Source organism: Chelon labrosus (assembly GCF_963514085.1).
Source record: "Chelon labrosus genome assembly, chromosome: 11".
In the NCBI taxonomy this organism is placed as follows: Eukaryota; Metazoa; Chordata; class Actinopteri; order Mugiliformes; family Mugilidae; genus Chelon; species Chelon labrosus.
The window spans coordinates 29,655,311-29,716,958 of NC_140344.1; the positions used below are offsets into that span (position 1 = coordinate 29,655,311).

Sequence of the window (61,648 nt, forward strand, 5' to 3'; positions counted from 1 at the left end):
GGTCTGGTTGAACGAGGGCTTTGCTACGTTTGTGTCGTACCTGGGGGCGGACCACGCTGAGCCTACGTGGAACGTGGTGAGAACATAGACCGTATAAAGATGAACATATCATCATATCATTAGCTCCACCCCCTCCATGTTAGTGGGCGGGGCTTGGGCCAAACTGAAACACTAAAATATACGTCAAATATATTTATTTTCAAGGATGGTTTCTGTCATTTTAGGTAGTTAGTATAATGTTGATGAATGTTCAAGAGTCACTCTTTTGGATAATTTAATTTTAGTTATTTGACACTACAGAAACAGGATGTGACATCATGGCAACCACCAGCTGCCATGCCAACCACTCTGTAAAGCATTGTAAAAAAAGATGTAATGAATAAGTCCAGAGTATAATCCATCATGTCCTTGTACCAGGTGGAGGTAGAGCAGAGCGTAGTATTAATTAAACTAAAACATGAGTGAGTCTGGAGGAAGTGTGGGCGGGGCATCAATATCACGGCTCCACGTGGCTCCGCCCTCAGACCGTACTGATCAGACTCTGGATCCAAACTCACAAGATGGCGCCGCCCGTATCCCCGGGAACATAGAGTCAGTTTGACCAATGAGAGGAAGAGGAGACGTGGTGTCCATATTTATATACAGACTATGCTATAGAACATCAGTGTTAATGTTGACGGCCATTTTTGATTAAGTCTTTGTCATTTTAGACATTTTTATCTTTTATAGTTTTAGTAATTTTTGTCAACTTTTAATTATTACATTAAGTCAAACTGACAGTAGCAGTGAAATTTATATGTTGTCTTTAAATTAAATAATAATCAGAGTTTTCCTCTTTTAATAAAGTGTAAAAAGTTCTTAGATGAGTCTTCTTTAACTTCAGAGTTAGCTCACTGACTGCGTCTGAGTCACAGAATGAATGAATGAATGAATATTTATAGTCATGGTCTTTATTACCAGTCTTAACACTGATGAGAACACCATGCTGCATTCACTGACATTAAAATCTGCCGTGGTCAGACGTCTTATTAACTCGCTGCTGTCGGTCTGTTTGCTCCAGAAAGACTTGATCGTGCTCGATGACGTCCACAGAGTGTTTGCAGTTGATGCCTTGACGTCGTCTCATCCTCTGTCCTCTCAAGAAGACGACATCTTCCTGCCGGAGCAGATCACTGAGCAGTTTGATGTCATCTCATACAGCAAGGTGGACATAGAGGATCAATACGTACCGGCTAGAACTGAGTTTAACGGTCGTATGTCTCATTCTTGTGACCTCGATGTCTCAGGAGCATCTGGAGGGAGCTCCTTCAGATTTGTCTCAAACTTTCTGTTGAACTCACAAAACATGTTTTTATATACAACTCAACAGTTCAAACTATTAAAGTAGACGATCAAAGTAGCCTGGAGGCCAAACAAACCTCCTCCACATACAGTTTTTTCTTCTAGTAAAGTTGTTCAGAGTCTCTCCTGCTCCTGCCAAGATCTGCTGGGCCAATCAGATCGTGTGGGTGGGGCTTAATGTGGTGATAGACAGGAGAGTAGTAGTCATAGACGTGGAGTTGAATCCTAAACAAAGCGTCTCCAGGTCAAACTTCCAGCGTTTCCAGGCTGGTGATGAATCAGCAGTAGTTACGCCACCTTAAATTAAACGTCAAATGGAAAAGAAACGTGTTGTACCCCAAAAATTCAGCAAATATAGGCGTCTAGAAACCTCCAAAGCTAACAGGTAGCTAACGGATGGCTAACTTGATGTAGGAAATGTAAAGCCTTCACCATTTCTGAGACTGTCAGCGATCACACCACAGTTGATGAGCTTTAATTTGCACATGGAAGGTGGTGAATACCACAAGAGGGAACTGTTCAACCACAACCACCTCACTAATGTTCATCTACACTGTATAGTATATTTTCATATATTTAGTGTTTTCTGATTGGCCGCCTCTTTCTGTCCGTGGCCTCTCAGGGTGCAGCAGTGCTGAGGATGCTCTCTGACTTCCTGTCTGAGCCCGTCTTCGTCCAGGGACTCAGTGTAAGTTTAATGTAATAACATGATGATATTTACGTTTTGATGTGAAGGAGCTGAAACTGACGGTGTTTTCATTTTGTCTGCAGAGTTACCTCGACCACTTTGCCTACAGTAACACAGTCGGAAGTGACTTGTGGAAACATCTACGGATGGTAAGATACTGGTACCGGGTCCAGCACAATGTTCTGTAGTCAGCTGGTCATACGACAGGCTCATATGTCTAAAGGATCAGCCTTTAACCCTATAAAACTGTCCAAGTGTGTTTTGTTACTGATTTAAAAGTTTTAGTTAAAACAATAAGAGTATGTAGCATGCCTTGGTGACTGGTTTCCCTGGGGAGATACATGTGTGAACAACATGGAGGAAATCTCCATCTTCTTCTGGATTGTATAATGATCACAATGGTAGAATGTGATGATGTCCAGGATAAATAAAATGTCCAGAGGTTGAATTGTGTGTACGTTGCCTCCTGTAGTGGAATCAGTAGGATTTTGTAGCCAGATTCACTTTCAAGAGGTAAAAACCCAACGTGGAACACTTTGGGTTCTTTGGTTCTCCACATGTCCGGATGGAGAGTGGGCCTGGTTCTATTGTTACTAGAACCTTTGTGGTATTTCTCTAAACTCTTGGTCCAGTTCTAGTCAAGGGGTTGCTGAATGAGTTCAGAATGATATCATTGCTATCAGGGTGTTTTCTACTATCTGATCTAGAAGATGTTTTAGTTTATCACTAATTAATCAGACACAGCGTTAGTGACTCTGGGTAATGAGTCTGATTGTTCCTTCAGGCGGTGGACGACAGTAATGTTTCACTTCCTCATCCTGTTGATGACATCATGGACCCGTGGGTGCTTCAGATGGGCTTCCCTGTGGTTACCATAGATACGACCACGGGGACGGTATCCCAGAATCACTTCCTGCTGGATCCAGAGTCGGACGTCACGGTCGAGTCACCGTACAAGTACGTCCAGAGGAAACATGTAGAAAGAACGATGTCTAACGATAGCTCCATTCACATGGGACTAGTGTTACCTGGAGACATCAGGTCACTTTAGTCATTTATGATTTTAATTCTGTGCAAATAAGTCGTTAGGTATTGTGTTAGATTTTATTTATATGATGTGATCACGTCAGTAAAGGTGGAGCTGATTTAAATACTGACAGGTAGTTTGGGGATCACTACAGTTTTATTACTGTCCTGAATCTGAAAAGAAACTAAAGCAGATAATAAATGTCATGATGTTTAATATTTATCATGTGGTGTGATCAGTATTTTTGGAGCTGATCACCAGTTTTGACTCATTTCTTTAATCCTCTTATTAACATGAGAGAGGACAAATATGCAGCTTCAGGCAAATCTAGGTTATTATTAATGCAACAGATCAAACCAAAGATCAATACAGTCCAGCACAGCGTCGTTCAGTCGTCTCTGTTTTATTCATTCATCTAACATCGCTGTCAGGGCGTATCACTGCCCTCTGCAGGACACAACCATTCACTACAGCCACACTTCAGATTATGCTTGCTTTCCACAGTGTTATTGTTGTTTTATTCACTTCCTGATTCTCCAGACTACTGTCAGACTGAGGTCACAGTGACAGGTGGTTAAAACAGAGTCATTGTTTTATCATTTAATCTTGACTGCCTGTAGATTAACGTGGTGTAAATTTATAACAATGGCAGCAAACTTTTTGATTTATATGATGTTTTCAGTTTCCAGCTTGTTGTTGCTGTAAATCATCCCCAGAGACCAGGACTGTCTCAGTAGGAGGCTGTAAACGTGGTTGAACATGGAGCTCTATGGAGACTGACTCTGGTGGAGCCTCTAGTGGACGATGGAGGAACTGTAGGTTGTTTTTGACCTTTGCCCCTTTGCCCCCCTCCACAGCTATGAGTGGCTGATTCCTGTTCGCTGGATGAAGGCCGGAGAGGTCCAGAGAGACATCTGGTGGCTGCTGGAAAAACAAGGTGTGGTTTAATAACGACCGATAAGACGTTTAAATGATTCATTTCTGTGAATAATAATTCTGTTTCTGTGTCAGCTGTGAACCTGGACATGAGGAGCAGCGCTGCCTCGTGGGTTCTGGCCAACGTCAACGTTACGGGATATTACCGCGTCAACTACAACCTGGGAAACTGGGATCGTCTCTTCACTCAGCTGATGTCAGATCACCAGGTCCAGTCAGAAACGTTAACATCTGATGAAGATCAGCTTCACGTTTTACTGCCGCTGTAAAATCACCGTCTGTGTTTCAGGTCATACCTGTGATCAACAGAGCTCAGCTGGTGGACGATGCTTTTAATCTGGCCAGGTCAGAAACACAAATCCATTCATTAGGTACTCGTTAAGGCAAATATCTAATCAGCCAATCACATGCCAGCAACTCCCTCTCTGGTCCTAAATGTCCTAGAGTTGGTCTCCTGTGTCTTCCTAAAGTCTGTCCTTGTCTTCCTTGTCTTCTCCTAGAGTTGGTCTCCTGTAGTTTCCTAAAGTCTGTCCTTGTCTTCCTTTTCTTCTCCTAGAGTTGGTCTCCTGTAGTTTCCTAAAGTCTGTCCTTGTCTTCCTTGTCTTCTCCTAGAGTTGGTCTCCTGTGTCTTCCTAAAGTCTGTCCTTGTCTTCCTTGTCTTCTCCTAGAGTTGGTCTCCTGTAGCTTCCTAAAGTCTGTCCTTGTCTTCCTTGTCTTCTCCTAGAGTTGGTCTCCTGTGTCTTCCTAAAGTCTGTCCTTGTCTTCCTTGTCTTCTCCTAGAGTTGGTCTCCTGTAGCTTCCTAAAGTCTGTCCTTGTCTTCCTTGTCTTCTCCTAGAGTTGGTCTCCTGTAGCTTCCTCAAGTCTGTCCTTGTCTTCCTTGTCTTCTCCTAGAGTTGGTCTCCTCTAGCTTCCTAAAGTCTGTCCTTGTCTTCTCCTAGAGTTGGTCTCCTGTAGCTTCCTAAAGTCTGTCCTTGTCTTCCTTGTCTTCTCCTAGAGTGGACTGGATTCAGTCCAATAAATCTTTCAGTCAAAGTTAATGTAGTGTGGAGAGGGTAGCTGGTACCTTGTGTTCTCTACTCCAGAAATGTTCTGGTCATCCAACGCTGCCATAAACTCCCTAACCCTCTCTGGAAGATGTTTCTCCTTGACGCTGTCTCCAGGAAACTTTTCTCTTCTTTTAAACGTTCAGTGTTTGTTGTTGTTGTTTGGGTGCAGCCTTTGACTGAGTGGACTCCATGGATTCTGTTTAGATGATCAACTACTACCACCTCACCACACATCCATCATATTCAGTCTGTTGTGGTCTCTACAGAGCTCAGCTGGTCTCCACCACCCTCGCTCTCAGGACGACCTCCTACCTGAGTCTGGAGACAGAGTTCATGCCCTGGCAGTCTGCTCTGGATAATCTGCAGTACTACGAGCTCATGCTGGACCGAACCGACGTCCACCGGCCCATGCAGGTGAGTCCAGCCGTGGATGAGTTTGGGTTTCAGCTGCTGCAGATGAACCAGTGTCTCTGTGTTTCCTCAGGACTACATCCAGAAGCAGGTGACGCCGCTTTTCCTCCACTTCAAGAAGATGACTTCAGACTGGAGCCGAGTTCCTGACGGACACATGGACCAGTGAGTACACACTGATCAATGAGATCCACATGAATCACTGCAGACTTTATGAGCTGACATCATGTTATCTTTGTTAAACGTCGTGTGCAGGTATAACCAGGTGAACGCTCTGCGTACGGCCTGCAGGACCGGACTACCAGAGTGTCAGACACTGAGCTCCACCTGGTTCCAACAGTGGATGAAGAAACCTGAGGACAATCCGTATGTCGACTTTATTCACTTTATTTCTATGAGGACAGGAGCATCAGTCTGATTCTGAACTGTCTGACCCAGCTACAGAAGCCTTCTATGGCTCTGGTCTTTAAAGATCAGGTTCTCTTTGTCTACTTTCGGGACTTGTGTGAAAATTATCTGATGTTTTGAATCATTTTTATGAAGAAATGTAGAAAATTCTGAAACATGCTAAAACTTTAAAACAGCTCTGTTTATGTGAGGAGATCATAGAGGACATGAACAGCTTCTCTCATTGTAATGAGGTATTTGTCCCGTCAGGATCCATCCAAACCTGCGCTCGGTGGTGTACTGCAGCGGCGTGGCGACGGGCGACGAGGCCGAGTGGGAGTTTGTTTGGTCGCAGTTTAAGAGCGCCTCTGTGGCCAGCGAGGCCCAGAAACTCATGTCAGCTCTGTCCTGCACCAACAACACACAGCTGCTCAGGAGGTGGGGGCTCTTGGTTTTATTAAAACCTGGTTTTAGGGTGAAGGGCTCAGATAGACCAAGCTTTAATCACTTCCTGTCTCCTCTGCCTTCACAGGTATCTGTCTTACACCTTAAACTCCACCATGATCCGTAAACAGGACGCCACCTCCGTCATCACGGCGGTCGCCGCCAACAGAGCGGGACAGAATCTGGCCTGGGACTTCATCAGGGAGCAGTGGGAGTACATGTTCACACAGTGAGTGTCTCTGAGACGCTGAAGTAAGCAGTCCTATTCTAGAACTGGACCAAGAGTTTAGAGAGTTCATTATCTGTAGTACCGATATGCCAAGCCCCCCCCCATGAACACATCAAACCCACTACCATCCCACAGTAAATGTTCTGGTGGAATATACATATATATACTGTGTATATATTTTTGTATTTTGTTGTATTTTTATATTTTATATATCTGAGAGCAAGTTTCTATATTTATTCTATAATATAGTTTCTATATTTAATTTTTTATTTTTTTTTATTTTAGGCGTAACAACACCAAAGCAAATTGGTTGTATGTACGATCATGCTTGGCAATAAAGTCTTTTCTGATTCTGATTCTGACCACCATTAGACCACTAGATGGAGGCAAAGGACCACGTATGAAATAAGATTCTATCAGTCCAGTCACCATGTGGTTCATAGTTGATGTAGAATCATGTGGATAGACTCTAAAGGACAGAAGATAATTAAACTTTATCAGTTACATTTGTTGTCAGCTGTTTTAGGATTTGATGAAATATTGAAACAGAAGAAGAAACTCTGACACGATGACTTGGCTGTTTGTCTGCGTGTGTTCTCTGTTGGCTGAGGCTAGCTGGTTAGCTCCACCTACGTGATGTAATTTAAATGACACTTTCTGTATAAACTCCACTTGTTTAAAGTCTGATCTGTTAGAGACAACGTCCTGACTGGTTGTTATCTACAGAACATTCTTGGTTGACGGAGTAAAGACAAACGAACACAGAACGTGTGTAGATGTTTCCATAAGTTACTTCCTGCTGTGATTTATTTCTTCAGATACGGCGTCGGCTCCTTCTCCTTCGCCTCGATCATCACCGGAGTCACAGCGAGGTTCTCCACACCGGCTGAACTGCAGCAGGTACGTCCTCATGACACACCTCCTCCTGGTTCTCCTTCACATGTGGAGCTTCTGTGTGACCGGTTGTGACTCCTGTTGCAGCTGGAGGAGTTCGTGGAGGAGCACCGAGCGTTGGGCTTCGGCTCGGCCTCGCTGGCCGTGGATCAGGCCCTGGAGAGGACCAGGGCCAACATCAGGTGGCTGCAGCTCAACAAGCAGGAGATCCTGGACTGGTTCAACGGGCAGACCGGACCAGAACCAGAGCTGTGACGTCACCGCCTACATCAGATCTGATTGGCTGTTTGTCTCTGAGGACGTTTTACAGAATTATTCAAGTAGAAGTTCAAGTACAGTATTTACACCATCTTAGATGATCACTACCTGTAGAAATTCCTCCTAATGTTGATGTATGGACCGGTTCTTTCTGGTTCTGGTTTGTTCTTCTATCCTCTCCGAGTCTGGTGGTTTGTTTTCAGTCACTTCCTGCTTCGTTGTTTCACCTTCTTGTATTAACACTCCAGTTATTCTGGTTAAATGACATGCCAGAGGTTTATAAAAGGACCTGAAAGTAATCGTTTTATGTCTGAAGTCAATTAGAAAAGACTGGAGAGAAGTTTGACCCCAACCTCTTCCTGGAGTAGTTTAGTCTCAGCAGCTTTTAACTCTTTGTCCTTTAAATCCTCCAGGCTGCTGGAGGCGAGGCTCTGATGAAAAGACCCAAAGACCCCTGGTCTCTATGACCCTGGTCTCTATGGACCCTGGTCTCTATGGACCCTGGTCTCTATGGACTCTGGTCTCTATGACCCTGGTCTCTATGACCCTGGTCTCCATGGACTCTGGTCTCTATGGACTCTGGTCTCTATGACCCTGGTCTCTATGGACCCTGGTCTCTATGACCCTGGTCTCTATGGACTCTGGTCTCTATGACCCTGGTCTCTATGGACCCTGGTCTCTATGACCCTGTTCTCTATGGACTCTGGTCTCTATGACCCTGGTCTCTATGACCCCGGTCTCTATGGACCCTGGTCTCTATGACCCTGGTCTCTATGACCCTGGTCTCTATGGACCCTGGTCTCTATGACCCTGGTCTCTATGGACCCTGGTCTCTAGGATAGGTCAGACTTCAGTGTCAGTAACATTGTGTCTGATTAATTAGTGATGAACTAAAACATCTTCTAGATCAGAGAGTAGAAAACACCCTGATAGCAATGATATCATTCTGAACTCATTCAGCAACCCCTTGACTAGAACTGGACCAAGAGTTTAGAGAAATACCACAAAGGTTCTAGTAACAATAGAACCATCTGGACGTTCCCTGGTTGGGTTTAGATTGAGAATAAAAGACGAGAGCTGCAGTTTGTTCCTTTTATTGATCAAAAACACAGTTCAGACTCACACATGTTGAACACAGACAGACATGCAGTCAGCACCAAACACAAGATCAAAAATAAAAGCGTCTGTACAGGAAGTGATCAGAGTCGAGTTTAGAGACGGAAACAGAAACAAAGATGGACGTGGAACCAGTCGACCAGAATAAAATAGAAACATTTTACTGGTTGATTGTCACAGACTCATTTTATTTTATTTTGTTTTATTGGTTACCATGACGACGGGGATGTTTTTGGACATATGCATTTTTTTCATGTTCTGTGAGTTTTCATTTAAATATTTAACATTTGACTGATGTGTTTTTAATGTTTTAACTCAGAAACAAACTCGTTCTGCTTCTTATAATAAAAACCTTCATGTGATTTAATCTGATTATTTACTTTGTATTTGTTCATATTTTGGAAAATAAAATATGAGTCAACGTGTAATTGATTGATTTATTTTTGCTCATTTTGACTCTTCAGAGCTTCTGGACGACCAGACGAAGACTTTCATTTATTCTGTAGTTAATTGTCACTCTGCTCCTGTAGGTGGCGCTATAAGGACGTTAGTTTGATTCTGTTCATTCATTAACGGCTCAGATCAGAATAAATCCAGGTTTATGCTTCTGTGTCGACGCAGTGAACTCAGGTATGTTCTGTTAGACAAGGAACAAGATAGAGGCATGAATGAATGAATGAATGAATGAATGAACTGGCCCATTAACTCTAGATGACCCTGTGAGTTATAACAGTTAAGGTCTGAAAAATACAATAATAGAGAGACGGAAATGTTAATATTTATGACATTTATGGCAGATTTACTAACTGCAGTTTTTTTTTATTTTAGAACAAAAACATTTGTTTATTAGTTTCTTTTGTATATTTATTTTTGTCTCGTGGTAAAAAATAAATCAGTGTGTGTGTGTGTGAGCTGGTGAATCTATATCCTATAGGTGATGATAATAATCACCAAGAGAACCTCTGCAACATCAGGTTGAACAGAAACATCAGAGAAATATCTAAAAACTCCACTAATATGGAATAAATGAATGTAGATTAGAATCTTTGAAATAATCAGTGGAATTCAGTTGAAGCAGGAATAATTCAGATTCCAGTAAGGACTGAGCTCAGTGACCATATACAGCTGCTGATCACATCTGCTTTCACTACAACATCACGTAGAAAGGATGAAGTCATTACAGGTTGATTCAATAAAGTCAATATTCACATCAATCATATTATTAACATTAATAAACTAGAAAGACCAGGAAGGCGGCCATTTTGGAAACGGTTGCCAAAAGCTAGTGGCTGCAGAGCCTGGATAAACTGGATGATTACTACAGGTTTCTTGGGGTAGTGTTGGTGATGAAGGTGGATTAAATATATTTAAAGCTTTAAATATTTGATTCTTTTCTGATTCAGTGATAAATGCTTCAAACAACGACACAGAAGCATAAATCTGTCCAGAGTTTGAGAACAACGAACAGTGAAGGTGAAAATAACTGAGCTGATTGAAAAGAAAAGATGTTTTCTAACTCGACGTCTCGTTTAAAGTACAGATTCTTTTCTGTCGGGACGGATGGGTGAGAGGTTTCATGCAGGACACAGACACGTGTTAGTTGAAACCTGATCAGCAGAAACGATCAATAATCACCAGTGATTGGTTACAGCTTAGAGACAGGAAGACGTCCTCAGAGTCAAACTGATCGTCACAGAGACAGGACTACAGATGCTGACGAGGTTCACTAATTAATCCCATCAACATGAGCAACTTATAGTTATACCTGATTCATTTTTAGATTTTCTTTAAAGTTAAATATTTGTCCTTTCTTTATTTCAGGTGTTTAGTTGTTAAAATTGCAGGAAAGTTTTGCACATTTTCCCCCGTTATGCAGCGCACTGCTGTAGAGAGACAGGAAGCAGAGATCATGTGATTTAAACCTTCAAAATAAAATCATCATCATCGAGCAGTTAGTAGGTCCAGTGTCTCAGACCTCGTTCAGACCAAACATTAACATCCTCACTGATCTGGTCTCTAGTGTCCAGGTTAAACAGGTCCAGGTGTGAACACTGATCTGGTCTCTAGTGTCCAGGTTAAACAGGTCCAGGTGTGAACACTGATCTGGTCTCTAGTGTCCAGGTTAAACAGGTCCAGGTGTGAACACTGATCTGGTGTCAGTCCACATGTGGAGGTGGTCTGGGACACATGTGACCTCCTTCCTTTGGTAGTGTGAACACACAATGAGTCCTGGGTCACATTAAAGACCACCTACTCAACAGGGCTGATCTGAGGAAGAGGAGTTTAACTCATTCTTCCTTCCTTCTCTAAATAACTACCATCAGAAATAAATCAGATCTTAACATGTGAGAGTCTTTCCATCTTGTTCCAACATCTGGATCATGTCTCCAAGTCAACCAGCAGCTGTTGATGGTTCTGATCCAGCGGTAGGTAGAGATCCATTAGAGACAGCAGCTGGTACAATATTCTACTGACCACATGATGGCGCTGCTGATTTACAGACACACACACTGAGATCAGATCTCAAGTGCTGGCTGGGGACGCATGTGGAGACACATTTAGATTAAGACCAGGTAGATGGACAGGTGAGACCAGGTGTTAATGTGAGGTCTGAATGAAGCCTGAGTGGATTCATGGCATCACTGAACAATCACACTTGACCCCCCCCCCCCCCGACCATCTTACAAAATGAACGGTTCACATAAAGAAACGAGCGCTTGGCATTTAACATTTTTTAACAAACTTTTTTCTCTTCTTGCTTTGCTTGGGGTGAAATCAGAGTCAAACAGCTTCCACACTGCCCCCCCCCCCCTTCCCCATACATCCAGTCACCTCACTGCAGGATCTTCTGTCTCGTGTCAGGCAGTTTCAGAGCCACCAGGCCGCCGCCCACCAGCGCGGCGAAGGACAGCAGGATGGGGACGGCTTTGGTGACGCCCACGAAGCTGGTGAAGATGGAGCTGCCGAGGATGGCGGCGAGTTTACAGAGAGCGTTGAGGACGCCGAACGCCGTCGCCCTGAGAATGACAGACAACAGACCAGGACTTTTATTTTGAAGGTCCTTAAACATTGATGGTTTATTTACTACTGCAGCATCTTTAAAATAAACTGATACCAACAGGAAATACAGACATTTAGGATCAGAGAGGGACTCAGTGTTAAAAGATCAGGACATCATTAGCTGTCATGTTGCTGTCATGTTGTCATGGTAACCACACTGTCTCTTACAGGATGTTAAACTAATGGCGTACCTCTTTGAAGAAGGGTACAGCTCCACGGTCACCACCTCGATGCCGTTCCATGCAGCAGCACTGACGCCACAGAACAGACACTGCAGGGCGATGATCGCTGATTGGCTGAAGCTCAGGAACAGGAAGACGGTGCAGCCGGCCGAAATGAGCATGGAGCCACCTGAAGAGATCACAGGGAGTGTCAGGAACCCTGCAGCAGAATCTGCTCAGAGTTTAAACCTCAGAGAATCACCTATGATCTTGACTCTGCCGATCTTCTCCATGAAGAGGGCTGAGATGATGTTGCCCGGCAACACGGCCAGACTGCCCAGGAAGCTGACCAGGTAGATGAGCACGTCGTTCTCCTCCATAGTGTCCAGGTGGCAGCCATGTTTGTTGTTCTGGAAGGAGGTGTTCACCATCGTACAGTCGATGAACTTCTCCTCCCACAGGTCTGCAGAGGAGGAAGACCATGAAGCAGAAGACCATGATGAAAGACATTCATCAACGACCGTTTACTCTGTGACTGAGACGCCGACGAGCTAAAGCTAAAATCTGATGATGAAAAGTATGAGGAAATGTTAACGAGAAGATTATTTGATGTGATCAGATGTTATCTGAATATCAGTCCCTGTCCTCTGATTGGATAAGAGGCATTAGCCTATCTGATCTCAGTTAGCATTAGCTACCAGAACTAGCTAGCTGCTACTAGCCCTGTGGCTACAGATGAGGAGGAAGGAGCATCACTGTGATACTGATGCAGCCTCCATCACCATCTAAGGTAACTATGAAGTTAAAGAAGTCTCAAAATGCTGAAACTATGAAAGATAAAAATTACTAAAAACATTTTTGTCTGAAGACTAAATCTAAAATGTCCACAGGGCCTCAGTTTGAGGTCCTGTCACTGACAGCGTGCTTCTTTAAACGTCTGTTTGCAGATGATGCTGTTTTCTACGTTCATGAAGTGGAGTTAGAAAACCTGAAGCTAAACGATGCTCAGTCACAAAGATCATAACATCTCTCAAACTATCAACAAACAAACAACTACAAACTGCTAAATATTTGTTTGACTTTTCAGAGACGAGCTCATGATAGATCTATGGTTCACCCTGAGGAACATGTTCAATATCAGTTTCAAAATAAAAGCATAGGTTTTGCTGAAGCCTATGAGCATCCTTTACATAATGACATACAATAAAACCAGGATGTCTGTCGTCCATACAGCTAAATTAAAAGATGAGAAAAAAGTTGTTTCAACTTTGACATAAAGTCTCGTTTATTAAGAGTTAATGTGAGGTAACCAGGTACCAGGTATTAAAGAACCTATGAAGATCTGATGGTCCACATGGAGCCCTAACAAGGTACGGATGGTTGAGATTGAACCTGTGAAACGTTGGATTCTGACCTCGTACCTTCTTGAAACCAGCTCTAGATGAACCCACCTGTGTTGTAGAAGACAGTGGAGACGATGGTGCAGTTCTCAAACACTGTGTCTGTGGACCTGATGTCCTCAAAGTGACAGTCTTCAAACAGAGTGTCCTCAAACTTCACTGACTTCATCTCTATACTGATGAACCTATGAGGATGGGATGGGACACAAACCAACAGACACAGGGCCTTTCTCAATGCACAGTCTCACTTGTGTTCTTGGGAGTTTGGACTCTTGGGACGGGAGGATGACTTCTAACTGGAACTTAAACTCAATGACCCAAAGATAAAACTACCTCTGTATCACCTGGATAGTCCTCCAACCAATCAGAGAGATTTAGCTGGAAACTAATTCTCTCTTCTGTCCATCACCACATTAAGCCCCGCCCCCAGACCATCTGATTGGCCCAGAAGATCTTCACTGGAGCAGAATCAGTTCCCAACAGAGAAACTCCAGACTAATGACATCTAGAATTATTAGGCTGCCAACTCCTCCTCTAAAAGTTCATGCATCAGTCACAGCAGACGTGTTAGCCTATTAGTGTGTTAGCCTGTTAGCTCGTTAGCCGGTGGACATGTAGACCTTGAGGGACTCACTGCTGCAGCTCGGTTTGTTTAACTGCTTTAAAGTCAGTCAACACATTATTATTAAAACCCTTCAAACAGCTGTCAGCAACAAAAGTTGACCATGACATTGCTTCACCTGAACCAACTGCACTGAGAATAAATGATCTAAACTCTGACAGGAACAGGAACCGTTTGAGAGGAACCAGTACAGGGTTAAGTCAAAAAGGTTCTCTGGAGCATTTTATACGTCTGATTATTTAAAAACCTGTACAAGTCTGAAAAACAGAAGCTACCAGAGAGAATTTACAAAGACGACATTCAGAGTCCCACACAGAATCTATTATAATGTAATATAATGTAATCTATTATAATGTAATATAATGTAATCTATTATAATGATATATAATGTAATCTATTATAATGATATATAATGTAATCTATTATAATGATATATAATGTAATCTATTATCACGTCCAACAAACAACATGTCAGGACCGACACTCTGAAAACATCAACGAGAGAATCTGTGGAAATCTTTGGTGTTTCTGTGGACATTCATATTTAAATGCTTTTAATCCTTCACATGCTCAGAAACATTCACATTTATTGACTCTTTCTTCCTGAAGTTCACTCAGACTCATTAACTTCAACAGCAGACTCCAGATATTATCTTTAAAAACTAAATACTGCAAATGTCAGGAGAGAAACCAAAACTTAAAGAGACACATTAACCTCCTAGCTTTGACGCTAGCTCAACATGTCCGTCACCACTGCAGGTTGGTGTGTGAAATGCATTCTGGGACACTGAGTCCATGGGACTAGCTAACTGTTGACGTGTCCTGAACCCAAACGAACACAAGCGCAGACGTGAAGTCAGATTGAGAGAGGCCTAAAGAAAACATGGACTCTTCTATTCAGCACAGAACTAGAACCGACAGAATGGACTGGATCCAAAATGGCCGCCCATGACAGTACTGTCGTGGAAAAGCTCATCTCCATGACAACACAGATCATGTTGAAGCCATTCTGTCTGTTTTACTGTGAAGATCATAGAAGTTCAATAATCTACAGCAGAGAAACCTCCTGCAGGGCTGAAGACACACTCCGTCCTTCAAACTACAAGATAAAAGAAAAGTTTCTTAGTTTACGTTTATGTTTTGTTTTTGGATATAAAAATCTAAATCAAATAGCAGTTGTTTTTTCAGCTTCATTTCCAGTCAGAGCTCTGGTTGTAAATAATGAGGGAGTGTATCTCCACCACCTCCACCACCTCCACCCAGCAGTAAACCTCTGGATGTATTCAACATAAAACTGATCTGTTCATAAAATAAAAGAGTGAAGCTTCATAAGCCCGTCAGGTTTATGGTCTTCACTGGAGCTCCGCCCCCTCACATGCAAATAAACACGCTACAGAAGACAGCATGCTAGCTTCTGCTAGCAACACAACTGAGCATGAAATGACTGAATGAACTCGTCTGATCAGTAAATCTGAACATGAACCTGGAGCCTCTGGTCGACTTACTTGTCCCGGATGTATTTGCCTTCTCTGTGGATCTGGTTCTCCAGAGAAAAGTTGAAATGGAAGTCCTCCACTACTTTTCCGTGGATCACCTGAGCAGAAGCAGAACATATTAAAGAGCTGCATGGACCAATCAGAGCTGATTATTTGAGCTGAAAATACTTTGTTCACACCTGATATTTTAATTTTATCATCAGATCTGATCTCAGTGTTAATAACCATCATTATCTTCACAGTTCATCAAAGTGAATCACATTTAAACTCTAAAAGCACCAAACATCACGGCCTCCAGCCTCAAATACGTCCAGGACATTTAAACACCACATTCTCTCCTGGTTTCTTTCTTTTTCTAACTCTGTCTCATCGTCTCATGAATAAATAAAGAGTTTTACCATGACCTTGGACTCGTACTCTTGGTGCTGCAGGTGTTTGATCATGTCGGGGAACCACACAGAGAGACCGTAGTAACTGTGATCACATGACAATAAATTAAAGGTTTGAAAGGTTGATCATGTAAAAAGACACTAAATAAATCAGGACTATCTCCAGAACCACCAGGTCCATGGTCCTGACCCTGGTCTCTATGACCCTGGTCTCTATGAACCCTGGTCTCCATGGACCCTGGTCTCTAGGACCCTGGTCTCTAGGACCCTGGTCTCTATGACCCTGGTCTCTATGGACCCTGGTCTCTATGGATAGGTCAGACTTCAGTGTCAGTAACATTGTGTCTGATTAATTAGTGATCAACTAAAACATCTTCTAGATCAGATAGTAGAAAACACCCTGATAGCAATGATATCATTCTGAACTCATTCAGCAACCCCTTGACTAGAACTGGACCAAGAGTTTAGAGAAATACCACAAAGGTTCTAGTAACAATAGAACCAGGCCCACTCTCCATTTGGACATGTGGAGAACCAAAGAACCCAAAGTGTTCCACGTTGGGTTCTTACCTCTTGAAAGGGAATCTGGCTACAAAATCCTACTGATTCCACTACAGGAGGCTAAGCTAACTTTAATATCTGTAGTACCACCATTAGACCACTAGATGGAGGTAAATGACCATGTATGAAACTGAGACACAGGGCTCAGATTCTGTCAGTCCAGTCACCATGTGGTTCATAGTTGATGTTCATGTGGATAGACTCTAAAGGACAGAAGATAATAAAACGATATTGGAGCAGAAGAAGAAATTCTGACAGACTGAAAGTTAAAGTCTGACTCTGTGTTTTCTCTGTTAGCTGAGGCTAGCTGTTAGCTCCAGCTCATTTCAGATGATGACGTCAGATTAAATTGATCAAGTCATTATTGATTCTCTGGCTCCACGTTCTCTGATGGCAGGATCTGCTGTTCATTAAGTATTTTCTGACATTTATAGACAAACTCACTGAATTATTAAAGACTCAGTCAGATGTGCTGCAGATCAAAATAACTGCTGCCTGCAGCTCCACACTCCTCTGTGGATTATTATCGACTATTCAGTCACAGAAGTGTTGACAACAACTTTACAAAACAAACCTTAATAAAGTTGAAATTAAAGTTCAGAGCTGGTCTCAGAGACATCGCTCTACAACATCCAGTACAGTCGTGTGTTACTGTGGTTTATTTAACCAGGTTGTTTCATGTTGATTCATAGATGTTTATTTCTGCCGTCTGCAGCGCTGCAGGCAGCACTTATTTTTATCTGAGTCTTTAATCATTGATGGAGTTTATTTATAAAGGTCAGAAGAAATCTGCTGATGCTTTGAGTCATTTTTTGCTGAAATGTAGAAAGTTGTGAAGGACGCAGGAACTTTCAGGCACACAGCAGATTAAGTCTCAGTCAGTGTGGTGGAGGTGTGAACGGACCTGAAGGCCATGCAGAACCAGATGATGGCCATGAAGAGCGTCGCCAGCCTCAGCTCTGCCGACAGGAGGGACGCCACGTTCCTCAGGACCTGGAGCAAACATTCAGACCCAGATCAGCGTCTGATCAACCAACACCAACGACGTCTGAGTCCAGACTTCCTACCAGTTTACAGAGCGTCAGCGATCGGACGGCCCATCGCTGCACCGTCGTCTCTGTGGCGCTCTGGATCTCAATGAACTCGTCCTCGGCCGTCTTCGGAGCCTTGATGTGAGTCACCTGGAAAATAAAAACAACTCTCAGCTTTGGTAATTCACTCACTGATCTCAGTTTAGATTAAATAAATAAATCTGCACAAGCCAAGATTTTCAGACTTTGACATCTATGACTACTGTTACTCTTCTGTCCATCACCACATTAAGCCCCGCCCCATGATCTGATTGGCCCTGCAGATCTTTGCAGGAGCAGAATCAGTTCCCAACAGAGAGACTCCAGATCAACGTTACCCCACTAAACATGGTTCTGTCTTCCAGCTCCGTCTGAATGTAACAGAGACACGTTCAGCATCAGTCTGAACTTTTCAAATTAAAATAAGTTCTTCATCCTGCAGCGCGCTGATGGTCCCTCCTTTAACGCTGCCGCATGGCTTTAATTTTGAAAGTGGTATAATGTGTCATTAATTAAGTAAATGTACTCAGAGTGTGCAGTAATTTACAGCTTCAGCTCCTGCTTTTATACGATGATAAATATGTCTCTGTCTCTCTCTCTTAGTGGCTCTGGACCAAATGTTCTGTTTGGTGCATTTTCACCTCCAACACATCTAAACCCAGGAACACTGGCGTCATATTAAAGCATGGAACTAACCAACTATAAACATTTGAACTATAAACCACCATGTCCATGCTCTGATGTGTAATAAGTCCGATTGACCCATTTATGAATGTTTTTGTTCTTATTTAATGTTTTCATATATTTTATCTCCTGTCTGCTGCTGAAACGCCGTGGGATGAATAAATAAATGATCTCCTCTCATCACGTATACCTATGAGCCAATGGGGCGCCTGCAGAGTGGTCACGTGGCAACACATGTTCAGGTATAATCTAAAAATAACTGAGTCACTAACGCTTCAGTCGGGTTCAGATCAGAGTCTATTTATCATCCGGAGCTGAAACAACGTGTCTGCTGTTATCTCCTCCCGCCGGGACGTCCGGTCTGAATAAAACAAACGCCTCCAGGCTGCTGCAGCTTCTTCACAATGATTTTATGAAGCCTCTGTCTGTAAAGTATTTTCCATTAAGAGGTGAAACAGTCACAGCTCTGACTCTGACTCTAATGATGACCTGTACTCACAGTGAAGACCTTCTCCGGCTGACCTTTGGCCCTCCAGTTGGTGTCGTGGACCTGCTTCAGGATCATCCAGGCCTCGTCGTGTTTGCCGTTCTGCTCAGACACAAACACATTCACTGTCCTGAACATGTGCTCTAATCATGCTTTTATTTTGAAAGGTTCAGTCTAAACATCTGAGTCTGGAGTCTCTGGACATCATCAGAGAACCATCAGAACAGGTCCAGGTCCAGGTCCAGGTCATTACCAGACGTTTAGAGCTGAACACTTGAATCGTCTGAAGGTCATTTTTAAGTGGAACAGAAGCGTAGTTGCAATGCATTCTGGGATACCTGGCCGTACCAAGTCCACGTCCACATTACCTCCAGGTATTTGGACTGTCCTTGGTCACATGAACAGAGCTCCGCGGTGTCAGTGAACTCACCTCCAGGAGGAAGCGAGGGCTCTCTGGCATGAAGGTGAGTCCGACCAGAGAGGTGATGGCGGGGAGAGCGGCGACCAGGACGAACACCCTCCAGCTGTGGAACTGGAACTCTGTGCCCATGCTGAAGCCCCAGCCTGAACACACACATTTAAAGCTTTAATACAACAATCAGCTCCCTGTGGACACCTGGTCAACGTTTGTCCCCCTGGTTCTGGTTCTGGTTCTGGATGTTTTTATCTGGATGGATATTGTTTGTGTGCTGCTGCAGTGCAGATGAACGTGTTGGACCAGTCTCACCGTATCTCGGGATGATTCCCCAGGCGGTGAACGAGGCGTAGATGCCACCGATCATCCAGAACATACACAACCAGGACAGGTGCTCTCCTCTTTTATCCATCTGGAGGAACTCAGAGAAGTACGAGTACACGATGGGCACGCTGCCGCCGATGCTGAGACACAAAGAAGAAATAAATAATAGAACATCTGAATAAAGAGTCCACCTCTGAGCTGAGTGACCTGGATTCTGGGTCCCTGAGGAACATAGTTATTCTGAGACCAGCTCTGCTAGAAAACAGCAGCTCTGCACTTTATATATCACCAGAATTAAAAGATGCTTCATTAAAAACAAACCAGGAGACTGGATCCAAGAAAACAGCAAACCTGATCATGGACTATAAAACAGTGATAATGCAGATTACAGTAGGGACTGATGTAAATGACTATATACTATAATAATCTATAAATGAATGAAATCAGTCATGAATACTGTTGTTGCTCTAAGCTGGTTCTAAAACTTTTAAAAACCTGTTCAGACCTGGACTCAGGGGTCTTAGTTGAGATGGTGGGGTCAGGGGTCAGGGGTCTCAGAGAATAGGGGGTATATTAGGTCAGTGGAAGGTCGTCACAAGGACAGAAACATGCGTGTGTTACCCGATGCCCGACAGCAGCCTGAAGAACAGGAAGAAGCCGTAGCCCTGAGCGAATGAAGACAGGAAGGCAAAGACACAGTTTATAGCCAAGGCCACCACCAGACAGCGCCGCCGGCCCACTTTATCCGCCAGACCCCCCCACACGAACGCCCCCACCATCATGCTCAGGAAGACGACCAGACCTGCAGAGACACAGAGACACAAAGAGATAAAGAGTTTCACTCCAGTTTACATCAAGAAGCAACAAAGTGTAATACCACCGACGGTCACTAGGGGCTGCACTCTGCAATCTGACGCTCCACAAGTTTAAACTCAAAACATTCTTTCCACAAGTCTTCACGTCTTTATCTAAATGAACTCCTTTTAGATCATTAAAGGTCCTCTGTGAAGGAGTCGGAGACATCTAGTGGTGAAAACATGAACTGAAACCAGTTCAATGCTTCTTCCTCTCCAGGTTTATAAGTTCAACACAGAGCTACACAGGTGACAGCATGTCTACCTGTAAAACCTGTTCACATCAGTCTGGTCATCTGCCCCCTGCTGGATCTATCCAGACTTTGCAGCCACTAGCTTCTGGCAGCCGTTTCCAAAATGGCTGCCTTCCTGGTCTTTCTAGTTTATTAATGTTAATAATACTGATGTGAATATTGACTTTATTGAATCAACCTGTAATGATTTCATCCTTTCTACATGATGATGTAGTGAAACTAGATGTGATCAGCAGCTGTATATGAATGAATGAATGAATGAATAATCAGTCCTTACTGGAATCTGAATTATTCCTGCTTGAACTGAATTCCACTGATTAACACAGACACTAGTTTATCATCTTTGACTGAACAATGACAGAAACTAAAGATAAAAATTAAAAGGAATTTTTTTTTTAATTTCTTTGTTCTAAAATAAATGTAAAATGCCATCAAAGTCTGACGTATCAAGTCATTTTTATACATTTTTTAAATGTCCTATAAGCACTTCTGCCTGATTGTGTCCGTCTTGTCACTTTAATCTGAGCATTTATTCTTTGTTCTTGTTTGTTCAGGACGACTCGTCTCTTTGCGTCTCTCAGCTCTTTCTAAAATGAGCTGCAGCCAAGTGAGGCGCCGGCCGCTGCCAGAAACCAGGCGGCTGACAACATCTCACCCGGCGAGCAGATGGTCCACGCACCAGGGGAGCTGACGGCGTGACTCATCTCTGCTCTCAGGTTCTAAAAAACCTCTCATGTGACCAATTATTCAGACAAGTCCCTGGAAGACACTGGACTTCAAGGTCAGGACAGAGAGCATCGATATCTGAGTCTGCTGACTCACTACGCAAAGACACTAAGACATTAAGACACAAAGAGACAAAGAGACAAAGAGACAGAGGCTATGGAGAAACTGATCAGACTGATTGATCCCTGTCATCCTCAGGTCTGATGCTGAAGGTGGATGAAAGAAGAGGAGAGTTGTTTACAGCCTCAGATCATCAGCGCTGCACTTCCTGTTTACGTCTCAAATCTTTTTCTAGAATCTGTGTTGATGATTAGAGTTTATTATCGATCAGGACTGTACACCACCAACACTACTGATTCCTTTAAACCGGGGGGGGGGGGGGGCACACACACAAAAACACTTTAGGAAGAACTCAAACAGCACAAGGTGTTGACCTGGCCTCCAAATTCACTAGATCCCAAACTGATCAAGTATCTGTGGGATGATCCACAGAGGCCCCTCCCCTCAAAGGCCCCCCCACCAACAACGGGACACCCTCAGAAGGCCCATGTCCATTCTCTGATGAGTCAACACGGTGACCTGCACAGTTTTAGGAAGGTGGTCCTAATGTTATGTCTGATCGAGACCAGAGGCCGAGGATGGACATCCTGAGGACACCGTCCGTCCCCAGACCTCCTGCAGTGACCCAGCTCTTACCCAGAGTTCCTTTCTCTGCGTTGGACAGACACATGTCCTTCTCTGCAGACGGCAGAACGAACGCCACCACAAAGCACTCGACGCCGTCGGCCATTAGAGCCAAACCCAGCACCATGAACAGCGTCCACTGGAACTTCCCGTGGCCACAGTCCTCCATGATGTCCTCGTACTGCTCAGATAACTCCTCCAGCTCAGAGACGGCGCTGCCGGAGGCTCGAGCTTTAGCCCTGAAACATAGAACCAGAGAGTTCTTATAGAACCTGCGTTAACATCAGTACGGTTCAGGTCTAACACCGGGGCTGGACACACACAGGGTCACTCTGAGTTTAATAAGAGTAACCTGGTGTAGCATCACCTGGATCCTCCTCCAACCAATCAGAGACATTTAAACTAATCAGATGACATCTGTGACTACTGTTATTCCTCTGTCCATCACCATATTAAGCCCCGCCCACCACACGACCTGATTGGTCCAGCAGATCTTTGCTGGAGCAGAACGGTTCCCAGAGTGAGACTCCTTGTTTGTGGGTGAGTATCTCTGGTGGTGGAGGTTGCTCTACTTTCTCTGCAGGTTGTTTCTTTGTCTACGTTAAACTGAACTTTATTATTTCATCATATTTCATTCCATATAACAGAACATAGAACACGGTACAGAACATCTGTCTCACCGTGCAGCTCTCTGTGCAGCCTTCACCTCGTCTGGATGTGGGATGCCTTGATATTCTCCTTCATACATCTGATCCTCTTCATCGTGTCCTTCTGTAACGTCACTCGCGGCGTCCTCTTCCTGAGGAGGGTAGTCCGCCTGGTATCCATATTCATCGTGGCCGTCGCCCTCTCCGTACGTCCCGTAGCGGTCGCCCCCTCCTTGGTGGTGGTATATGTTGTTCTGGTAGTGGTCAGCCATCTTGGCTAGGCTAAAGGCTAAAGGCTAATGTTACAGTATGCTATAAGGCTCTGTGTTGTTAGCTGGAAGTCGTCTGGTGACAGTGAGTGAGTTTAAGCTGCCAGAGTCATCAGCGTGAACATGAGGCACGTATAAACATATATAACATATATATGATGATGATGATGCTCTTCAGTCTTCACTCCTGAAAACAGAAATAATAATAATAATGTTGTTTAGACGCAGAAACAAACAAACTTTAACCAGTGGGATATAAAACAGAGGCTCTGCTGACGTACAGCGGTGCAACATCCTCCAGAGTTTCTACATTTCTGCATAAAAATGACTCAAAACATCCTGAGAGTCGAGAGAACCAAAGAACACATGACACATAAATATTAGAGTGAAATGAGCCAATATTACATATCAGAGAAGCCTTGCTGTGACCTCCCTGTGCAGCAGTTACATCAGCTGAATGTTTCTGGTAACTGTTGATCACCTGACTCATCTCCTCAACAAACATGAACCCAGATCACAGATCATTGATGAAGCAGGAGCAGTTTGTACCTCATCAATCATCTCTGCTACCAGAACTGATTACTGTCAGACTGGTTCTGTCTGGTCCTGTGGTTTCTTCTTCCCTCTGAGGCTCTTGATGAGTACACACCAGTACTCCATTAGACTAACAGCAGCTCACCATTAGTGGTCAGATGACGGCCCAAGGATTTATAGCTCCACTTTGTTCCGTGGAGGTTTGTTTAGCTGCTGGGTTCAGCTTCACGATGACCCGCCCTGGTTAACTCTGACGGGACGGTCCTGATCATCTCAGTTGACTGCGTCTGGTTGAATTTGTTCAGTCGTTGAGACACATGAACAAAGAAATGCAGCGACACCTCTGGGACCTCTCAGACTATTATGGAGTGATCTTTGTTGGTGGACCACTCCTGTGGAGGGGAACAGTCGTCTTCAATCTGTCTGACTGTGGATTATTTGTGGGTTCCAAACTCTTTAGAGATGGTTCTGGAACCTTGGTTTTTAAGCTAAGCCAGGACCTGAACCACACCTGAGTCTCATTACATTGATGGAAACACTTCTGAACACATGGACTCTGATTGGATCCTAGAGGAGCTCCTCTCTGATATGTAATATTGGCTCATTTTACCTGGATAAAAAAATACACCAGTGTAATATAATAATAATAATTCTGTTAATGAGTTTACTGTTTTAAAGGAAGTAAAAACATTTAAGCAGCTCTGTCTATAAACTTTATGATTTTACTTCTGTCACTCAACTATTTTATAAAGATTCTGGATCATCAGCGGAGCAGTAATCTAGTGAGACGTTATCTCATGTTTAGAGGATGATGCTTCAAGGCATCAGACAGGAAGTGACTGAGCAGAACAAGTTAATGACAAACATGATGTTAAAAGTGACTAAAACCAAACAGACATTACAATAAAATCATTCTGCTTCTCTTTCAGTTTAATCCTCTTTTCTTGTGTTTTATTTTCTGTTCTTCTCTCAAGAACAAACGACTAAAAATAAAACCCAGACAGTTGAAACAGCGTCTCTGTAAAAACTCTTAGAGCGACGGCTGAACGGACTGGAGCTGCATAGTCGACAGGAAATTAAAATCTGGACGGGGCAAGTTCTACCGAGGCTCGCTGCTCGTTTCCATCCCATGATTGATCCAGTTTTATCTGCTGCTATTGACCGACACTCTCCCAATGAAGCTCATAATTAATCTGAGCAGAGTCAGCAGAGTGTCTGAACGTCCACAAGAAAACAACAAAGGCGTCGACGTTCTTCTTCTTCATCGTCATAAAGACACAGATCCAGAAAACAGAGTCAGCTCCAATTTAGCCTTTTGCATCAACCTCATCCTTTAACATTAACTTACCCAGACATTAGCATGCTAGCTGTTAGCCTTGGAGGCTTTTCGTTGCCTTTCAGTGGCACATTAAGAAGATATCTGAGATCTGTGGCTTCAGAGTCAAGACAGCTAACGTTAGCAACAATGCTAAACTGGACACGAAGTCTTATCAGTATGAACACTGAGAATCTGAAGTAGATATTTTTATCTAATTATTAGTTGAATTCTTTTTAGTTTGTTCTATTTAAAGCCGTTTGTTTGTGGTTATTTCTAAAGAGCTAGTAGCTTCCTGTCTGGGTTTGTCTCTTATTCCAGTCTAACTCTGTCATTTCATTATTTATTTCCAATCTCAACATATCTGGTGTTTTTGCAAGATGGTAAAAAGATCATCAGCTGAACCATCACCTTTCTGACTTCACTAGTGTACCTAATGAAGTGGCCAGGCAGTGTGTATATACTCAGTGCTACATGGAGTTAGCTTCTAGTCAAGGTCAGATGAAACACTACAGACAACTGGAGCTCTCCACTTCCTGTAAACTGAGATCAGAGGAAACACAACAACCAGGAGGCTCCGCCCCTCAGGGCGAACAGAAGACACTTGTTTGACATGAAAGACATCCTGTCCTCATGAAGACCCCTTTACCCAGCGGATGGTTTAGAAATGAACCGAGCAGAGAGACGAACGCTGTGAGAACAGATGTGAGGAGAGGCACATTAATAATGCATCATGTTCTCCATCATCCTCACTCTCTCATCTACATCCTCACCCTCTCATCTACATCCTCACCCTCTCATCTACATCCTCACCACTCACCCTCTCATCTACATCCTCACCCTCTCATCTACATCCTCACCCTCTCATCTACATCCTCACCACTCACCCTCTCATCTACATCCTCACCCTCTCATCTACATCCTCACCACTCACCCTCTCATCTACACATTCACCACTAACCCTCTCATCTACATCCTCACCACTAACCCTCTCATCTACACATTCACCACTCACCCTCTCATCTACATCCTCACCCTCTCATCTACATCCTCACCACTCACCCTCTCATCTACATCCTCACCCTCTCATCTACATCCTCACCCTCTCATCTACATCCTCACCATTAACCCTCTCATCTACACATTCACCACTCACCCTCTCATCTACATCCTCACCCTCTCATCTACATCCTCACCACTCACCCTCTCATCTACATCCTCACCACTCACTCTCTCATCTACACATTCACCACTCACCCTCTCATCTACATCCTCACCATTAACCCTCTCATCTACATCCTCACCACTAACCCTCTCATCTACATCCTCACCACTAACCCTCTCATCTACATCCTCACCCTCTCATCTACATCCTCACCACTCACTCTCTCATCTACACATTCACCACTCACTCTCTCATCTACACATTCACCACTCACTCTCTCATCTACACATTCACCACTCACTCTCTCATCTACATCCTCACCACTCACCCTCTCATCTACATCCTCACCACTCACCCTCTCATCTACATATTCACCATTAACCCTCTCATCTTTTCAGTTATTCCTTCATTAGCCTAATGTGAGCAGCTACATTAGCACAATCTGACATTAGCCTAAACAAGCTAACATTAATGGTGAATGTGTAGATGAGAGGGTTAACCCTCTCATCTACACATTCACCATTAACCCTCTCATCTACATCCTCACCCTCTCATCTACATCCTCACCACTCACTCTCTCATCTACACATTCACCACTCACCCTCTCATCTACATCCTCACCCTCTCATCTACATCCTCACCCTCTCATCTACATCCTCACCACTCACTCTCTCATCTACACATTCACCACTCACTCTCTCATCTACACATTCACCACTCACCCTCTCATCTACATCCTCACCCTCTCATCTACACATTCACCACTCACCCTCTCATCTACATCCTCACCCTCTCATCTACATCCTCACCACTAACCCTCTCATCTACATCCTCACCCTCTCAATTACATCCTCACCACTCACTCTCTCATCTACATCCTCACCATTAACCCTCTCATCTTTTCAGTTATTCCTTCATTAGCCTAATGTGAGCAGCTACATTAGCACAATCTGACATTAGCCTAAACAAGCTAACATAAGCAACTATTTCAGCTGAGATATCATGTTAGCAGCTATCGTAATGTTAGCTCTTTAATTAGCATAGAAAAGATAACATTAGCTGCTACATTAGCCTAAACAAGCTAACAGTAGCCTCAAAGATAGCTAATTCAATGACGACTATGACTACTGTCACTCTTCTGTCCATCGCCACATTAAGCTCCTCCCTCAACGATCTGATTGGTCCAGCAGATCTTTGCAGGAGCAGAATCAGTTCTCAGCAGAGAGACTCTAGATCAGTCGCATCAAACCTGGATCTTCTGAGGGATTCAGATCATTCACTGAGATGAGCCGGGTTAGGTGAGTCCCTTCAGACACTTGACCCAAAATGGCCGATGGTGAAAGAAAGAGTTTCTGGTACGTTCACTGAGACATAATGAAGCAGAGTAAAGACCTAATAAAGGATTATTACAGTTACCTGTTATTGTCATTTATCAGCTGTGATACATAGACACTGATAATCATATCAAGTAGTTTACATGAGCCTAAAGCTGAAGCTCCAAATTAGGCTGTGCTAAAAAAAATAAATAAATAAATAAAATAAAAGAATGAATGAGGACAGGGTCACTACTACGAAAGAATATTTTCTTTTCTTCTGGTCTAAAATGTACGTGGAGTGGAAGCAGAGTAGGATATTAATTCACTCACTACACAGGATCCAGTTAGAGTCAGTATCATAACGTTACTAGAAGAAAACACATTCTTGTCTGTGATTAATGGTCTACATTTTATAATATGGTCATTTTTTTCCCGTCTTTAGACTGGCTATAGGCGGCAACAGATTAAGAACATGTGTGTTTCTCTGAGTCCGTTAAGTTTCATTTCTCTGCTGACAGACTGTTGACTCCCTGCTCTCCTCTAGTCCTGATGAACGTTACTACAAAAAACGTTTAGTAGCAGAGACGTCAGAGTAACGTCTACGTTATATATAAGTCTGCATTTGGGGCACAAAACACCATGGAGCTACCGGGAGACACGGTAGTGGATTTTCACTTGGTCCCGTCCTGGTCCCGTCCTGGTCCCATGACAGACTGACACCTACATGTAGGCTAGTTCAACTACTAGCTTAAATACATTTTGCAGTTGTTTCCAAATTAACGAGACAACAGGCCCCTTTTTTATTTCATTATTTAGACTGGTGTCCTTCTTCCAGGTTAGACCAATGACCCGTCCACATGTCTATGCACGTCCCTGCTGAAAACTAGTTCATAAAATCCTCTGATCCTTCATCCTCTGGTGATAAATCTGAGTCCAGATCAGGACAGAAGCTCCAGCTCTGAGACCAGCGTCAGGATTTAAGACGTCTGAGGACAGAGGAGAGCTGGACGAGAACGAAAGCTGAGGACACACTACCAGATGTTCCCCCAAAGTCTGCACAACTATCTGTTAGTGTGTGAGGGTAATTACCAGTGTTGGCCACGGTACTTTTAAAAAGTAATTAGTTATAGTTATTAGTTACTTCTCCCAAAAAGTAACTGAATTACTCCACTATAAAAGTAACTAATTACCAGGGAAAGTAACTATTGCGTTACTTTTAAAAAAATATACATATATGTTTAAATATGACTAAGAATCTCTGATCACTGTCATGCTGCTATACACACGTTTGTGTGTAAACAACATCCACCCAACTGAACACTGCCCTGCCGCTGATTGGCTTACCATGAAATCTTACCCTACCTTAGCCAATCATCATCACTTATGCAGCCCGGGACACAGGAAGTAGCAGGAATATCAAAACAGTGATGGTGAACAGGAAGAGCGGCGACAAATCAAACCTGGACCACAGAAATGGAGGAGAGACTAACTGAAGGTCTGAGTCTTAACACGTCACACATTACATGATTTTCTCTGCAGACTGACTGATCCAGACTGGACCAGACCAGACCAGACCAGACTGACCCAGGCTGATACAGACCAGACTGATCCAGACCGGACCAGACTGGACCAGACTGACCCAGGCTGATACAGACCAGACCGGACCAGACCGGACCAGACTGATCCAGACCAGACCAGACTGACCCAGGCTGATACAGACCAGACCGGACCAGACTGACCCAGACTGATCCAGACCAGACTGGACCAGACCAGACCAGACTGGACTAGACCAGACCGGGCCAGTCTGGTCTAGTCAGATCAGACCGTTCCGTCTTACAGCAGCTGTTGTTGGATCAGCTGATTCGTCCACATGGAAACTAAACCACACACGGTGGACGATGAAAGGAAAAACCAGATCACAGACTGGTTTTAGTGAAACAGAGACGAGCTGGGACGTCTCTTCTGTACAGGCGTCCATCCCAGAATAAACAAGGCTCCACGCAGCAGATGAGTCAACAGTAACAAATCCTGGTCCCATTGTGATGGTGCTGTCCTGACAGAGTCTCCATGTAGGACGGACGGAGCAGAGTAACGTGAGACCAGTGTTTGTGTTCAGTCATTATATAGAGCTGCTGGAGCTCCTTCACAATAAGAGCCTCCTGGTTATTATTAACACATTCATGTTCCCAGTATGATATACACCCCCCTCGCCACTTTATTAGGTACACTAGTCCAGATCATTAGGTACACTAGTCCAGATCATTAGGTACACTAGTACCAAGTAACAAGGTGGTGATTCAGGAGGAGGATGGAGTTAAACTGGATAAAATTCAACTCTAAAGTGTTTCTGTTATTTAGTCTAGGCCACTGAACACTACGTCAAAATATTAGGAACACGTGTCAGTTCAGTAGAACTACAAAATGGAAACACAGCTGAATCAACATCTCTGTTATCAGAAACTGAGTCTGAATGTTTTCACTAGTGTACCTAATGAAGTGGCCACTGAGTGCATGTCCCTCAGTCTGGTATTAAGACCGAACTGTCCCCTGTACATTTGTCTAAATGTTTTAAAACCACTAACAGTTAAACTATAAATCCAGACTTAATGTTTTAAACGTTGTTGGGTTAGATCGTTTCTTTAAAGCTCAACTCGTTTCATGAAACATTCACTTCAGCTGTTTGTCAGTCAAATAAAACACAAACAAGTCAAACTAGATTAAAGAGGACTCCTCTTACCGGGACGGCCCAGACGAGGCTCCAGACATCACCACTACATCCGCCCCAGGACCAGGAACCAGAAAAACCAGGAAGATCAGAAATATCAGGACTTTGTGGAGAACGGATGTAAAGAGCATCAACACACAGAGAGCGATGGATTAGAGCCGGGGAGGATAGTGCCAGCCCCCCACACCCCTCACCCCCTCACCCATCCCACCTCCTCCTCTCTTTCTCTGCAGCGCCCCTCCCTGCTGACACCCACCCACCACATCCACAGTGGTACAGTCCACCTCAGTGCTGCAGGATGAGCAGGATCACACCATGTGGCCGTCAGGAGGGGAGGGCAGGGGATGGGGAGGGGGGTGGGGGTGGGGATGGGCGTGGAGGGGGATTGAAAGAGGCATATGGGAGGACGGTGGGAGGGGGACGGAGGCAGGGAGGGAAGGAGGGATGGACGGATGAGGAGGGAGGTGGAGCAGGGGAGTGACAGATGTGTTGACTTAGAGCAGAGAAGCCTGATGAGAGGTTTTCTCTACGACGATGCACAAGTCCTGCAGCTCCGTCCTCGTTCTGTCCTGTCCTCATTGTCTCTCCATGTCTCCATGTCTCCATGTCTGTCTTTATTCAGTCTTTATATCTTTGTCGTTCTTCCTTTTTCTTCCTCTTCAGCTCCATCAGCGGCGCTGCCTTAAAGCTTTTAAACATCATGATTTAGTGATGAGGGAGCTTCAAGCTTCTACTGACAGATTCCAGCTGTTCATATCATCTCTGTGTCTCTGTGTCAGAGTATATCTCAGTAGAAGTAGTATAACCAGACGTATTTACCATTTAACCTGTAGGTCAGGTGATCAGGACGTCTCTGGAGCGTCTCAGTATTTACAGTAACATCCTCCGCCCTAGAGCTCTGACATATGGAGCAGCTGTTGTGTTCTCATTAGAGCGTTGGAGCTGGGACATGAACACATGAAGAGACACACAAAGGCCTGACCAGGTGTTTCTGGTGCTCAGCCTCAGGCACAGAAAGGTCCAGAAGTTACAGACGTTAATTATGAGGCTCAGCGTTTAGCATCAAACCAGGACCAGATGAAAACAAGATCAGATCTGAATCGTTGTGTTTATATGTGGACGGTAGCTACGCCACTGAAACCTGTCTGGACTCTGGACATGAGACAGAAAAATAAGACTCTGAGCAGAGCAGCTGATGAACACAGGTAAACTCAGAGACTGAGACCAGGGTTCAACTTTCAGCTCCACAAAAAACAAGACTCACAAATTGATTTATTATCTGTTTGGAATTAAAATCTAGTTTGTTATAATCTACAGATATAGATCATGGATGTGGATCATGACTCTTCATATTCAGTCCGTTCAACCAGAGTTAATACATCATGACACTAACATAGAGCTAGAACCAGTCACAGACCGGTGGAGGACATTTGTCTGAGTGTCGTAGTAAATCTGGACTCATGTAGAGACGCCTCACTTTCTTTAAACGTTGCAGGGACAATGTCTGCTCCAGATCAACAGTAAACCCTGTAACGTCTGCAGCAGCTCAACAAATACCAGCCTGACAGCGACAAAGAACCACAACCCCCCCCCCCCCCACCACCACCACCACCACCACCACCACGGTCTGACCCAGATGGCCTTAATCCCCTCCGTGGGTTTATATAGGTGGGTTTGGTTTGATCCACATCAGGAGTAGATGTTCACAAACAAACACATCCAGGCGACGAGGAACATCCTTAATCCGGCGGCATACTCTGGCAGCGCCGCGCAAATCTGGAGGATTACACGGACGTAATCTGAGAGTCCGTCCAGCAGCAGGAGGACGACACTGATCCACACAATGCATCACAATCACTGGAGCACATACGGAGGATGTAAACCTGTCAACCATCAGGTGGGACTTTTATGTCTCGTTTTATAGTTGATGTGATGAAAACTAACACACATTTAATTTATCATTAATCTGATTAAATCTGAGATGAGACGCCTGATTGGATGAAATGATCAAAACCTCAAAATGTTTAGTTTTAATAATCCTCCATCTTGATTTCATTGATGACATCACCTGGACCCTCCTCCAACCAATCAGAGACGTCCATGACTGCTCCACATCACCACATTAAGCCCCGCCCCCTAATGATCTGACTGCTCCAGCAGATCTTTGCTGGAGCAGAATCAGTTCCCAACAGAGAGACTCCAGATCAACTTGTCCTTCACTAAAGCTTGGTGCTGAAACTTTCTCTGACGTCCAGGCTAACGTGACCGTGCTAACGTTGCTACATGATGTTAGCTGGATGGATTCCTCAGGTTACATCAGACATCATCACTGAACTCAAACCAAACAAGTCAGCTGGTATTTAAACCAAATACGACCAGTAGATCAAACCTGACTAAACCTCACAAGCTAATGCTAATGGCAGACGATGTTAATTGTTGCGCTAATGGAGATACTAATGATTCTAGTGGTGATGCTAACAGCTAGCATGTCAGTGCTGCTTTCTATCAGTGTGTCTCTGCTCGTATCAACCTCTGAAACTAAACCAGGGAGATTTCCAGTAACGTTTCATTCTAAGTGGATGTTAGCAACATTTAGCAGTGGCTAGCATCACGTCATGGAGGTTGTGGGTTCTAATCTGCTGGCTGAGGTCTTTCTATGTGGAGTTATCTTAGTAGCTCTGGTAAAAACACCTTTCTTAATGAAATGAATCTTTTGCTGCATCATATTGATAAAACACATCCTGTTCAAATATTTGATGATTCGATGTTTTTACAGATAAACTGCGTGAGGTAACGGTCTGTGCTGGTGGGTGTGGTCTCTGTTGGAGTAAAACTGCTGGTGATGTTAAAGAGCCTCAGCATCGATGACGCTGCAGACCAGTTTTTCTGACTCGGCTCCAGAGTTTCTGAGATTGATCTTCTCCATCTGGCACCAGAGCAAATGAGATTGGATTAGATTGGACCGGGCCGGCTGCTCATTCTGCAGCCTGAGCGCTCAGCGGCAATTACTAATCAATGAAAAGCCTGTTGATTATAATATGACCCCCACCATCTCCACACCCTCCACCCCCGCCCCACCCGCCCTGGCTGCTGTCCTGCATCTCATTTAAACATTCAGACCCTCAGGTCTCTGAAGGAACTCAACGTCTAAGCAGATCTGATGATGATGATGATGAAACTGTTGAAATGTGCAGCTCTGAACAGGAAGTAGAGACGTGTCTGCTGGCGTCCACGGCTGGGACATGTCCAGAATGAAGGCGTTAGCAGGAGACACATTTAGCTGAATCAAGAACTCAGCTCTGACTTCCTGTTCTCTCTGGTGACAAGAAACCAAAATGAGAAACGGTCACGGTCATCGATCAGGACCAGGACCAGGACCAGGATCAGGACCAGGACCAGGACCAGGTCCAGATGATGATGATGATGATGATGATGACGGTATCAATGAAGGTTATAAGAATCAATGAACAGGATTCTCTGAGCTGTAACTCAGATTTAATGGTTCAATCAGTTCTTTGAATGTGAAGCTGGTGGAGAATCAGAGAACAGATCCTGAACACTGAGCAGACGGAGTCCTCCCCCCTCCCTCCATCCTCCCCCCTCCCTCCACCCCCCTCCGTCCTCCTCCCTCCATCCTCCCTCCTCCCTCCTCCCTCCCTCCTCTCCATCTTATTTTCCGTTACTCCCTCCATGCATTATAAATCACGTCTGACCCAAACAGCCCTCTCTGCAGCCTGCCTGCTGTCAGCTGGTGAACCTGCAACTCACAGAGCTGATTAACGAGGCCAGAGATGAATGAATGAATGAATGCAGCAGTTAACAAAGTGACATCAGACACAGAGAGCAGCTAGAAGGTTCCTCTCATCCAGTCACTGAGCCGCACATGTGAACGGATGAATCTGGTTTCAGGAGACTGGATGTGAAGCCGCTGGTGTGTGAACAGAAACATAACCAGCAGGTTTCATCTGATCCAGGTTTATCATCAGACCTCCATGAAGAAAGGCATCATGGGAAATCTGGTCTACATGACTATGAGACCAACTCTAAACTCTTAACAGGACAGATGAGTGCATGAATTCATACGTTCATGTTCAGAGAAAACATGAACGTCCTCAGGACCAATCAGATCCCAGAGGTCAATAAATCACTGCTTCATCCTGAGGTGACACATCTGGAGTCAGTTCTAGTCACATGTGAACGCTGTGAGTCCAGATGTGTTCAGTACCCCCCCCCCCCCAGCAGTAAAGGAGTGTGTTATGTAATGAATGAATCTGAATTCACAGCTGCAGCAGAAGCACATAAATATTTAAAGGTTGATTTAAAGAAGAAGAGATTTATTCTTCATCAGTTTCATCAAATATTTAGATTCAGCTGAAAATCATCGAGAAGAAATGAAGATGAGATGGAGACGTTGTTTACTTGCCTTATCTCCTGATGGATCACAGCGAGGCGGCGGGAGTTCCCTCTGCTCCCCCTCTCTATCTGGATGAAGGAGATCCCAAAGCATCGATGCAGAGAGAGGAGGAGGAGGAGGAGGAGGAGGAGGGGGGGGGGGGGGGCTGCTGGGTATCTTGATGCAGTCTAGACAAGGTCTGAATACTTATCAGCTGTGAGCAGAAACATCCTGAACGACACCAGTCTGGTTTATTTCTATTTAAACTAAAACTCCTTCAGAGCAGAACCAGAACATCTGGAGCGAACAGAGAAACAACCAGAGGAAGAGGAAGAGGAAGAGGAAGAGGAGGATACAGCTGATGATGGTAGATGAAAAGATAATGAATAAAAACAAATAAATAGAGATGTAATAGAAAATATTACAGCAGCCTCAACCTATAGCATCATGGGACGTCCTATAATCAGGTTACTGTTAACGAATGGAGCAATGAATGAATCTATGTTTTAACTGAGACCTTAGAACATTAGAGTTTTGTTTTCTATCATATTTGATACATCAGATTATTATTATTTTAGAACAGAAACTAATTCAGTTCATCATCAGTGATATTATTAACAGAACCTTTTTGTTAGCAAGAAACTAGAAAGTTCATCAAGGCGGCCATTTTGGAAACGGCTGCCAAAAGCTAGTGGCTGCAGAGCCTGGATCAGACCAGCAGGGGGCAGATGACCAGGATCAGGTTGACGTGTTGATGAGGAGGAGCAGAGGTTTAGGTTTATTTTCTCTCTCATTTAACTAACTTCTATTTTTATAAATCTTCGTGTTCAGCTGGTGACAGATGTTAGTCCAGGAGCAAACATCTGGATTTACAACCACACAACTTTAACTGTTTCGGGGCCAGAGCGGAGCAGAGCGACCGCTGGGTCTCTGACGTCTACTCTGAGGTTTCCAGTGGTGCTGATGCAGACACGCAGCCAGATGTTGTTCAGGCCTCACAGCTGTACAGATGTTTCTGACTGAAGCTCATTTTATTCTGGTCTAAAAATATCTTGAGGAGCTCAGATGAAAGACACGCGTCGTCTCTCATTGGTCGGTGGTTGTGCTGCAGTCGTTCATATTTCATGAGTCAGGAGAGATGCTGATGTTCAGACGTCGCTCTGACAGAGAACCTCTGCTGAGGTCGTGTTCCTTCAGGTTTAGATTCTCTCTGACTAAGATCTGAGCAGGATGCTGGATCATGTTAAAGATGTTATTATTATTATTATTAACAGCTGATCCTTGGATCCTGGTGCTGATGAGACGTCAGCACATTGTGGAGGATTCATTCAGCTGCAGCGTCTCTAAATCAAACTGTTAATAATCACAGTCAGAGCGCCCTCTGCTGGATGTTAACGTGTCATGAGGCTGCTGTTGGTTCTTTATTCAGGTTTACTGAGCCAGAGGCCAAGGGCTGGAAGCTGGGTCAAAGGTCAACAGGATTCCTCCAACTACAGGAAAGGTCTAGACTGATCAGCAGAGCCGCCCCGCCCTATACGCAGAACACGCGCAGCGCGTGGGGCCCCGCGATCCATGGGGGGCCCCATGTCGCACAAGATGACGCATTTTCTAAAAATGCGCAAAGGACGCGCAGCGCTCCGGCGGCGGAGAGACCAGCGCGAGCGCTCCGCTGGTCCTCCCAATCCAATAAAAACAGCCCAAACCACGAAGTTGCCACCTATGGAAACCTGTCACACTCCCCCGCCGGACATAAACCAAGTAGCCCAATTTTGTGGAAAAACCGCCCAATCTGGCAACCGTGAGTACCATAAAGAGTCAGCCCGAGGCAGGAAGAAAAAAAAGGTGTAATGTGACACACTTCGCCGCAATGATTGGCACTTGCGGACGGGTTAACTTGTAAATGCTTGTAAATACATGTACATAGTTGAAAATTCTTTGTTTTGTTACCCCAAATGAAGGTTGTAAACCTAAATGGCATTTTGTGCTCGTCATTTCTTTACACGTGTGTGTGTGTGCGCGTGTGTGTGCGCGTGTCTGGTGGGGGGGCCCCAAAAGACATTTCTGCTTAGGGCCCCAGTTTGGCCAGGGGCGGCCCTGCTGATCAGCCACAACATTATGAACAACATCGACCATCTTGTTCCTTAGACATGTAGCACCCACCTAGACCAGACCAGGCACCCCCACCCCACCTAGACCAGACCAGGCCCCCCCACCCCATAGCAATGACACTCCTTGATGGCAGCAGCCATCCCCAGCAGGATGCAGCCTGACACAGACACACACACAAAAACACTTTAGGAACAACTAAAAAAAACATGAAGAACAGCACAAGGTGTTGACCTGGCCTCCAAATTCACTAGATCCCAAACTGATCAAGTATCTGTGGGATGATCCACAGAGGCCCCTCCCCTCAAAGACCCCCCCACTAACAACAGGACACCCTCAGAAGGCCCATGCCCATTCTCTGATGAGTCACCACAAGAGAGACCTGCACAATATTAGGAAGGTGGTCATAATGTTGTGGCTAATCGGTGTCATGTGACCTTCAGGTGTTCTCCAGATGATACAACCAGTCATTCAGAGCTGAACGTCGTCTAGAAACCGTTGGTTCATCTTTGTGTTTTCTTATTCCTTCATTTATTAATTTTTTTCTTTATTAATAAAAAATAAAACTCACGAACACGATGACAAATTTGACTTTCAGTTTATTTCTCAGTGAATCAGAAAATATGTGACAAACTCAAAAAAACTAAACAGAAATGATTTCAACATTATTCTGACCTTAAACAGCAGCAGCTACGTCGTCAGATCAAACCACTAAATTAATGATCAGTTCACATAAAAACAACCAAGGCTTAGTTCTGTTCATATAATCATGTCAGTAAAAACTCTCCAGAAAGAAAAAGACAAACTTTAACTGTGAAGGTGTGAATACATCATGGTTCAGATCCTCTCGTGTCTTCTGACCCGAGTCTGAAAAGCCTCGTCGCTCATCGTCATGTTCCCTGAAGCAGCGCGAAGCTTTTAGAGTCAGAGTCAGATCAGCTCGGACAAAGAAGGAAGAAGTGGAGACGGTGACAGGGAATAAGATCAGTCAGAAACAGAGCCTTGAGTGTTCTGAGGTTTCTGCTGAAGCTTTAGGTAATGTTTCTGGAAGGAGGAGGAAGAGGAAGAGGAAGAGGAGGAGGAGGAGGAGGAGGAGGAGGAGGAGGAGGAGGAAGAGGTGGAGGAGGAGGAGGAAGAGAAGGAGAAGTGTTTAATCAGTGTCTGTAAAACTTTTCAGTTTTTCATTAATTTGTCAGAACTGACCCAAAATGATTCTTCACTGTCAGACTGAAAACAGATTCCTATAAAACACTGAATTAATAAAGAATAAGAATAAATATAAAGTAAAATAAATACGTGACAGCTGACGGTCTGTGTGAACACGTCTCATGTCAGCTCTTATCAGAAGATAATTAATGGATTCATGTTGATCACTAGTTAATCTCTGAGCTCTAACTGGACATCTCTGGATCACGTGACACGTCATCTCCTTTCACTCTGACACTGAAGTCGTTCTACTGGAGGACTCAAAGCTGAGCGTCTTACCTGCAGGTTACCGTAGTGTTTGAGGCTGCTGCAGTGAGCGTCCATGGCAGCGTTCTCATTGGAGTAGAAAACAGAGCAGAGTTTACAGAAGAAGCCGGTGATGACGAACTCCTGACCTGAAGACGAGCACGGACAGAGAATCAAGACCATGAAAGACCTTTAAACCTGATTCAGAGCTGGTTTCATAGTGACTGGTTCTCACCCAGGGGGCTGCTGGGGGGGAACGGGGGCAGCTTGAAGTCGGCAGCGACGCAAGGAGACTGAGAACGAGATCGCTTCGCTTCAGGTCCGACCAGATCCCTCCTCCGTTTACTGAGCGCTGAAGAAGAAGACGGAGCGATGGATGATCACATGAAGACAACAGCTTCAACACACTCTGAGTCTAGATTAAAATACTGAACCAACTCTACCTCTACCGTCAGAACTGCTGGTCTGGGCGTCATGGTTGGACTGGCTCTGGCTCGATGCCTCCTCCTCCGTCCTCTGGTTCTCCAGCTGGTTCTCAGCAGAACGTCCAGATGAGTCTGGGTCCAGAGTCGAGGATGAGTCAGAAGGAGGTCGTGCTTCCTGTTCTTCTTCTTCTCCTCTCTCATTGTTTGCGCTCGTAGTTTTCCCTCTAGTGGATTTTCTGACTGCAGCAGGAGACGATAAACTGAGCTTCATGTTGGAGAGTTTAGAGCCGACTGTGTGGCTGATAACAGCTGGGTTCTTCTTACCAGGAGTCTGTCTGGTTCTCTTCTTGGCTCGGCCTCGGGTCCTGGAGGTCGCCGCCTCCTTCTCCTCCTCTTCCACCTCTCCCACCTCATCCACCGTCACAAAGTTCTCACTCTCCTCTGAAACAAGAAATCAGACAAAGCTGCAGACGTACATCAACAACAGAGAGCTGAGACATGTAGAGCTTCTTCAGGACTGTTCTTCAGATCCACTGGTGGGGGGTGGGGGGGGGGTGGTGTTGGTCCTCAGATAAACTCATGATCAGATGTTCCTTGTTAAACCCAACTCTCCATCAGTCCTTTAGATCTGATGAAACATCTCAGACACTCTACAGGTTCAGTCGTCTGTGTTTTGGTTTTTAGATCAATTTAACCAATCACCTGATCTTTTATAAGTTCAGTTAGCATGTGGCTACGCTAACGTAAAAACACTGACCTGTGGCGTCGTCATGTTTGCGTTTAGCAGCACTGGAGGTTTTCTCTGAGTCTTGTTTGTCTTCGTTCTCCTCCTCATCATCACCTGCTGACGACGTCTGAAAACAAGACCCACGACGTCTTAGCATCAAAGTTTGTGACAAACTAAACTAATGTTTAAATGTCGACCTCACCTCTGGGTTGAAGGTTTTCTCTGTCTGGTTCTCCTGGTTGACTGTTTGCTCCTCCTCCTCCTCCTCTTCTTCACCGATCTCATCCAGGGTTACGAGTAACTGCAGTTCTCCCTCTGGTATCGCCGTGTCCCACTCTGGATCCTCCAGAGCTCCTTCCTGTCCAGCCTCATCTCCTCCCACCTCATCCAGGGTCACCAGCTCCTGGGGGTCTTCCTCTTTTTCCTGCCTCCTCTCCTTTGAATTCCTCGCTCCTCCTTCTCCTCTGCTCCTGCTCCGTCTCCTTCGCTCCCTCTCCTCTCTCTCCCTGGACCTCTTCTCCTCACGTTCATTAGCGACGGCTTGCTTCCTCTTCAGTTCTTCTTCCTCGGCGGTGTCGTCAGGGTAGTCCTCCTCCTCCTCGCTCACTTCTTCCAGGTTCACTAAAGAGCTCTTTGCTGCCTCCTGGGGAGTTTGTTGCTCCTCCTTCTCTTCTGAAGTTGCGGCGGTATCACTTTGTGACTTAGTTGTTGGTTTGTCCTCTTCTGCAGCCGATGGATCATCTTCAGCCTCTTCTACATTTTCAGATGAAGACTGATGAAGACTGTCCTCCTTAACTAACACTTGGGTGGACGCTTCCATAGCCATCTCCTCGACTTCCGTGGTTTTTTCATCTTTTGTCTTATTAACGTCCTCCTTTTTGTCGGACACTTCTGTCTCTTCTTGAACTTGATCATCTTCCAGAGAATCTACGATCTGATACAGAGGCTCTTCCTCCTCCTCCTCCTCCTCCTCCTCCTGCTCACCTTTGGCCGATTCTCTCCCCGTCTTTGTTTTTCTGGAAGCTGACGTTCTCTCAGTCTTGGACTGGTTCGCTGGAGGCTGATCATCAACCGTCTCATCTCCAACAGAATCCAGAATCTGATAAGTAGCTTCTTCTTCATTCACCACTTCATCAGGCGTGTCATCCTTCTTCAGTGCTGCCGTTTGTTTTTTAGTCGTCTTAACGCCTTTCTTCGGTCGTCCTCGTCGTCCCTTCTCTGGTGCTGTGGGTTGATCAAGCCCAACAACCTCATCTTCCACAGAGTCTAATATTCTAAAGGTGGCGTCCTCCTGACTCGCGTCTCTTGAGGCAACATCACTCTTCTTTGTTGGTGTACACTCTTTTAGAGTTGCTTCTTTCTTCTCCCTGATACGTTCCTGTGACTCTCTGGCGGGGGTGTGCCGCCTCCTTGGTGGCGTTTTATCTTGTTTGGGTTTCTCAGTCGAGGAATCTTTCTTAGCCGCTCTTTCCCTTCTTCCTCTGGTGAATCTTGCGATGCTTGGTTCATCCGTGGAAGCCTCGTCCTCCACAGAGTCCACAATCTTGTATGTAGCCTCTACTGTGCGATTCAACATCTTCTGAACCTCTTTGTTTCCTCTGGTAGTCTTCTCTCCATCTTGAACTGATTCATCTTCAACAGAATCTACTATCTCATAGACCATCTCCTCAGTGTCCTCGTCAGTCTTTCTGTCTTTTCTCATACTGCTACTCCTTGTTCTAGACTCATATTCTTTAACTGCCCTGTCCTGTTTTTTAGGAGATTTGGCTTTCTCTTCAGTTTTAGATGTTCTAGTCGTTGGACCACTCCTCCTGGTCGGTCTATCGTCTCTTTTTGTTGTCCCACTGCCTTTCTTTGTTCTAGTTTCTTTGTGGTCAGCCTCTGACGCCGTTTCAGCAGTTGTTGGCTGATCTTCCACAGAATCGATTACCTGGTATGAACTGTCCTCCTCCTCCTCTTCTGTGGGTTTTATGTCTTCTCTCTGTATCTGGTCATTGGGAGCTTCAGGTTTCTCATCCCCTGTTCCAGTCTGATCATCAATTGAATCCAGTATCTCAAACGCTTCTTGTTCAGGTACATCTTTTAAAGTGTCTTTGTCTTCACAAGGCTGCTCTTCATCATTTGGGATTTGACCGGAATCTTTGGAGGATTTGCAGGATTCTTCTGAAAGAAGTTCCTCGTCCTTTTGTCCCTTGGTCCTTGGAGTTTGCTCTCTATCTGTATCTAACTCAGATGCATCTTCAGCTGCAGATTTATCAGGTTTTACTGAGGAACTGTCACCTTCGACCATTTCACTGCCCTCCTCTGAGTCAACTTTACCTTCAACGATGTCCAAGACCTGATGGCCTTCCCCGTGTCCAGGTGACTGGGGGTTGGTGTTGCCATCTTGGTTCCTCTCTTCATTCATTGGTTCATCCATTTTGTCAATGAGGGAATCAAGAGTTTGGTCATTTTCACCATCACCCTCCTCCTCAGTTTGTTTTTCAGTATCATCAGTTTCATTTTTATTCAGCTCTTTGAAGGTTTGGTCTTTAGAATCAGTCTCAGGACTCTGGGTTTGACTCATCAACTCTGATTTCGGTTCTCGTGCAGGCAGATGAATCTCTGCTTCGATTTTTGTCTCCAACTCAACAAACTTTGCAGCAGCGTCCTTTGATGACACTTTGGGGTCAGACTTTTCCAGTGCACTTTCTCTTGGTTTTGTTCCTTCTCTACTTGACTGACCACTCACTACAGGAGTCTCAACAGCATCTGCTGATGCTGTCTTTGATGAACGGGTTCGAGACACTGTCTTGCTCAGGGAGGCAGGAGAGGACAGTGTGGAAGACGAGGCAGAGCTTTTGCCGGCACTAGCAGAGGATGAGAGTTTGGTGTGGGATTTGATGGGCTCAGGTGAGACTTTTTTCCTTTTTGGTGATAAAGAGGTTGAACTGCTTCTCACCGAGGCTTTATCGGGCTTTGCTGAAGAGGTTGAGCTCTTTGAGTCTTTAGAAGACATTGTAGAGGTTGGTTTGGCAGGAGATGACTCTTCTGAACTTTGTCTTTCTTGTTTCCCTCTGGAAGATTGGTTAGATGAGGAGGAGCTGTGGTGGTCGAGGGCTGTGTCTTCTACGTCATCGCCAATTTCATCAACAGTGACGAAGTCCTCCGGGTTGAAATTTTGCTCATCAAAGAATGTATCTGTGGAAATATCACCACTGAAATCATCCTGAACCTGGATGGAAAGAAAAATAAATGAATGTATTAATCCCAAAGTGATTCTCAGAACTATTCCTTGTTGACAGGTATATTTAAACAGAACTGGTAAAAAAGACTAAAGAGGGTTGTCATTGGATAAAACCAAATACGTGTTGGAGGTTTGACTCCTTGTATGTAGACACTGAAATATAAATAAAGGAAAGAGAAGTTCACCTTTTCTTGTGGTGTGTTTTCATCTCTTATATTTCTGGACCTTGTGTCACTTCTGCTGGTGCTCTAACAAATATCACAAAAGAGACAGTCAGCTTCCTGGATTAGTTATGGATGAACTAAAGTACAAAGAAACGTAAACATCTGATTTTCAACAATACGGCAGGTGTTCTCACCTCTTTGCTCTCGTTCTGTGCAGTGCTTTCTCGAGTGAGTCTGTGCTGCTGAACTGCTACTATAATTGCTTTTGCAAGGTCACTGTCAATGTGAGGAAGTTCTGCAACGCTTTCCTCAGGCTTGACCAGAGCTGTGGTTGAAGGAACGGGGATGGAAGCTGTTGGTGACTCCGCTTCCTTCACTTCTTCTTTCTCTACATCCTTACTTGCAGTAGGAACAATGCTGGAGTCTGCTGAGATCTCCATTTCTGGTTTCTCGTCATTCTCCGTCATTACTACGTCGCTTGGATCTGCTGTGATGGATTCAGACATGGTGGATGCAGCAGAAGGTGCTGGTTCATTATCAGGAGGAGGAGGAGGAGGCTCTGTTTCATGTGTTGGAGGGTTGGTGTTGATGACTACGGTGTCTATTCCCAGGTTTATTGTGATCTCACTAGAGTCTTGCAGACGCTGCTTGAGGCTCTGCAAACTGAAATTAAAATAGCAGGGTTTTAAAAAATGGTTGAATTTGACAATTTACATCACGACTGAATAAGAACATACAGTACGCTTCTCATCCAGTGTCTTGGTTCAGTTATGAGTGCTTCATATCAGAATCCCTAGTTTTTAGTCCTGTAACTTATTATTATCATTATCTCAATAAAAATAAAAAATACTGAAATCAGTAAAGCTACCAATAATAGAGACAGTAGGAGGAATCTGTCAAACAAGCAGAACTCCTTGGCCATTCCCGTCAGAACAATCAACAATCACTGGTAAAATCTAATAACCATCATCATCATCATCAGCTAGGACCTGTCATTATATAACATGATATTTGTCTTTGTTGGCTGCAGCAGTCGAGACGCTGATTACCGTCGTTATCTTCCTGACGTGTTTTAACTCTTTTTACAAATGAGAGTAAAAATACAAAGTGAAATACTCACGGCTCAATGCGTCCGACTTTACTCCTGCATTGGAGGAAAAAACAAGACAAATAATAAATAGTCTGCCCATTTCCAGAATGACATGTGATCAGTTACATCCTAGTTTAGAGACGTACCAAGTCTCATGCGAGGACAAGTCCAGGGAGGGGATTTTCTCCACCACCTGTGTAACGCCACTGGATTCAGCCATCTCAATGCATATCTGAGGCAAAACAATAAAAAGAATGAACTTAACTGTGATTAAACAGAATTATTGCTTCTTAAAATATATATCAAGCAAAACTGTGTTTAAAAGATATTTCATTGGTGGTTTTGACCCCAGGTGAAGTGGTGGTGGTTCAAGGACACAAATATACTTAAAACTAATATTACTGTCTTTATAAATGACATTTATGACTTTTTAATAAGGACTTTTTCTAAGGTCTTCCTGAACTAAAGGCAAATGACTTGAACCTGAGGAGGTTCTTCTCTACACAATCAAACAGGGGTTTATTCTGTCGTACCCTGTTGGCGAGTGGCAGGAAGCTGACAAAAGAAGCAATGGACGCCACCACATCCATGACGATCATAACGAGGTCCATGGTCATCTCAGAGATCTCCACACACAGCAGCCGCTCCTCCAGAGACTCTAGATCTGGAACATGCTGAAAAACAACAACAGTTGGTGTTAACGACCAGGAAATCCTAAAGCAGCTGGTTTCACTTGACACCAGATTTAAATAAGTGACCGATGACTTACAGCATTGCTCCATTTCATCAAAGATCTGTACATTGTCTCCTGGAGAAAGATAGAAAAGACACAAATCACTGATTCTGTTAGAGGTGATTTTATAATGTTTGGTAGACGGACTCAGAATCTCACATCAAACTATAGATTTCTCTACCTGACAGAAATAAAGCCTTGTACTTGTAATGACCAACGTTTCATAATTTTACTCTGTGTACAACATCGCAAAGGATTTGAAAAGAAGAAAATTAAGATGTGACGGAAGTTAAACCAAATCTAGAACATAACTTTATGGACTTTCTGTGGAAGACGGTTCCAGTACCACGCTGTGAGCATGAGGAACATCTCGGAGAGGAGAACAGGATCAAACGGTTTCCTCCAATTAAAGATAAGCATCTTGTTGTAAACAGACCATAGTCATGTGAGTCTGAGGTGACCAACACCCACAGATGTTCCTGGTTAAACCCCCAACTCCTCACAGATGTTTTAGAACCGAAGACTTGGATGAAACGTCTTCAGGAAACTCTACAAGTCCAGTTGTCGTTGTGTTTTGGATGGATCATGACCTGGACGACTGAGAACCTTCACAGATACCTTTCTCTGAGTCTACTTCAATGATGTTGTGATAATGAATCAGACTTACATTAAATACCTAACCTTCGCCTGGTTAAACACTTGTTTCCATCTTGTATATAGAAGACTGGAGTGTTCCAGCCCAACATGCACTATATTATACATTCTCCAGGTTTCATACCTCAGTGAATCCAGGATTCATGTCTTCTAAGACAAGGTGGACACTGATGGTGCCATCTGTGACACAAACTGGATTTTTTATGTGATCTCGGACAAAACTGCAGCATGAATCCCAGCTGCTGAAATACACAAAGGCCTGGAGGTAAAGGAGACAAGAAAGAAAAGGTGTCACGATTAAATTCAAACAACAAAGCTGAACATCTGAGGCTTCTCCTCCTCACCCTCCTCTGTAGCGTCAGCACAGTCACGTTGTAGTACAGAGAGTGAAGGTCGTGTTTGGGGAGATAAGGCCACACCAGCTGAGCCACGTCCTCGTGTTTGTAGTGGCTCTCTGGTAAACCGGTCAGCATGATGGTGGACAGAGCAGAACCTCGAGGACCAACCTTCTGCAGACACAATATCAGACGGTTATTCACACATTAGTCTGTTCTCTGCAAGGCTGGCGAGAACAAACTAATGTGGCTTTAAAGCAGATGTTTGAAGACTGAAGCGTTTATTAAGGACTCATTTACACATTAGCACAAAACAATGAGAACTGAGCGTAAAAGAAAACTAGCTTACCTCAATGTCATCCACTTCACTGACTGTCAGGAATTCTAGGGAGTCAAAAAGGAACATAGTCACAGTCACTTATTGTCAACATACACTCTTTTGCCAAAACATTAGGTACACCAATGTATTCTAATACAACAGCCCTGAACTAAATCCTCCTCCATGAATGTTGAGTTGATGTAGAACCAGCGTCACAAAGGTGGTGATGATTGTGGAGGATGGAGGTTGTGATGCTGTTAAACTGGATTAAATTAAAAGTGTCTGTTATTTAGTCTGATCCACTGACTACTGTGTCAAAATAATAGGAACAACAAACCACAGCATCCACAATGAAAACAACCGCTCTCTTTGTTATTTGAAACTTATTCTTAATACCAGAACCTTCATGAAGAGAACACTTAGTGCAGGGCTGTGACATCAGAACGCATTCCACAGTGTACCTAATGAACTGGCCAGTATCTCTATGTAGTAGTAACTCAGCTTCTCTTGCCTGGGATGATGAACCAAGGAGACGTGGTAGGAAACACAAAGGGGTTTGTCGTCATCGTGACCCAGAACGGTGCATTGCTGCCCTTCGGAACGCCACATGATGTTGTTGGGATGGTTGCCCCGGCAACGACATCCTTGCTGCTGTCTGGGAAAGCGTTGGCTGCCAGTCTTGGTGCTGCACGGACAAACAAAAGCTTAAAGTTTAAATGCATCTTGATAACGCTGTCTAGATACCGACTATGTATAATATATTAGTTCTGTTACTGACAAACTGGTAAATTAACAGCATATATCTTTATCTTTATTTAACACTTACAGAGTGCTGTAATTCCACTCTGTGGTATTTTCTGCCTGTAGACTTTGAAGCTGAAGCCTCGTTTCAGGAGGCTGAACCAGACACCGAGGCGGTCGGCGTCACGAATGGAATCAAACTCAATAAACACCTGGAACACACACACATACACCACAGACTAATTAACTAAACGAACTAAGAAAGTCACTTAAACACATGTACCTGAAGGGGGAGCGGGTTTTTACCTCATTGAGGAGAGGCAGGAAGTTTCTGACTGAATCGATTTTCTTCAGAGCTTCTCTGAGCTCTCTGATCTCGCTATGAGAGATGTTCTTGATGTAGATTGTTCTTGCTCCTGTATCCGTCATCCTCTGCTTGGAGAACAGGAAGTCATCAATCAAAACAAACAGAGACACACATGCCCTCACTGTTTTATTTCCTCAAATAGTCACCGTAGCCTTAAATCACCTTAACTGCAGAAGGTCACAGGTCTTTATTTGAAACAAACCTTTCACTTTGACAGATATCATATCATAGTAAAAAGCCTCCTGTTAAAGGGGAACTCCGGCGCAAAATGAACCTGGGATTAATAACACATGTGTACCGAGTTCGACCGTTCTCTGGTATTTGTTTTCATGCATTTGTTTTGTTAGTCAAATGTGACCAGTTTTCTTGCAAACCGCTATTTAGCGTATAACGCTAGCCTTCGGGGCACACCGACACATAAAAAGAAATCGCTATTTCTATACCACTAACAAGGCTCACAATATCACCACACTTACACGGTAGCATAACTAGGGTCTCTACACGTAAACCGAAGCATTGAGAACTTTGCAAGTATACAGGCAGTTTATTAAAAAAGGAATACAGTACCGTTCGCGTCCGGCTCGCATATCCAAGCAGGCGCCATCTTGGGGAAACTGAACTCTCTTTCCTATGCTCTCAGTGCTTTCTTCCGGCAACAGACAGTTCAGATCTATATGGAAATAGCGATTTCTTTTTATGTGTAGGTGTGCCCCGAAGGCTAGCGTTATACGCTAAATAGCGGTTTGCAAGAAAACTGGTCACATTTGACTAACAAAACAAATACATGAAAACAAATACCAGAGAACGGTCGAACTCGGTACACATGTGTTATTAATCCCAGGTTCATTTTGCGCCGGAGTTCCCCTTTAATGTACAAGCCCAATGGCTCCTGCACCATTTCATATAAAAAGCTTATTATGTGACAGGAACCAGGAATTATCCAGACTTGTTCATCCCTGGTCATTTGTGACCCAGCTTTTAACCAACAGATGTTTTCATCATTAAAAGAAGAATACAGTAGTTGGAGACACATGTCAAGATGTTTGGACTTATGCACTTTGGACCTAACCAACTGCTGGTGGTTGGCGACGTATAACAACATACTGTACCAAAGCCTTGATAAAGCCTTGACTTTCTCTCCTTTGTTGCTCAGCTTAATATAAGAGCTCACATGTCTAAGCCCACTAATGTCTGGACTAGGACTGCTGGATCCCATCAATTCTTGCAAAGTTTACTTTCATCCCCAATTAGAGTTACCTTCCTGAAAACCTAAGTCTAAACACAATCAGAAGAAAGGAAGGATTTATTTAAACCTGAGACCTAATGCATTGGATGCTGTAGATGTAGATGTACAGTGGTGTTTCTATGATCAAAATGAAATGATTGTTGGTTGGTGCAAAGCAGTTGGCATTGCGTCCTTATGATATTTCAGGCAAGTCATCAATGAATGATTTTAGCATAAATGCTAATGGTTCAAGCCCAAGTCTGGACCAATCCCTGTACGCTTACATAAAGAAGGTTTTCCTCTTATGCTGGGAAAATACTTCCCTAGATAAAAAGCTAAAACAAAGAGCCCAACAGTTGTTCTCAATACTTTCTGCAGTTTAGAAGCAAAAGTTTGTGAAAGTTTGTGGGCTCCAAAAGCACATTTTAGACGTGTCTCTGAAAGCTCAAAGTTGTATTTACAACCAGTTGGGATGTGATCATTCTAAAAAAGGTGTGTGTGTGTGTGTGTGTGTGTGTGTGTGTGTGTGTGTGGATTACTTACACAACGCATCAGCATCATCAAAGATGTATAAAACCCAAACTGGAAAAAAAAAAAAAAAACAACGTAGGTAGTGTTATTATCTATATGCTCCATGTCAGTACACTTATTATATCGTTATATTTATCATTTCTTTTTTTTTAGATCATTTTAAAGCTACAGTGCAAGACATACGTCTCCCCCTAGAGGCAAGGAAAGTAATTACACTTTTACACTCAACACCAGTGAGCATGCCTACAGATACACAAACATATCGCAGTAGTGAAGTGTAGGTTCTTACTGGTGTCATTGGAATGTCGATTTTCACAGCTTCAAAATGTAGCTTAGACCCACTGAAAACAATCTTGCCCCCTGTTGACACTTTGACAACGTTCTGGACCTCCTTTACCCCAGGCATGAGGGCGAAAGCCTGAAAGGAAAACCATAAAACACACACTTATTACTAGTCATTGTCATGACGATATGCAGCCACAGCATAAACATCACTTAGAGTTAAAGATGCAAATGATTCAACGCGCTGAGTTGGTAGAAAAGGCAGTGGTGCAAAAACTTGGTTCTCCGACACAGATGACAGCTGATCTGACCAGTCAACTTAATTAAAAACAAAACAACCCAATGCAGATTTATAAGTTGGTGCCTACCATGCGTGTCTGAGGGATAACATAGATGTTCTCGTCTGTATACTGAAATCCAAATGGGATAAGCACATTGGCAACATCCTCCTTGGTGTAGCAGCCATCATGGTACTCTGGTAGGTTGCTTATTAACAACAGCTTTATATCAAGTTTAACAAGCTGGGGGGAAAAAGAGGAATGATTTAGGTGGGATCAGACCTTCAGATGTAACCAAGGGCAGCTTTCATAGGACAAGACCTAAGACCTAGAAAAATCTATATCATTAAGAAAAACAGACGTGTTTAAATTTCAGAAGACTTACTTTTAAGAATGGTAACCTCAGTATACAGAGACAAGCTGTGAGGGAGAGTCAGAGCAGAGGTGGAATCAATTAGGAATTAAGATCACATGCAGAATGCCGAGATTGTAATACAGATTTCCTGGATTTCTTACGGATTTTTGCAGGAAAAAGAAGTTTTTCTATCCTCTCCCCAACAGTCAGGGAGGTGGCAGCAGCAGAAGAAGACGTGGATTCATCCAGGTCAGTCTGGGCGGTTGCAGCTACTTCAGTCGACACGCTGGTGACTTCTTTTGCTGCTGGATCCTTTTGGGTCGTCACAGGATCTTCAAAGGAGGAAATTTAATTCAGATCAATAGCGGAAGATCTCAAATTTGAAAGGAAATGGAGGGAATAACTCACGGCAAAATACCTTTTGCTTCCAAAGCTGCTTCAGCTGAGTTTCCTTCAGCCTGCAGCTGCAAGGCGTTTGTCGTGGTGTCAAGTCCTTGTGCTTTAGACTCTGGATCTGGACCTGGCATGGTGCTTGGCTGGACCTGCACTTCAGCTCTGACCGAGTTTTCTTGTTGTTGATGATCAGCAGGAGGTTCAGATGAAGACATATCTGGTTTAGTCTCAACTGCACAGGTTGTTGGATGACTCTCACTGGTTTCGGTTGATGAGGTCTCCGTTTCTGTCAGATTTTCCATTTTGCACTCCGCTGAATTTTCTACTACCATGGGTTCTGCCACTCCTGTTTCCTCAAGATCCAAAGGCTCAACTTTGATGGTGACTTCGGGCACCACGACAGATTCCTGAACCTCTGTTTTGGGCATCAGAGTCTCTACTTTAGGCAGATTTTCTGTCGTTGGTTTGGATGGTGCAATATTTCCATTGTTTTCTTGTGACACACCTCCTGCTGCAGGAGAAATTTCCACTTGAGTTTTAGGTTCTTGCGTAGTGGAGGTTGTTTCTGCTTGGGAAACCAAGACCTTTTCATCAGTGGCGTCATTTGGTTGAGCAACAGTTAGGTTCTGTGATTTACTGACTTTCACTGTCAGCTTTTGTTTGGGGCCACCAGCATCAGGCTGCTTTACTGAACTCTTTGCGGTGTTGGACGCTCCTTTTGCAGCCATATTACCCTTTTTGACAGTTTTGGCTGTCTGCTTAGTTGAAACATTTTTTGCTTTGGAGACCAAGACTTTTGCTTTAGTGACGAGTTTATCTGTTTTTCTGGCTCCTGAGGGTAAAGACGAAAGCGTTTTAGGCGAAGGGAAAGCAGCCTTTCCAGTAGAAGTGCGTTTTGTGGCTTGAGGTGTGGAGGCACTGGGCTTCGCAGATTTTCTGTGTAGGAAAGAGTTACATGAGGTCAAGTGGGTGAAAAGGGGAAAAACGGAAAAGTAAAAGGCTTGGACGTTTTGCTATGTTCTCCCTCATAAGCTAATAATATCCTTCAAAGGGTTTTCTTTCATGCGGTAGTAACTGTTTTTAGATGACAAAATGAATTTGCTAACTGAAAATCTTTCCCCACCGAGCAGACACCATTAACAAGCAGCAACAGCATATTTATATAACTATATATTAATTCCCATAAGTCCATACTTCCTTATCTTATTTAAGGTAAACTCACAGAGGAGGCTTCTTCAGCTCCTTTGCAGAACGTGGCTTCTTAGAATCCTGTAAATATTTATTTTGGATTCATTTGACAGCGTGAACACACCACAGCAGATCAACAGTAACATGAATGTTTTCCAGTAACAGATACAGGACATCTGAAAGTGTTATACCTCTTCTCTGGCGACAAAAACAGGTTTTCCTTTGATGTGAAAGCTTCTCAGGGTCTTTAATTTCTTGGCGTCTTCCTCTCTCTCAAAATGCACAGCTGCCTACATAAACATAGATGGGAAGATAAGAGTTTTGGTGACAATGGGTGGATTATAAATTGTTTTAATACCAAAGATTTTCAGTTCATAAAGCCAACAAGACGATAGCAGAAACAAGTTCACATTCTTCACTCGCTCTATAGATACACATACCTCTAGTTTGGACCTCAACAACACAACGGACTTGATTTTTCCAAACTGCTCCATGGCAGTAAACACGTCATTGTGAGAGAGATTACCATAAACCTCTTTTAGCTTCACCATGTTTGGAGATGAAAGTTTATCGAGCTGATAAAACAGAGAAAAACACAAACTTAGATCACGATGAACAGACTACTGAAGCTAGTTGCTTTTATAAAATGGTATAAAAGACACATTCATGGTGAGGAGTCCAATCCAACCATCATAACGTCAACACAAACTAAACAACCAACCTTGGACTTTGTGAGATAACTTACCTCACTCTTCTGTTGGCTAGATTTTGATTTATTTGATTTCATAGTTGATTTTGCCTGATGGGAGGTGGAGGATGAAGAGGCGACAGAGGATGACGAAGACGAATTCATCTTGGCTAACTCGGCCAATAAGGCAGGAGCCAGCGTTTTAACCACGGCTTCCAGGTCAGACTCTTTAGACAGAGACTGGACAGCTAGAAGGTGCAAAAGAAAACCATAGTTGTAGGTGGTTGCCAATCTCAAAAGCTTTCTACTATATCTTGAAGGTGTTTAATACGATCAACTGCACAAATGAGCCTTTCTAACAGAAAATGTCCCAAATTTCAGCTTGTTACTTTATACAGTAGTACCTCCTACAGGCCTGACAGATGTCACTTACACTTATTTATGTATTTATTTTTATGACACAATTTAAACCCTGAAACTTATAAATGTTGGTAATTTGTCTAACCTGATGTTTCCAGAAGTTTCTTAGCTAGCCTCTCTGCGCTGCTTGACTTCTTCCGTTGAAGGGGAGCCTTCTCGTCTCGTCGCTCATGGCTTCTTCTTGGTAATGTCCTCCATGGCGGTGATCTTTGCTCACGGCTCCTCTTTGGTGAGAAGCGTTTCTCGTCGCTCCTCCTTGGCGGCGATCGTTGCTCACGGGTCCTTCTTGGTGAGAAGCGTTTCTCGTCACTCCTCCATAGCGGTGATCGTTGCTCACGGCTCCTCCTTGGTGACAATCTTCTCTCAAAGCTCCTTGAACGTGATCGATACCGGGAGGAGGTAGGACGGTCAAGTGGAGACCAAGAGCGAGACCGGGACCTAATGGACGTAACAACAACAATATTTTTGATAGAAATTCTGAAAGGCCACTACTGGGCTGAATGTCTTTGGTTTGTCTATGTAGTTTCTCATGTCAGTGTTTATCTTTCTGAAACCTGCGAGTGTGTCTGGAGGTGTGTGGCGATCGAGATCGACTCCTGCGCTTGTCCCTTCTACCCTCCGAGTCGTGACGGTGGTGGGGGCTGTAGGAACGAGAACGGGAACGACTGTCCTGCCTGGTTTTCTGGTGACGTCGCTGAGAAGTCTGGGCAGAAGTTGAGGGTGGGGGCTTGGCATCTTTACCTGGAGCACTGGAGAGAGCAATGCACAAGAAAATCAGAGATAGAAACTGACCTGACAGGAAAATAACTTGTTTCTACAAAGACAAAAAATTACCTTGGCAAAGGAAGAACTTCGCCATCCCAATCTGGGTATCTGTGGGGAAAGAAATGGTCCAACACGTCACATTTAAAAGCTACTACATCTACAGCAGACATTAACTAAAGTAAAAACACAGTAGGTAACTGAAAAGAACCAACTGGCTAATGGTGGTTTACTTGTTGCAGAAGGATGCAGAAACTTGCTAAAGAATAAAGCTACCAGTAAGATACTAACGATCAAACAGTTACAGTCTTAATAAACTCTGAAAAGTTAAAAGCAGAAAAGACTGACCGAGTACGAAGGTGTCTGCAGTTCTCAAGGTGAAGGCTGGTGTTCTGGTGAGAGATCCAATCCTAGCAGCCAGAACAACAAACAAAAATTCAGAAAGGCCTCTCTTCATCACGACTACCATCAGCTTCAATGGCTTCACTGCCATATTTGTGATTTTGTGATCCAAACAGTGTGAATACAAGCATCCATGAGGACAAGTTTCTTAAAAAAAAAACTTTAGTTCCAATTATTGCTGACAGATTGAGTTCAACAAGTTTTTATCATGAACAAATACAGGAATCACAAATGTTGGTGCCAACAACCAAAATAAAAATGTCTTCTTGGGCTCTGAATTCTGCGATGCCGGGCTCTTCAGTCTTCTGCTGCATCCAGATTTCCTGAAATCTAAGGGTCATCATGGCCGAAGTCAGATATGGATCAGGATAAAACCGCAGAACTTGAGGCAATTACATCTGCAGCAATTGCAGCGGGAAGATGTAGACACTGGGTAGCTGACGTTTCTTCTTTCAGTGGCAAGACTGCCACATATGGAGTCCCAGGGTAAAAACCCTTGCTGCTCTCCGGCTTGAGTTAGTCCTAACTGATATCCTCCAAAAAATTCCATAAAAGCAGCCAGTGTTACAAAAAGTGGTGCCAAAAAGTCCAAAAGTGGGCGGATGAAAAATAGAAATTTGACAATCGCTCTTTTAAAGATGTAAAAGTGAAACAAGTCTGTAGCATGACAGGCAAACAACTGAAATCAAATGGGAACAGCTGTCGTCCTTCATCGTCTGAGACACCAGTTCGTCAGATTCTTTCTCGTCACATTTTCTCCATTTTCGACAACCAATTATATTACAGATCAATGACAGTGGATCTGGCAATGACCATTACACTTTAGAGTCATTAGAATTACATGTAAATCAACAACCTTGGATTACAAGCAACAATAGAGTGTAGACAATCTGTAGGTGGATTCCTTGAAACATTCTGGTACAGAATATAGTTTGTAATACATCAATATCTTCCACATATTTGCAATCCAGGACTGAAATAGAGTACATTTTATATGACATGGACAACTTCTTAACTAGAATAATTTTGTAGTAACGACTGATCTTTTGAGAGAAAAATATAAATAACACAAATGTAATGATGAGTTTTAAATAAAAACCCTTCAGAGCAGAAAACAATAACCCTTCAATGAAACAACCCATAATTGCCTAAATGGAGGGGGAACAGAGTGCAGTCTTCCACTCACCTTCATATGGGTACATTCTTTCTTACACAGAGAACAGGTATGTGGAAACATTCTTGGTGTGGCCGCAGCATAGTCATGTATCATGGCCGGCATTGGGAGGCCCTTGGAGACTACCGCTTTTGCCGGGCCCTGCTTGTTGGACGGTGGCGGGATCAACTGAAGTAAGTTCATGAGGGGTGGAAGTGGCTGAGCGGGAGCTGGAGGATTAGCGGTTTGGCGAGGATCACCGGTCATAAACACCGGAGGTGGAATGGGATGTGAGGTGCTGTGGATGAAAGGAGGTGGAGGAACTGTGTTTGCAGCAGAAAAGCCTGCAGACTGCAGAGACCGCCCCATCAGAGGCACCGGCTGACTGTGCACCTGCTGCTGTGTCCAGTGTTGTGGCTGCTTCTGAGCTTGCTGTTGCACCTGCTTCTTTGGTTGTTGCTGCTGAATCTTCTGCTGGGTCGCCTGCTTACTCATCTGCCCACCAACCTTTGGCTTTTGCTCTTTGGTATTACTCTGATCCTTAGGGCGACTGTCCACATTATTGCCAATGAGCACAAGGCCAGGGCGCCCGGGATGAACCCCACGGAATAGAGTGCAGGACGGCTGGTTTTTTGTTGTCGATGTTGGCGGCCGTCCTGATTCTGGCTCTTGTAAATGAACGGGTCTGGAGACTTCAGACACGAGACGCCTTATATCCGTGTCCTTCTTGAAAGTGTTGAGGTTTGTTTGATGAGCTTGGTTCAGGTGGGTAGATGAAACACTGCTTGGAAGAGCCAGAGAGCTCTGCAATGAACTGTACAGAGAGTTGATACTGGCAACAGAGGCCCCCTGGTCACGTGAAGTCACTTCTGTCATACTTTTTGGAGGTGGTTCCTGACTGCGACCGCTGCTATCGTAAGTCCCCATCAACAACCTTTTTCCACTCCCACTCTCTTCCCCAACCGCTCCAGAATATTTGCCGGTATGTCCATAGTCAATCACTTTACTTGGCTGGAGAATCGCAGATGATATTTCGTCCTGGGCCATCCCTGCAGCTATGGAACTACCCAATCTGTCCATTCCTCTCACACTTGTGGTTGGTTTGGCTTCAGGGTAGGTGTTTGACGAAGCCACACCTGTAGTTTTCTTAGCCTTCTGGATGCGGATTTGGCGCAAAATGAACGGCAGGTTGTCTGGGGTGATGTGGTCCTCCGGGTAGGCGATGAGATGTTCCAAGTCGTCTTTTTCGAGTCCAAAGTGCAGAAGAATGCTAGCGGCCGTCTCCGAGGTGTACTTGGGGCGACTTGATTCAGCAGGGGCCACAGGTTGGTCCGGCACCGGATAGTTATAGTCACCTAAACCCGGAATGCATTCTGTATCACGTCCTCTTCCACTGGTGACATTAAACCTACCGTCACTGCTGCTCGGATAGCTAGATGAACCAGATGATGAAAAGAATTTGGACGAATCATCCTCAGGTGCTTTGCTGTAGGAAGGCAACCAGTCCATGGACCTTCTGTCAGTTTCAACGTTAGAGTGTCTATGATCGTGGGAGGCCGGGGACATTGGATAGGTCATCGCGCCTGTGCTTGAAGTAATGAACTTGTCTCTTTGAGTACCGGTGAAGCGAGTGCCCTGGCCAACAGACTGATCACTCACTTGCTCCCTTGCTCTGCTAATATGCATCTCTACAGACCTCTCTATGTCCTTGTCAATCATGGTCGTATTCTGTAAAGGCCTGTAGTTCACTGGCATAGTAAGGAGTGAGGGGACCGTTCCTCTGGAGTTGGCAGGAGTCACAGAAGAAGGTCCAGAAGAGTTGAAGGTGGACCCAGACCCCATGTGAGAAGATCCACTCCTTGGGTCCCTTTCCGCCTGAACCCCGGAGAGTCCATACTGTCCCTGGGTTGAACTTTGACTCCCAGTGGCATAGGGGTTATACAGGTGATGGGACATGGTGTTGGCTACCTTCAGAAGGTTAAGGAGATTGATCGCTGCAGCCGTCGGTGAAGGGGGAGTCGTTGGTATATATGACGCAGGTGCTTTGGAGTTTACGGTCAAGCTCGTGGCTCGGCTGCCAACAGCAAGAGAATTGTTTATCTGTGCCAATGCAAGGTGTGCTTTCAACTGAGCTAGCTGCAAGAATGCAGCCTGCTGTCCAATCAGCAGCGAGCGCCCTGGGAGCCCTCCAAGTAGGGGGCTTGTTAGGGGCCCTGGAGCAGGAGAAGCGGTACAACGATCCGGCAGCAACGAGCAGCTGAAAAGTTAAAAAACAAAACAAAGAATGGGGGTTATTGAATAGATCTGTCCCCAGCTTCTCGTATGGGTGAAAACCATCTTCATCCGAAAGGTCTGGTCTTGGTTTGCAGACTCTGATGATTCCTCTGGTGTCATGGGTTACACATTCATACCAACAATATCACTTCTTGGTCTTCACTAGTGGGAAGAAAACAGAGGAGGCAAAGGCATCAAAAGGACAGATAAAGAAAACAAGCTCATTAACACGGAACATCCTGAACAACAATACATGGTTCTCAGCTCGGTGGGCACATTGCAAAACTAAGTATCACACAAAGATGACAAAGATCACATTAGACCAATTGATTCAGAATATAATTGCTTTTCCAACCGTGAAGCCACCATTTTGTGTCACACTGCCAGACGAATCAGTCAACTTGGAGTGGATGGATTCACAGGTCTAGACCCGGGCTAGTACGGCGCAACATGCCACTGGAGTTAAATTATGAGGCCTTTCAATCAATACAGACAAAAAAAAAAAAAAAAAACTCTGTACATAACTGGGTAGTCCTAAAACATATCAGAGAGACAAAACACATGATGTATGGTGAATGACAAACAACTTAGTCGTTGTTAACTGTTCACCCTTTACTGCAATATCAATATCTTTTAAAACCCGACAACGGAATCTAACCAGTCAGTACGACTCTGTTGCTATCAATGCATAAAATTCGCCCAAACGATTTGATTGGCCGAGCAGATCTTTGCTGGACGTAATGAATTCCGAACGACAAACATTTTGTGGGTGAGAAACTTTGGGCTGGCTTCCAATTCTACAATCTTGTGACACACCTCTATGATATTTTGCTGGATGATAAACATTCCTCACTTAACAGATACTTGCAGTAGTTAATAGTAAAAGACTCCCTGACACCTCAAGCAAAAGGCTTGTTTTCTCTGTATTCCACACAGATTTAATAAGGAAAGCAAACATAACATAGTTCATAGTAGTTAATAGAACAGGAAAGGGCCATGCTATCAGATAAATGATGTGCTGTGCCAAGGACAAGGTTGACAACACGTTCAGACCAAACAGTAACCTCCGGGGCTGAAAAGTTAAGTCAGTGTGGAAGAGCCAAAAAATAGTTCCTTAAAATCCCCCGCAGGCCTCCGTGTTAAAATGTCCAACCTCCGCAGAAACAAACATGTTTACAGCCTGATCTGAAAAACGCTTTTGGTCTCCGCCGCTAAACTTCTAAACTGTGCCAGCTCGAGAGGATGAAAGAGAGGCTATGGTGATGTTAGCATTTAGCACACTGCTAAAACACTAGCTGGCAGCGACGAGTTTCACTGTGAACCTCAAACAACTGTGACTGAAGTGAGCAATGAGAACAATGAGATCAGTATTGGGCTTCAGCCAAGGCCGAGGTTATCTATTTCACTTGATCAGCACATCCCTAACAGGTAGTTGAACTGGAAACACTGCAACTGAGAAGAGATAGAAGACGTCTGAGTAGGTGGTTTGTTGAAAGAGAAATCTCCTACTACAGCTGTTGTGTTCTGGTGTGGTGCAGATACAATGAACACCAGTTAAGGGGTTTAGGTGGAGTCAGGCTCGTCCAAGATGGCAGCGACCAGAGCCACCACACTAAGCTTCAAAACCTCTGCTCCAGGAACCTGAAGGTGACGTCACGTGGGATAAACGCATTCGATTCAGAGATCAGTGACCTTCAGCGGTAGAGAACAACAACTTTAAACGGTTGCATATAAGAAGAAGAAGAAACGATTAGTGAAGCTGGAGAGTGAACAAGTTTTTCAGTCTGAGCGACTTCGATGCCTCCCGTCTTACTTTTCCAGAATGGAGGTTCAAGACCTGAGAGGTCTGGGAAGCTTTCAAGATGAAGAGACCGAGGAGCATCCTTGGATCTTGTATCCGTCCATGTCGATAAACTGCTTTAAATAAATACTGACACCCAGTCTGCTACAATTAAACAAGCAAATTAAATATATGTTTAATTAGAAACTGATAACACAAGAGAACCAGACCAAACAGAACCTGGGGGGGGGGAACTCCACGAGACTTTTGCAGCTGCGTCACATCAACACAATTATAACACAGGATTTATTCCAACATGTTAATTACAGCTTGATTAAAATGAACATTCGCTCAGACGGTAAATTAGATCCACGTTTAACAACAAAACAATCTGCGCAAATCACTGACACCGTCTCTGTTAGCTTGGCTAGCTGCCTGCTAGCACGAGCTAACGTTAGCCTTTAGCTGAGAACGATGACGAGAAAACACACCAAGGACAGCGACGTTCACTTCCGCGTTACACACCGCGACGTGATGCTGTGTTACATACCGCTCGATGCTTGTGTGTCACTTGTTGTTGTATGTCCGTGCTTTGCTCTTCTTAAATGCTAACAAGCTAGCATCTCCGCTTGTTAGCATAGACTGTATATGGCTGTTAGCAGGTAGAATGAGGCCAACATCCGGTTTGGCCTTCAGAATAAAAGCACCAACGTCTATAGAATCTTAAATGCAACCTGGTGTCATGTCTGAATGATCAAGTATAAGATATAATACATATAATATATATATATATATATATATATATAATAAGATGTTATTATATAATACTACAGCTAATAGGTGTACTGCAACTGACATATTAATATATTTATGACATTAGTGCATCATGTGGGATATGTATGTCAACAAATGGTCCCTTATCTGGAGCTAGAGCCCCCCCCAGTCATCTGTATGTTTGTGCAACAGTAACAACAACTTAATGTTTCCGGTAACTGCCGATCAGTTGTCTCACTGTATAAAGAGAAATCTGTTTTATTTGTATTTAAAAATAAAATTAAGATTCATTCATGAGAGTTTGAATTATTAATTAAAGTTATTAGTTAGTGCTTGATTAAATGTTTACTTGGAATTTAAATTGAATAGGAAATGAACTGATGTTCTGGTAAACAACATGCCAAAGATCTGTTGACTGATCTTCTACTAGTCTCACTTTCATAAAATTTAATTTTAAATATTTTATCATTTGGTTTTCCTGATTGTTCAGATATTATGATGAATGAACATTCATTTCCAGCTCTTATCAAGATGTTTGTGATGTAGTATTTCAATATTGAACTTTTATACATTTTCTATTGTTTGCATTATTGAATCAATATAAATGAGTCATAAATATGTTATATGGTGCTTTTTTTAATTAAATAAAATGTACAACCCATGCCCACACAAATCTCAGTGTTTCAGCTGCTACACACTAATAAACACTGATGTATTTATCTTATGCATTTATGCTGTAATGATTATTCTGCCACAGAGTGGTGCTGTTCAGTTAATATTTAAAGCTCTCTGTCTGTCTATCAGCTGTATGGAGCATTTACTTAAAGACTTTCTCATCTATCAACGGCAACAACAGTTTAATAAATAAATGAATAAAGTCTGTGAAATGCTGCCACCAGGTAAACGCCTTAAAACCAGACTGAGCAACACTTTCCTTCTACAAGCTGTTAGACTGTTGACCTGATCTGGGCTCCGTGCACCGTGGACTTCACTACACTTTACCACAGATATACATTTTAATTATTTGCACAGATCTCAGAGAGAAACACAGATCTTCCTCCTGTCTCCATTACAGTTGTATCAGAACGACAGTAAAGCTTGATCTGATTTGATCTGATTTAATTTGAGCCAGCTTTAAAAAGCCAGGGGGAGTTATCGTTCTCTTTCCATATCCTGACTGACTTCTTTCACAGTGTCATATTTGTCATGTGACGTGTTGTCATTATAAATACGTATTATAGCTATTTTAAAGCTCCTCTGATCAGATTGCAGCTTGGCGAGAATCCTAAACATACACAAAGTGTCTTTAAAGGAACATCTACGTTGGTTTGGTTGTTGAATTCTTTTAGACACAACACACAACACACACTAAGAGACATGACAGTATATTAGAAATAATGTAAATGTTAAGCTGTGTCCTCCAGGCAGTGGACACCATCAGTTTTCTGATTTAGTCTTGAATCTGTATCAGGTAATGTGATGAATAAACTTCCTGCAAATAAAACCCTGGTTTCTAAGTGCTGGTCACCAGCCGGTCTCTCCTGGATCCATGACTGGACTGAGCCTCACAAAAGCAGACGTATCCTGGACTCAGAGCCAGTTTAAAAGCCTGAAGTCTCCTGATAATTAACGGCTGTTGACTTTACCGACTGGTGGATGAAAAGTTGATCAAAAGGTGATGATTAATATTTTCATTAAAGGATCATTCTCAGTTGGGTGTTGCAGCAAATTGCTCATATATCCCCTTTATCCCCTCCCCAGGACCACAGGGCTTAACACCTGACCACAGCACAACAGCTGACTTGCAGCACTCATGCAATGTGTCCACGTCTGTGAGCGTCTGGAAGGGGAGGCCGAGCCAAAAGAACTTGGTTTTATTTTCAGCTGTCATCGCTGCAAAGATGGACGCTCATAACAGTGACCTCACCACGGAGCGCGCATGGACGTCCAGGCATGTGTGGAGACATGTGGACAGATATGAAGCTACGTTCATGCTGCAGAGCCACAGTCTAATCTCTGTCCAGGGTTCTCTGTGTATCTGAATTAAACATGTAGTTAAAGTTTAACGTTTCTTGTCGTTGTGAGACTGAAATGTCTCAGGTCTCTCAGGAGACAAGTTTTAAACCAGTTGTCCCACACTGACGGTAAATTCGGGACGTCCAGACCAAATATTTGTCCGTGAATCAAAAGCAGATGTAAAACATGTGGAAGGAGTTTACACTAGAAAACAAATTCAATCAGACAGATTTATAAACGTATCACCAACCAGAGGGATCTTTGTGTTACTGTTGCTAAGCTAGTCACATGATGAGCCTGAAGGCCAGAGCTGTCTTCCTCCACCTATCATTTTTGTGGCAGACAGTTTCTCTGGAGTCTCTCTGTTGGGACCTGATTCTGCTCCAGCAAATATCTGGTGGGCCAATCAGATCGCCTGGGGGCGGGGCTTAATGTGGTGATGGACAGAAGAGTTAGCAG

At 43.9% G+C, this 61,648-nt stretch overlaps 3 protein-coding genes across 4 annotated transcripts in view; 1 reads left to right on the forward strand and 2 right to left on the reverse strand.

Moving 5' to 3' along the window:
• The window catches only part of LOC311495327 (aminopeptidase Ey-like), a 12,706-nt gene extending 4,532 nt beyond the window's left edge, over positions 1 to 8,174 (forward strand). The window contains exons 9-23 of the mRNA XM_084554739.1: positions 1 to 76; positions 1,061 to 1,204; positions 1,964 to 2,029; positions 2,113 to 2,178; positions 2,814 to 2,986; positions 3,914 to 3,993; positions 4,068 to 4,201; positions 4,282 to 4,337; positions 5,306 to 5,453; positions 5,524 to 5,615; positions 5,706 to 5,816; positions 6,108 to 6,275; positions 6,370 to 6,510; positions 7,329 to 7,410; positions 7,492 to 8,174. The exon at positions 1 to 76 is cut by the window's left edge and continues 38 nt beyond it. Coding sequence (XP_084410865.1) covers positions 1 to 76; positions 1,061 to 1,204; positions 1,964 to 2,029; positions 2,113 to 2,178; positions 2,814 to 2,986; positions 3,914 to 3,993; positions 4,068 to 4,201; positions 4,282 to 4,337; positions 5,306 to 5,453; positions 5,524 to 5,615; positions 5,706 to 5,816; positions 6,108 to 6,275; positions 6,370 to 6,510; positions 7,329 to 7,410; positions 7,492 to 7,659 — 1,705 coding nt within the window. The 3' untranslated portion in view covers positions 7,660 to 8,174. The remainder of the gene's footprint in view (positions 77 to 1,060; positions 1,205 to 1,963; positions 2,030 to 2,112; positions 2,179 to 2,813; positions 2,987 to 3,913; positions 3,994 to 4,067; positions 4,202 to 4,281; positions 4,338 to 5,305; positions 5,454 to 5,523; positions 5,616 to 5,705; positions 5,817 to 6,107; positions 6,276 to 6,369; positions 6,511 to 7,328; positions 7,411 to 7,491) is intronic.
• Positions 8,175 to 11,611: 3,437 nt separating this feature from the next.
• LOC311495810 (synaptic vesicle glycoprotein 2B-like) lies at positions 11,612 to 22,954 on the reverse strand (the record flags this gene model as incomplete). Its single annotated transcript, XM_084555421.1, has 14 exons — positions 22,646 to 22,954; positions 21,978 to 22,204; positions 20,069 to 20,249; positions 19,436 to 19,587; positions 19,139 to 19,272; positions 18,721 to 18,810; positions 17,535 to 17,648; positions 17,372 to 17,460; positions 15,916 to 15,991; positions 15,527 to 15,615; positions 13,451 to 13,584; positions 12,262 to 12,462; positions 12,030 to 12,189; positions 11,612 to 11,795 (listed from the first exon to the last, which is right to left on the reverse strand). The coding sequence occupies exons 1-14, from the start codon at positions 22,882 to 22,884 to the stop codon at positions 11,612 to 11,614; spliced, it is 2,070 nt and encodes a 689-aa protein (XP_084411547.1). The 5' UTR covers positions 22,885 to 22,954.
• Positions 22,955 to 37,017: 14,063 nt separating this feature from the next.
• LOC311495944 (uncharacterized protein) lies at positions 37,018 to 59,105 on the reverse strand. Of its 2 annotated transcripts, none has more exons than XM_084555627.1 (35): positions 58,950 to 59,105; positions 54,379 to 56,602; positions 53,139 to 53,200; positions 52,863 to 52,901; positions 52,583 to 52,777; positions 52,114 to 52,466; positions 51,666 to 51,856; positions 51,361 to 51,495; positions 51,112 to 51,210; positions 50,955 to 51,001; positions 49,758 to 50,668; positions 49,501 to 49,671; positions 49,370 to 49,404; positions 49,075 to 49,227; positions 48,714 to 48,842; positions 48,437 to 48,475; positions 46,608 to 46,733; positions 46,387 to 46,513; positions 46,072 to 46,245; positions 45,591 to 45,625; positions 45,251 to 45,415; positions 45,031 to 45,165; positions 44,289 to 44,327; positions 44,053 to 44,193; positions 43,666 to 43,751; positions 43,550 to 43,573; positions 42,624 to 43,092; positions 42,451 to 42,513; positions 39,242 to 42,253; positions 39,070 to 39,166; positions 38,637 to 38,753; positions 38,337 to 38,552; positions 38,123 to 38,239; positions 37,921 to 38,036; positions 37,018 to 37,479 (listed from the first exon to the last, which is right to left on the reverse strand). In XM_084555627.1, the coding sequence occupies exons 2-35, from the start codon at positions 56,299 to 56,301 to the stop codon at positions 37,420 to 37,422; spliced, it is 9,801 nt and encodes a 3,266-aa protein (XP_084411753.1). In that variant the 5' UTR covers positions 56,302 to 56,602; positions 58,950 to 59,105; the 3' UTR covers positions 37,018 to 37,419. The 2 variants fall into 2 exon arrangements, with proteins under 2 accessions (XP_084411753.1, XP_084411752.1); XM_084555626.1 differs by having other exon boundaries at positions 38,331 to 38,552; positions 58,950 to 59,102.
• Positions 59,106 to 61,648: the final 2,543 nt, after the last annotated feature.

What these genes read in the sequence shown, in the direction of transcription:
- LOC311495944 (XM_084555626.1), bottom strand. Translation starts at nt 56,301, where the DNA reads ATGTCCCATCACCTGTATAACCCCTATGCCACTGGGAGTCAAAGTTCA. An exon ending in CTAGCCAACAGAAGAGTGAG is followed by an intron (nt 51,496 to 51,665) that starts GTAAGTTATCTC and finishes CTGTTTTATCAG; the next exon opens with CTCGATAAACTTTCATCTCC. An exon ending in GAGCTGAAGAAGCCTCCTCT is followed by an intron (nt 50,669 to 50,954) that starts GTGAGTTTACCT and finishes TTTCCTACACAG; the next exon opens with AAAATCTGCGAAGCCCAGTG.